Genomic DNA, 72,089 nt, shown 5'->3' with positions numbered 1-72,089 from the left:
TGGTTGATTTATGTGAATCAACATAAATCGAATTTGATCCAATTGTGTCTTGTATAGTTCTATGAACTAGTTTCATTTGAGTCATTTGAACTAGTAAGGGTAGAGATGAAACTGGTTGAAAAGAAAGTGCTCATGTGGTTAACTTTGGTTGACTATGAATGAACCAACAAGGTGTACACGTTTAGGTACAGTTACCCAAACCTAAATGAGGGTACATTTATTTTGTGTGTACAAGCCAAGTTGATCTATTGGTCTAAGTATATTGTCTTGAGTTTTAATCAGGTTTCATCTAACGGTGAATATTGATTGCTTTGTTACCAAGGTAATTTAGATTGCAAATCCTGATTTGAAAACTATATAAGAGATAACTCTAGAAACTGTGAACCCTACTCTGCACACCTCATGTGTACTACTAGTTGCGACTAGAGTCGATTCTCCTTTAACCTTTGGTTTTTCTCAAAACCTCGTAGGTTAACAAATTAAACATTTCATTGGGATTGTGAAGCCAGACCCAACTATTTTCTTTGTAGTCGTGTGTTCTGATTTTGCTATATCTATCGTGTTAAGTATTATCTTCTCTAAGATTTTCTCGAGGTTATATATTTCCGATAGGAAAGATAAAAATAAGTCACAAACAACTTCGTCTCATTGTTTGTGATTCCACAATATCTTGTTTCGTTATCATACGATTAAGACTATTGTAAGATGATTGATATTACTAGGTTGTTCTTCGGGAATATAAGTTCGGTTTATCAATTGGTTCATGTTCGCCTTGATTTATCAAAATACGGAACAAAAATCATAGGTATATCTGTGGGAGACATATTTATCTATTTCGGACTTTTCTGTGTGATACAGATTAGTTCTTGAAGTCTTCTTCTTTGGGTTGAAGCAACTTTTGGTTGTGGGTGAGATCAACTAAGGGAATCAAGTGTGCATAATCGGCGTGGTTCAAGAGGCGTAAGGAAACGCGAATGCACCTAGATCAGTGTGATATTCGTTAGGCCTCAACTACAATCCAGTCCGAAGTTATCTTGTAGTAGGCTAGTGTCTGTAACGGCTTAATACAGTGTGGTGTTCAATCTGGACCAGGTCCTAGGGTTTTTCTGCATTTGAGGTTTCCTCGTTAACAAAATTCTCGTGTATGTGTTATTTGTATTCCGCATTATATTTTGTTATATAATTGAAATATCACAGTTTGTGCGTTAAGACTAATCAATTAATAAATCCAACTTTTGGTTGTTGATTGGTTTGATTAGCACTTGAACATTGGTCTTTGGTACCGGTCAAGTTATTTCTCTTATATTCAATCGGGCTCGCAGATTTCTATTTGCTGATCGCGGATTGAATTGTGAAATTGAGATATGAACTCTTAGATACACTTTCTTTAAGTTTGAAGTCTGACTGTCTAGTCGATTCACTTGCAAAGTGTATTGGAGTTTTTCCATACAGATTGTTAAATGAAAAGTTTGGGCTGGTTGTTAGACCACCGCTTTTTCAATGTCAACTTCCAAGACAGAAGGATTGAAACACTCACATGATATTTCATTGGACCTTCATCAATATGCTATCATTACCTAATTCCATCCAAGGATTTCATTTTGTAGGAACACTTAAATCGTCTCAAATGCAATGGAGAATGGAATTATAAAATGAATCCTCTACATCTAAAGGTATTCAAAAAATATAATATAAATTTCAGTAAATTTTGGACACAAAGAAGAATGATTTTTTTTCAGAAAAATAATTGGAATTCTAGCTTTTGACTGACTTGGTAGCAACGAATATTCTAATTCATTCAAGCACACGTTTCAGGATACAATATTTCAAGTATGTGACCCTCTTTATTTTTTGACACATATTTAACTAAAATATTTGCCCCCTCCAAATCTCCTTAACTGTTCTATTTTTTGAGAAAAAGTAGGAAATTATAAAAAGAAAAAAGATAAACAATTAGGTAATAAAACTGTTTTTCAAGTTTTTTCCTACTTTATAAATGTGTCAGCATTTGAAGAGGGTGTGAAGTTTTTGCGTTTTTTTGCCTTTTGTCTATTCTAATACATTGTTTAAGATGTCTCTTGAAGCGAGGAACTCAAGAAACGCCTCACATTGGTAGTCACAAAACATATTTGATTTCTAAAGAGAGATATATCAATGCACTCCCTTGATTACATCTTCTTTGACGGGAAGCACTTCCTATGCTTTGTACTATTTAGAGTTTGAAATCTATTATATATTAATATCTTGTTTTTTTATAGTGTCTCTATTATCATATATTAATACAACTATAATGAGTGGGAATTTTCATTTTATTACAGGGAGTTAGAGTCTGGAAAGACAGTCAAGTTGGCCGCTTGAATCTTAACGTTAGTACATGATTTCTGAAGAAGGATTTATCAGTGCATTCCCTTAATTACATCATCTTCGACGGAAAACACTTCATATGCTTTGCATTATAAATAATTCAAAAATCTTTTTTTATTATTATCATTTTTTTAAGTATTTCTAATATCATATGTTCATACAATCATATAATGAGTGTGACTTTTCATTTAACTACAAAGATTTGGAGCATGGAGGAGCATTTGAATTGGCTAATTGATTCTTAATACAAGTACATGATATCTATAGAAATATATATATATGTATATATCATTCCATTTCCTTGATTACATCATCTTCGACAGGAAACACTTCATATGCTTTGCACTTCCAGAGCTATTTATTTCAAGTTAATATCATTTGTTTAGTGTCCCTATAATATCAAATTGGTTAATTGAGACCCCTTCTGAACGGGTGCGAGATAAAGCCCCGCCTCACCAAATGGGAACCGATTCTCATGATACCCAATGCATAGCACGGGTTCCTTATTAATGGAAATTAAACGCGATTAAAAGTGGCATCGGATTAAGTAAATCTGACGCAAAATTATACCTAATAAGTTACCCCTTTATAATAATCAAAATATAGAAAATAATAATACACACTTCCACTTAATAAAAATAGTACACCCAAAATAAGAAAAAGATGACACCCAAAATAAAAATAGTGCACGGCTGCCATTGATTCACTTAACATTCACCATCACGTAAACCATTTCATTACAGGCTACAGGAAGCAGCCAGGGGTAAGGGTGGCTGACACACAGTTCCGCCTTTGGGAAATTGATCGCCTTCTTCTTTGTCTCCTACACTTCAGGGATTGTTTTGTTAGTCTACCGTTCATGATCAAGTAATCAATTTAAAATTAAAACACCATTGAACTTACTGAATGAGTTTTCAATACCTCCTTTTTCTTATATCCCCAGTATAAAACTGGTTACTAGCAGAAGAGATAAGCTTAGGCAGGTACCTGCATGATATACAAAGTTAACTGAGTTAGAAGAATCACACCCCATTTACATTCATAATTTTTTGTTAGTCAACTAACTACTTACCAGCAATAATCTTGTTAACTTTACTCGGAGAAAAGCTTTCACTACGAGGACTGCACCCCAAGGCGGAATTGTCATTGCAATTAGAGATTTCTTCCACAGGAAAAAGATCAAAAAGAATAAAATTAGTTGTGACTTCAGGTTAAATTTGACAACTAGTTATAGAAAAGATTATACAGTTCTAGTAAAAATCATGCACCTTGGCAATGACCACCAGTAGTAGTGTCCAGATAAGGATTTCCTGCATAGCCCGATTTACAATCACAGCGATAACCTGGAGCCATATTATTGCCTGATTTACAGACAGCATTAGGTCCACATGCTGCTTCAGTGCATGTCCCGGAACCAATAGTCCAATCAAGAACTAACGGGACACTTCCGGTGCCTTTATTTTTGAAATCTTGGAGATATGATGACGAAAAGTTAAACCAACTATCTTCAGCTATAAAAGCATAACTACATGGATTATTAGTGCTCAAATCTTTCCGAGTGTGTCTTTCAGCTGTTACATTAGTAAGAGTTAGTCCAGCTGGGATGGAAGTCTCACAACAACCCATTCCATTGCAAGATCCATCAGTGACATCTTCGTTTTTAGTACAGTCTGAACACCCCTGCAGACCAATAGATGGATAACCAAATATATGTGCTGACGAGTCACAACCGATAGATATCAATTTGTTTTTTGTACTAGAAATAGTGAATCCTGCAAAATAGTAATTACTGTTATAATCCAGATCTGAATCCGAACAACTGGTGGCTATTGGTGCTTCCACCGTCATCTCCCCGTTTAGTACCGATATATTTGTGACATTTAAAAAACCTTTCATAGGTCCTCCATTTTTGCATGTTATTTCGAACCCAGATTCTATGAAACAGCCAGGACCAATACCAAACGGGTAGGGTATGCTGACTTTCCCACACAGATATCGGCAACCAGGCTTTGCTATCACTCCGGAAGCAGTGCTCTGTATTTGTGCAGAAGCTAATTGCAGCCATAGCAACAAGACAGAACAATGAAACATTAGCAGAGCATTTAATAAAAGCCATGAATCAAAACTTAGGGTTTTTTTTTTTGTTTTTTTTATCGCTATGATATTTCAATCTTAAACATCTCCAGTATTATTTATACCCATACATACGGGTTAGTAAGAATTTCCTTCTTAGATGGCAAAGTTTGTGGCAAGAGGTATCCTTTGAAAAGTCTTAAGGAAATGACAACCTAGCTAAATTAACAAGTGATGCAACTTGCAAGGATTTTTTGGTGATAGAAACATTTTGTTACCTGCATGCATACTCATTATTCATTTGCTACAGCATACAAGTCTAAGTTCAATATCGAATGTGAGACTACTATTCGCAACATTACCCATACTTAGCCTTTATTAGATACTCTCTTATGTAGACTATACCCTTTTCTAGATCTAAAGTCCATGAACCTAACTAACATTGAAAATCCGCCTGTATATTGTATAATTGAAATTGTCCATGGCTGATTAATTGCAGAAACCTACGTATTTATCCAATTGTATATCCAGACTAATCGCAAGAAAATGAGGTTAGTGATACCACTTTTCCTCCCAAGTCATCCCAATTATGCAAAGAAGACAAACCGAGACAATTCCAAGAATTTTGATGGACTGAAATGAAGGGAGACAAGTCCAATACAATTGCCTTTTAGAATTCCTTTTGGTTGTAGCAAATCTGTCTCGGCTTAAGATATTAATTGCCTCCACCGCCTCCACGTCAAAACAATGGATACCTTGAACCATGGTACTTTTCCATGAGGAAGAGAGAGAGTGTGAGAGAGATACTCTCACAGAAGTCAGTCGTCTGTGGGTCAGATCCATGGTCCATGAGATTAAGAGAGGTAGATCATCTCATAGAGCGATAGAGGTCAGACTTCCACGCGTTAGAATCATGGTTAATGAGATCAAGAATTGCAGAGCTTGTCATGTATCAGAAGGTTTTTAGAGACAGAGGATCTGCTTCCTCTATAAAATTATAGTTTTTGGTTGACTATTTCTAATTTCTTGATAAGAATGGAAGTTTCTTATTAGAGGTGTAAATTGTGCCTTGTCACCACTCACCACCGCCCAGCACAAAACGCTAAAATTTAATCTCATCCCAGCACAACACGCAGTTTAGACCAGCACGCCATATCAGAGTAGCTTCATGGACTGTGTTGGGCTAGGCTAATCGGCACCGTGACACCACACATGAAGCAACCCAAATAAACAAAAGCAAGTCATAACACGCATAACATACCATGGGAAAATATATATTTCACAAAATAGTTTTTATTCTCGCCAATTTTAGAACATGATTAACATAACATGGAAAAATATATATTCACAAAAGAAAATTAGTCAGGCCGACTTTAGAACATGATATCTTCCCTTTGTTGATTTATGTTTATAAAAACATATATAATACCTAAATACGCCCAGCACAATAAGATACAGCACATCACTATTAGAGTTGTAAAATGGGCCACCGCAGCCCATCCCACTAAAAGACGAGCTCATCGTGATATGTGTCGTTGCTGTGTCAGAGACTTAGATATGCCGTGTTATGCCGTTTTTGAGGGCGTGTTATGCGGTGAAAACAGTCGTGATGTACGTGTCACTACACCAAATCAAGGTTTTTCTTATGAAAAATAAGTGTTACCAAAAAATAGAAGCTAATTTCCCTAACTAAGAAAAATGGTTACCCAAATGCAGTTATATAATGTGTTAGTATTTTATCTAACTCTTTTAGTCCATAAGGAAATTAAATATGCTAACACTCCAATTTCATTACTAGGTTTATCCTGACTATTGACATTTTACTCTTCTTATTTATTTTGTAATGTCAAAATTGTGTTATAATCTTTGCTAACTATTTGTATAACTGTTGAATTAACGAATAAAGAGATGACATGTATCCTACTTTTCCACCTGGAATTTTCAGGTCCCGGCCACCTGGAATTTTCAGGTTCCGATATTCACAAACCAGATTCTGTAACTGGAAATTTATAACTATTTTTCTGTGAAACTAATATATTCATATTCATATCTAGTTCGTTTAAAACCAAAACCGGTAATTTACAAAGACACCATCCACTGAATTAGGATGCTGATACAATTTGGAAAAAAAACAAAAAAAAACCTACTTCTTAGTTATACTTGTCCACTGTAAATATTACACATACATCAGAAAACAAATATACACCGCTTGGATAGAGTTGGGAGCAACAAGTACTGAGTTTGAGCAACAGGAGCGGTATTTGTGCAGCTTCTTAATAGCACCAGTAGTAGGCACAGACTTACAAGTATCCTTCAACGCATAAACTGCAGTTGCATCACATGGGATTCATGGACACAGCGTAACCAGTACTGTCTACAAAAGACCATGTATTTCATAAACTGAATGAGAAGTCTACATTATGGGTATGTGTTGGAAGTAACGAAATAAACATACGAAGAATTCCATATTACAAACAAAAGGTTGGGGAGACAATTACCTTGCCACATGCCTTGTCGAATACACAGACCATTTCAAGCACATATGTTCTATACCTCTTTCCTAAGTTATATGTAGTACAACTGCATCAGTATTCTTGTTTATAACATATGCTCTACTATGCTTCAAAATAAAAACAACAATCTCATTTACAAGCGGGCAACTCGATACATGGTATTTTACAATACAGAACCATCAACTCACACCATTATCATTCAATAATAAATTCCTATTCTTAACAAATGTATCCACTTACAAGCACATCAAAAAGATGAGCTAATTGTATGTGGATAACCACAAGAGTTTCAAACATAATTATAACTAACAGGAATTAGAAATAAAAATGAGTTATTTGTACATCTTGCATGTCCGAAATAAACATATATCGGTACTGACCCAATACTATCTAATACCTAAAGAAATCTATCAGAGTTTCATCATAACTTCACCTTGTAAAGCATTTTTAGAAGTCACTCTACCGTCCACTTCAATCCATGGGTTCGCCCCTGCATATGCACATCTAAGAAATGTCATAAACCAACAACTGACTTTCAACTTACAAACAAAATGAAGACATAATAAAATGTAGTAAAAGCTTTTCCCTCTTAATACCTTCACAACACCCAATCTGCTCAATTCAGAGTTCTTTTGGACTTCTGATTCACAGGAATCAAACACTTAGCAAAGAACATCACACCATTTTTTACAGAATTAAGATGTTGTTGGATACTTGGATCTCGTTCCTGTTTCAAACCCCAAAATATTATAAACTGAATACTATTCATTGACAAAGAAAAAGAAAAACATGATGAAATGGTTTTGCATTAAGCTTTACCAATTGATAATAAAAAGCTCATCCGGACTGATTCCACGTGGTGGACAATGTCTACAAACCACAAATTAAAGAATAAAATCAGCAACCTGAGCTTTACGGCAGTGTTTTGCAAAGGGGGTGTAAATGTATCAGACCCGAACATAAACAACATGGTAGTATCCTGACTAGAGTTCCATCTGTATGCATTTCATCAATTATCTGGAAAAATCAACAAGAAACAACATCAAAACCATATGAAATTGGTTATTCAAAGACAAACAGAAATTCTATAAATTTGAATAGATAAATCAGACCGGTATTTACTTAAATCTAGGAAGCCAATGATCATCTTCACTAACAGAGTAAGAAAATCCCCAAATTGAAAAACCCTAGTTTAATATAGAGATGAAAAAAAACAAATACAAACAAAAATTGAGCATCTATTGCAACAAAGAATATAGACAGCGTTAGGGTTCATGAAACTATACATTTTTGAAGCTCCAATAGTCTTCTTCTTGTTCATCAATTCTTCTTTTTCCTGAGAAAGAGTAAGGAACAAACCATTTTAGACCAAAATCAAACAAGATCATCAAAAATAACAACAAATTAAGCTCGGGATTATATCTCAATCGTTGTCTAATAGATCGAAGAACAATTATTATCACAGAATTTATTTTTTTTTAATTTCAGGGACAATATCAAATTTTTGGGGTTATGAATGTTTCAATTAGAGGATTTTTTTCGATTTCGAATTGGTTTTTGATTCACGGATTAACAAGGATTCAAAGATTTTTAGGGTTATGAACACGGATTTGTTATGAGGGTTTTGGTTAAGCCGGAGTTAGAGAGGAGAGAACAGACCGAGAAAGAGAAAGGAAAGCAGCGAAAGAGAAAGGTGAGAGGAGAAAAAAAGTTTAGGTTTTTGTATAAAAAACTTTGGACGTTGGATTCCTCCTCATATGGATTGTGGAGATTTATCAACGCTAGACAATTGGTTTTGGGTTCTCCTACGTATTGAGACAGTGTGTTTCTTTAGAACCTTCGTAAGACCAAAATCCAAAGTTTCGTATTTCGAAATACTCTTATTTTTGGTAGCAATGTAGAATTTTATAGGAGACACATGTCACCAAAATATTAGTTTCAAATTAATCGTCGTTTAGATGTTTTTGAGAAAAAGGTGCCACCATGTCAAGATTATGTCATTATAACCATGACACGAATCATACCCCTACATATAAATCAGAATAAATTTAGATATTTTCATCGACCTTCTGACTATATAAATCCGAAAAATATATAAGAATGAATCAAAAGAATCAAAATGAAATCAAAACGGTTACTCTCTATCGATTAAACAAAATTTTAAAACTTAATGACGATAGATTAAGGGTTTCGTTAAAGATTCAGACTTATAAGTGGAAGAGGTCAATAAGAAATCTGACAAACATTGGTAGGTTTAGTGCTCAGGTGTATATTCCGACATAGTAGGAGATGACATTGAAGATTATATGAACAATATTGGTAGGTTTATGATTCTGATGAAGATTCTGAGTTAGTGGAATAAGAGATTATTTAGGATAATATAACATATATTAGTATATTTAAAGCTTCAATGAAGATTCCGACTTAGTCGAAGAGGTCAGTGATGAGTGCCAAATATTGTATATATTTATCCCTTTTTGTTGGCATTTAACTCATCTTTTATGCATTAATTCTACATTTTATCCCATATTCTGTATTTTCATTGTTTTCAAGAATAAATATTTTTCTTACTTAATTTTGCATTTTTAGGGTAATAAATAAAGTCTGGATGACTTGCGGAGCAAAAAAGAGCAGAAAAGTAGTGAAAAGCCGGGAGAAATCACGCAAGGAAGCCGCGAAGAATGGTGCGCACAACCTCATTTTCTACACACAAAAACGCCTCCGTTCTCAGCCATCAGATCAGTTCTCAGAAGCATCCGATGGTCGCTCCTTCATAGAGCATCAAAATCTGAAGTCTCTGCCAAGCACCACAGCGCTGAAATTCCAAGCCTTCAGATTAGATGGTAGTTGAATCCAACGGTTGCTCCCTTGCTGTTCATCAAAGTTTGATATCTCCGCCTTACACTACAGCACCTAACCCCATCTGGAGCCGTCAGCTTCGTTGTATCACCTAATCCAACGGTCACTCAGAGCTTGTTTACATCGTGCCGTTCGATTCAATTAGTAACTGATTATCCAATGGATCTCCTCGCTGCGCATCAACTTCAGATGATCCCGCCTCACACCCTAGCTACCGAACACATACACCCTAAACAAACGCATCCCTTCTCCCAAAATCAACTGAGCTCCTTCTTCCCCGACATTTGCAGAGCCACCTCTCTGCCACCACCTTCCCCGACCATTTCCAGCCACCACCTCACCTCTGCAACACCATCACTTCTTCACCAACATCATCAGTACCTCCCCAGTCCGTTCCTTTATCTCTCTAGCCATCTATTTTAGTGACTTCTCACCATTCTAAACCCTAGGTTGGAAATCACTAAAATAGATGAGGCTCTAGACATCAATTGAACACAGCAGAGGAAGCAGGAAGATCAGAGGAGGAATGGGTCGAAGATAAGAGAGTCAATTCCTCGATTTTGGGTAATGAAAGTTAAACCCTAATTTTTGGGATTTGGGGGAACCCTAATTTTAATGTTTGGGTATAAATTGAGGGTTGGGTATCACTTTTAAAACTTGTTCTTGGACTAGCCAAGTTACCAATTAGGTTTAATTTCAATGTTTGGTTTAATTCCAATTTTAATTGCACTGTTAATTTTTAGGGTTCTTGTTTGGCAATTTTAATTCTCTGTTTAGAAGTTTAAATGTTTGTTATGTTCTTGTTAATGTGCATGTTTGAATTTCCTGTTTTAATTTGTCATGTTAGTGCCATCTTTAGTTCACTGTTATGTTTAATTCAATGTTAGTTTGATGGAATGCTAGGCTAGATACCTTTGAAGCACTGAATTGATTGAGTAGTGGAAGAAATCAGTGCTCAACTGTGCTTAAGATTGATTGTACTGTCAAAAGACAGTCAATGCTAGGAGCACATCAGTTGAGCAAGCTGATTATCTTGCCATTCCATTTTTGTATGCTTAACTCTCTTGCATTGTCACCATTTCAGTTTCACTATCATCCTTGCCCTTGGCCTTAGGTCTTGGTTCACTTGCACTGTTCTTTGTTTTTGCCCTGTGTTGCCCTGTGTTGCTTCCATGTTTATTTTGTTTGCTATTTTCTTTATTGCATTCACTGCCTTGTGCTGCTGCTACTTCTTTTCTTGTTGCCTCCCTTTGCACTGCTGCTGCTTTCCTTTGCATTGCTGCATTTCCTCCCTTCCACTGCTACTGCTGCTGGTGCTCCTAGGCCTGCTACCTGGTGCTGCTATTTCTCCCCTGCTGTTGTTTTCTTCCACTTGCCTTGCACTGCTGCATGGCTTGCTGCCTTTTCCTTGTGCTGCTGCTGCATTGCTTTCCTTTCTCTTGCTGCTGCCACTCCACTTCTCTTGCAGCTGTCTGCTACCACTCCTTGTGCTGCTGCTGCATTGCTTTGCTTCCCTTGCTGTTGCTGCTGTTGCTGCAGCTGCTGTTGCTGCAGCTGCCTTTTCCTGCTTACTGCTGCTGCTGCTCCAAAGCTCACTTCAACACTGAGCCCAAGTTCAATTCAGTGAAGCCCAAAGGCCTAGCTAAACCAAGCCCAGTTTCTAAGACCAAAAGCCCATTGTAAATTGTTGAAAGACCACATGCCCAACTCAAACCAAAGCCCAAACCATTCAACTGTGGGCTTAACCCAAAAGCCTAACTCAAAGACTAAGGCCAGTTCATTCTTAGGAATAAGGCCAAAGCCAACTTCAATCACAAGCCCATTTACACTTCAAAGACCAACTGAGCCCAAGCTCAGTTCATTTCATTGTTAAAAACAAACCCATTAGGCCCAATTTATTCAAAGGGTATTCAAAGCCCAACAATAGCAATTTAGAGCCCAAAATAGCTAGAACACTTCAAACACACCCAGTCTCTGTGGATCGACCCGTACTTGCACGAGCTACAACTGACGACCGTGCACTTGCGGTATTACTGTAGGCCCGCGTTTCATTTCGCTTTAATTTTATACACACCTCCGGGCCCACCAATTTTTTGGCGCCGTTGCCGGGGATTGGTGCTGTGTTTTTCTTGTGTTTTTCTTAGCTATTTTGCATTTCACTGCATAGCATTTGCATCTGCATCTGCTTCACTTCATTTGCTGTTGGACCTGCTGTTCTGAACCTGTTTTTCCTCTGCTGGGACGCCACCAAGGAAAAGAACCAAAGCCCAACTGGGTTTTTGCAACAATATCAGAGCAGCTGGGCTGTGCTTAAAAGGTAACCCATTTAAGAGAACCCGAATTGTGGGCTTCCAATTTTTTAATTGTGGGCATGTAATATTAAAGCCAATTTTTGGGCTTCTTATTTTCTGTTGGGTTTGTAATAATTTATTTGTGGGCTTGTTTGTTTAATTTGTGGGCTTGTGTATTTAATTTTTGTGAGCTTGTTTAATTTGGACTGGTAATTTGTATTCTGGGTTTTTAAACCCAGCTGAGCTTGTAACCGATTGTGGGCCGCAGCCTTCCTTCCATTCCATTAGAGGACAAACAGTGGGCTTGCTCCCATTCAAAAAAAAAAACCAAATTTTATTTTCTTAAAAAAAAAAAAAAAATTAACTTACTTTTCCCATTAAAAAAAAAAAAAAAAAAAAAAAAAAAAAATTACTTTTCTCCCATTCAAAAAACCAAATTTTACTTGCTCCCATTTTAAACCAAATTTTTCTTCTTTCCCATCTTAAACCAAAAGTTTTTTTTACTCCCATTTCAAAACCAAATTTTCAAATGTCTCCCACCAAAACCAAATTTTTCCCAAAAATCCAAACCCTTTAAAAAACCAAATTTTGGGCTTTGTAACATAGTTACTTAGCTTTTGAGCCAATCATGTCTGGATTTTGGTCTGCTCCTGGGGATGGAAATAAAACTCTTAGAGAACTTGCTTATGGGCATGTGCCACGTTATGAACCTTCCACGGACCATGATGTCAATAGTCATAGGAATTATTATGGACATTTTCAAAGTCCCGAGCCGCAATACATGAACCCTAATGACTATTCATACATGCATCATTCATCGCAACGTGAAAATGAACATTTTGCTAGTGCCTCACTCACACAATCATCACTTATGGATCAAATAGAAGCTCGAATCACAGCTTTAGAAATGCAATCACATGAGGAATCTGTCACATCTAATTTTCTTAGGCAACCTGAAATCTATGCATGTCCCGCATGTGGTAGTTTAGACCACCCTGTTGAGCATTGTCATATTTTGCATAATTTTAGGCAATCTAGAGAAAATCCAATGTATGAAATGCCCATAAATTGTGAGAATGGTAGTCATTGGGACCATAATCAATCCTTTGAGGGTTGCGATCAATATTTTGTAAACCCTAATGACCATGCACACATGTACCATTCACCACAATTTGAACATGAAGAATTTTGTACTCCCATGAATTTAGACTCCACCACAGAAGCTTTAAGACTCTGTAAGCAAGACTATGATAGATCTACATCACGAATTCATGCACATTTAGATCAGATTTTGCTTCACCTACAAAAGGAGGAAATTCATGAGGAAATGTATGTTGTCCCTAATGAAGTGTCTAGCCCATTCATGTAATAATGTTGAATACGAACCTAATTTAGAGGAACATGAATCGACTAATGACACCACCACTGTTAATGAGGACCAATATGCATGCTACCATGATGATGATTATGATGATTATGATGATATGTTAGAAGAACATGAAAATATTGTGGAACCTGTTGGTTCAATAACATATGGCTTCTCGCCCTCGACCTTCATGAATGTTGTTCTTTCTAATACTCATTGTAATTCATATGATTTTGATATTGACATGGGATTCGTACAATTATTCTGTGAAGATGAGCATGACATAGGAATAGTTGAATCTTCTGTAGACACTGATATGCATGAAAATATATTTGATGTGTCTGATTCTCTACCTAGGTCACATTGTGATATTTCTCCTGATTTGCCGATGCATAAGAATAAATTTGTTGATGATGTTGATGACTCTGATTGTGATCTTGCCAATTTGATTGATGATTGTGAGCATGATGTGACATGTGTAGATGAGTTAGGAGATTTTGATTTGATTGATAATGATATGCCTATTCTTCTACATGAGTCACAATCTGATGGCCTTCCACCCAACCTAGATTTGGTTTGTACCAATATTGTAAAACCAATTTTTCTGAAAATTCCTAATCTAGGTTTGGAACTGTGTGCTTCCCAAGTCCTCTTGGACTATTTTTCATCCAAATATAATACATTTGAGGGACCACAGTTGGAAATTGCATGTTTGCCCGTCCCTAGCACAGTTCATTTAGAGCTAGACCTTTTGCATGATGAACCCCCGAAACTGCGCGATTTTGTTTTCAAAACTATATCTTCTGTAAAATCCAGGTTTGGGGGTAGCTCATTTTGTTTCACAGTTTCACTTGCGTTTCTTTCCTGTTATTATTGTGTGAAGCTGTTGAAACCTTTACACTTTGTCTTTTGGGTTGATCCTCAACTCTTTAGACTTTTGGTGTATGGTGAATTTTTTGTATATAATCCAGTAGATAAAATTTCTTAAAAACCCTTTTGTTCCTTTTGTATATATTTTGCTAATCCAATATGATCTCGGCTGAAATATGTTGGATTTTTGCCTTGAATAACGGAGTTTTAATTCTGCTTTCGCCGAAATCGGGTATTCTCTCTCCTTTTACTCTACTCAGCATGTCCCTTTCCATATGTTGCATTTTAATTCTTTCCATATTTTGAAACATTGAGGACAATGTTTAGTTTAGGTTTGGGGGTATAGAGTAGATACCATGATAATTTGCCATAATTGAAAACGAACTCCTTCTTCTTTTTGAAAAAATTGAAAAATTCCAAAAAAATTAAAAAATCAAAATTCAAAAAAATTAAAAAATGAAAAATCATAAAAATGGAGCTCATTTACCTTGAAATGTTGACTCTTGTGCAAATATGTATTATTAGGAGTCTTAGTCTAGATATTTAGGCACCCTGATTCTAGCACAATTCACATAGTGATAAGAAATTTGCACGCGCACGATCTACCAATACATGTATGGCCTCGATCTTCAAGGTGTTTGATAGGAAGTTACGATTGCCAATCACTTTAGAATACTGAACGAAACTTGACTAGCTTGTTCTTTGGTTGGTTGGGATAGAAGGTGGAGGTTACATTAAGAAAGACAACCATCGAATTTAACTGGGTGCATCAAAAAGGGCTACCTCTTGCAAAGTGTCATGTAATCTTTTGTTTCTTTTTGTTATGTATCAAAAGTGTTTCCTTGTTCTAAAAAAAAAAAAAAAAAAAAAAAAAAAACGATGTATATATTCAAAAAAAAAAAAAAAAGAAAAAAAATATATCAGAAAAATACAAAAAAAATCAAGTATTTATCAATTCCATCATCTCTTGTTCCAAAAATAAAAAGAGAATAGTCAATGTAAATAAGAGTCATGTAAAGAGTTATTTTTTTTTTTTTTGTAATAAGGAAGGAGGGTGTATGCCATTGATGTACAACGCGAGTAATTGTGAAATACCTCCAACTCATTCACAATTCTCGTAAAGTCCGGACAGCTAGCTAGATTTCGACCTCAGTTCTTAGCCTGAGAAATTATCTCTTGGTGATTAGTAGTCATAACTTCAGATCTTTCTTTACACATGTGTAGATACACTTTACACTCTTATCACATGTCTTTTTTTTGTTATCAGTGCTAGGATTGTGCCTTCGATAGCTAGATTGACATCTCCATTTTGCTGTGAGCTTAACTGACTTGCACATGTCACATTTGATGGAATCTGAGCTCATATTTTGTCCTTAGGTTTTGTAGGTACACCTCTGGTAAACCTTCACGAGACTTCAACTCGTCCACTAGGGACACTTAGTGGTTTAAAAGGCTTAGTGCATACGCTAAATGCATTCGAGAGACCAGCGACAGTGGTATAGTTAGGATTTCCTTAGTTTTGTTTTACTTGAGGACAAGTAAAATTCAGGTTTGGGGGTAGTCAGTAAGGATAATATGAACAATATCGGTAGATTTAGGATTATGATTTAGTAGAGGAGGTCATTAAGGATAATATGAAAAACACTTGTCATTTTATAGGTCAGTGAAGATTCTATACTTGGTGGAAGAGGTCATTAAGGGTAATCTGAGAAACATCTGTAGGTTTAGAGCCAGGTGAAGATTTCAACTCAGTAGAAGAGGTTTTTTTCTCAACTTAGTAAAAAAAAATTCCTCTTCCTCAACTTAGTAAATGAACTGAAGATTGTCCCGGAAAATCCTCTTCCTCAACTTAGTAAATGTTTTTTCCTTCTAAACCAAATTTTTTGCTGCTGATATAATTATCGACATTTGACTTGGTAAAAATTCCGAAGAATGTGATCAGGGAGTCAATTTAAATTCTAATTAGAAGTTCAGATTTTGTACTTGTGAAATTTGACGAACAAAAATCGATCTTCTGAAAATGAATTATATCGAAAAAAGATTGACATTAGATTGAACACTCGTATGAAGATAGTAATTTTGACTTACAACGAACTAAAGATTATATCGATTGAACGCTCGTTTGAAGATTGTAATTTTAACATGCAGCAAACTGAGGATTATCTTGGTAGATTGTTCAACATTCTGAGTTCCGAGAATGGGTTGATCGAAAATTCGAGTTTATGACATTGGAGATTGAACATTCGACAGAGGATATATTATTGACTTGACATCGAACTAATGAACTTACTATGAACGAGACGTCACATTAAATCAAAATTGACGAAGATCATGAAGTAGATTTTAATTCTCATGGGAGGATTTAGAATTACGATGTAGATCTTCAGTCACATATTTACACGAGTTCAGTTCATAGAAATTCCTATGTTCACAAATTTGTTCGTGAATTGGCCTTTTGTGGTACGCATACCCAGTACGCATATTGGTTTCAGATCAGTGGTATGCATACCCAGAAACTGCCTTGAGGTACATGTTCCCTATACGCATACCTTGGTGGTCTGAGTTCACGAATTGGGTTGGTACACATAACCGTTATACACACCGAAATCCGAAATCCAAATTCATTTCCAGTAGCAAGTACCGAGTCGACTAGAGAATATCTCCTAAGAGTTGAACATAGGTTTTACCCGTTATACACACCATCCTGTCGAATATTTTCAGATGCACTCAATCTATTTTCTATGATATGTTTGGAATTTGATTAACTCTCTAAGACACTTGTAAGACATATTTGATCACAATCACTTGTGATTGATGCCCGAGTCCCCATAAATGAATCAGAAATTTAAAAAATTCTAACATTAGAAAATAAACACTCACTCAAAGTTAGAAATTGAACAGTCGTTTAAGTATGTAAATATGAAACAGACGTGATTCGAACACGCATCTTCCGAAGTGAAGTCGTACGTGCTACCATTGCACCACTAGTTCTGCTTATATTCTGGATGTGGGTTTCAACATTTTTCAGGATTTTAAACAAAGTTAATTATACAGATAGAGGTTGCAGAAAGTTGATAAATGGAGCAATACTTGTAGACATACAGTGTTATTCCAAACTGAGACTAAGACCAATAATTGTAGACATACCTGTGACTTGTACATGCATATCCAGATACAAACAGTTTAAACAAACCTTATGAGTTTTCTAGCAAGTGATATCTGAACTGCTCACCTTCCTTTGGGGTTTAACCCTTAGCGGAACCAATGAAGATTCATATCTTCTGCAAGCACGTCCTGGTCACAGAGGTTTCGAACAATTTCAGGGAATAACTTCATCAGCTTGGAAAACATACATTTGTTTCAAAATTTATCATTCATTTTACAAAACCATGTATCATTCATTCCATGTACAAATTTTGTATTTTCTCGTCTAGCATCTCATTTCCAACTACAACCAATTTGATCCAGTTTCACCTAAAACCCATAAGATGTCAAAATAAAACTATGTCCAAATTACGCCAATTGGCATGGACTTACAATCATCATTACCAGCAACTTTATCTTTCCTATAACTTCCTGCAAATAAACAATGACTGCTCTGGAATCGAGAACATTCAAAAATTAGTGCGAAGTTTGGTAACTAGGAACTTGAAGATAATTTCCAGTAACAACACAGAGAGAAATGAAAACAAAGTTGATGGTTTCCTGCACAAAAGGATTCCAGCATTACACAGGTACTGCTGTACATATGTTAATGCTTGCCTATACAAGTGATAAATTTAAATGACGGAAATCAAATCGATCTGCGAGACAAGAAGTGAAACAGAGTTGCAAGTCTGGAATCAGTAAAGAAGGCAAAGTACAATGTGACATGATTCATTCGATTATGTTCAGGACTGAAAACTTCTTAAAGGTGTTCTATAGTATATTTGGAAACCGAAAAGAACCTACAGAAGAATAAAAACAGACCATGACACCTGACATCATAAATGGCTTTGCAAGGGTTTCTAAAGAACAACTCCCTTTCCAATTTAAAATCCCAAGCATTAACATCCACGAACAATATCTATTGGCCACTATGGTCTTTTCTTATAATAAAAACCCTTATGATAAGAAACCTTAAACTCATTGAGATTTTAATATTTTTTTTAATAACCCACCTCAATTGATAAAGAGAACCCATGCTGACACCAAGCAAGCTTGCCACATTTTCAGATGCAACAAGTAAATGTGCAGACCCCATACTAACCTCAACCAAACTTTCACCCAAACTAGCCTCTTAACTAAACTTAAGCAAACTAAGATGCTGTAATTTGTTATCCAGTACTTTAAAGTCTAGAACGACCAGTCAGCACAGAGGTCAGAAAGGATGTTACAGAACAGTAAAAACGGATTATTGAGGAAACTATGGACCTACACAAACAACAGTCATTTAGAACTATTGCACATCGTTCAAAATTCTGGATACAAGAATATCCACTACAAATATGATAGCCTTTTCACCTAGATAAATATCATAAGAAAAACAAAAAATCATAGAAATAATGCTGCACCTTTGATTTATTCAATCTGGATTTGTACTCTGCGCACCAAGCTAAAGCCAGAGCTAGCTCCCTGCTTTGAAGAGCATCAATGACCTTCTTTGCAGCGCAGAAGACATTGATTTCAACAAGATCCTGTAAGAGATTTTAGGTAAGTATCTTTAACAAAAAATGTAAATGAGATGCAATGTAATACTCTATGTGAATCTTTTTCCATGGCCAAAACCGATATCCCCATGCACGCATAATGAGATTTAATATGAATGAAATATATGCTGACAAAAGCATTACAATTAGATCCACTGCTAGACAATGCAGGATATCCTTCATTACCGACCACGACTACAATTGGCTTCATTACACAGAGTTGTACGTCTAAGTATAAATTAATATTTTGATGTTGCACCATATTCACATCATCCACTCTACATGGCTTCAACTACGGCACATTGTACTGGATGAATTATAATTACAAGTAATGGTCTAATGGGACACTAAAAACATTCTTTATGTATACCCTAGTCATCTAATTATTCACCTGAAACGGTTGTGCTTGAATATTTTTTTTTTCTTTCTAGTTAAAATTAGCTTTTACCCCTCAGTAACCACTGCATGATCAACTCAAATCTTCCAAATAGCTTAAGAATCACGACTTCAACAACTTTCTCTAACATTAATCTATCTAAGCAATCACAGTTTTGAGCGGATCTTAAGAAAAACTACCACAGAAAAATAGATGGAATCAAACCCACATTATAAAAGGACCTAATTTAATCATGTTTCAACATGCACCAAACCAATTTCAAAGTAATCAAAAACCCCATATCTCAAACGAAAACAAAAAAGAAATTGAGATACATACCGCAATTTAGGTCAGAGAGTTTTAGTATGTCACGAGAGTTACGATCGAAAGAAGAAGGAAGAAATTGAACTTTTCGATTGCCCCTGGTCATAGAGATAACACAAAATTAATGGTAAAACGGATTAGATCAAAAGGGAAGCTTAGAGTGGTTTTTTTCTGGAGCGCAGGCTTTGATTCAACTGATTTCAAACCAAAGTTCTCATTAGGTTTTCTTTCGACCATTTGTTCTTTCTTGTACAGGCACCAGTAATATTGCTTTGGTTCTATCGAGTGTGGACCGTGGACGCTGGACCCATTGGCTCTTGGACTGAAATTTTGGTTAAAAAATGGAACTAAACTTTGGTTCCCGCACCCATTGGTTCTTGGAATTAAGTTATTCTAGGGTTCTAGAATTATCAATCGGTTCCAGGCAAGAGATTTAAGAAACTTAGAAATTCATTTTATTTTTCTAGTTATTCAAAAAAAATCAATGTGTGAGATATGTGAAAGTGTGTTATAAATGAAATTGTAAACAGTTATAAAGATGGGGTTGATTTTAGGATACATATAGTTATGTGTAGAAATATTGATATTAGTTATTTAGTAGAGATGTGTTAGTTTTGTATAACTAATGAACTCACATTTTGGAATAGTTATTTAGTTTTTATAAGTTAATTCCTAATTGTAGTAACTATTGGTTAATTTGCTAACTCTTTATAAGGGTTACTAGAATTATAATGGATCATTTGTGTTACCATAAAAAATTAGTTAGAAAGCACATTGTTAGTAAAATCTTGATTTGGTGTAGTGTGTTATGTTGTGCCTGACATATTTATTAGATATTTATCAAAGTCAATAATTTTCAGATATTTAGGTATTATAAGCGTCGTTATAAAATTAACTCAACGTACCGAAGATAAAATATCAATAATTGGCTAGAATAAACCCTCTTTTGTGAAATATATGCAAAATGTGTCGTATTATACCGTAATTATGTAGTGTTGTATGCATATTATGGTGTACTTTTTTATCTTGTTGTGACAAGTGCTTATCCGTGCCACATACCGTGTTGTGCCACTGTGCTTATTAGTCTGGCCCATCACAACATATGAAAATACCGTGTTCTGTCGTGTTGGGGTAAGTCACTTATTGGGCTAGATTGTGCTCAAATTTTAGTGTGTCGTGTTGTGATGGTGTCGTGATGGCACGGAAAAATTTACAACTCTAATAAGGATTATTTTTTTGGTACAGGAAAGCAAGGCACGTGACTCTATGAGTGGAGCTGTGCCCGGACGATACGTTATACACCTCTACAGAAGATAACAATACAAGTGGTAACGAACTATGTATGGATTTGAAAAAGACGTCTGCTTTCTGTTTGGATTTGAAAAAGGCCCTGAAACCACTGAAGCTGTACTTGTCATTACAGCAATGAACTATAGGGATTGATTATTACCTTGCAATTAAGTTATTATCACCCATAAGTTATCATTAGAGTCCTTCTTTCCAAGGCATGAGACAAAGACATAGCGAGGCAATTACAAGAGGAGTTTTGGTGGTCAGAAATGGAAGGAGACCAGTCCGAGGCTCCATTGTGATGGGGACTTGGGCGAGACACAAACTATATTATCTTGCACTAGCAGAAAAACGTACGATACGTCCAAAAAAAAGTAATGAGTACTCGACTCTTGACTCTTGACTATAATAATCACAAAAGAACTAATAATAGTACCGTGAGAATAAGGGAAGCCAGTCAAACATCCGACATCTCAAGCACCAACGGCATTGCACAGCGAGGGAAACATCACATTATTACTTCCCTTGGATTTTGTTAGCCGAGTCTTAGAGAGAGATAGTATTGTAATTTTTTTTTTTAAAAATTCTTTTTTTTTTTTTGTTTTCTCTTAAATATAGTCTACGTTTTCATTAGTCATTGCTCATTTAATTTTGGTCAATAAAATTTGACTATAATTTTCAGTTTGACTTTTTATTATTATTATTAATAACCAACAAACTAGGTTAGTGGATCACCGGGTTCGTGAGACAATAAGTTGGTAAATCGGTGACTCGACACTAAAGGAATGTTTTAGATTTTCAGAATATAATTTCATTCAGACGAATTTATCTGAGAAAAGGAAATTTCCTAGAAAACCTCTACATCTGCATACGATTTTTGAAGAGAAACTAATAATTACTGGTTTTGGAGCAATTCGAAGAGACTACATCACTGATAAATACAACTGAACACTAACAAAGTTACCAGTTATATTTTCTAAGTGAACATTCAATAAAAAAAACTGAAGCTACAGACCCACGCCAACAACAACTAGCAGACGCATTACCCATACACATGTACAGGGAAAAATGTTGGACGGAGCAAGAGAGAGGAGAGTACAAACGGCGGAAGTGATTAAAAGACTACATTGATAATGAATTTCGGCATATATATTCTTATGGCTCAACGGCCTATTTATAGTTTAACAAACTTGACGACTACTCAAAACACTCTTCTAATATAAACTGAACTCTAAATAAAGAACTCTTCTAGAACCAAACAACTTATTTCTCAAGTTAACTCGACTTCCAAATATAGTCTTGGTTTATTATTTCCAACATCCTCCCTTAAACCAAGACTTCCTCAAGAAAACATTCTTGCATATCTTTGTACCTGACAACCGGTTTACTCTTCAACACGCTCACTAGCATGTTCACTTACTTTTCAGGCCCCTTGATTTCTTCAACGTTTCTTAACAAGCTAGAAACACAATCCTGTGCTCTATTCACTTGCTATCCAAACTCGAAACCAACTCCTTTCCTCTTTATCACTTACTTCACTTGTAGGATTTCTTCTCTTCTTACCTACTTCACTTGTAGGATTTCATCACCGAGCAAGCCAAGAATTCAGTTGAATACATACTGATGCTTCTCTTTCTTCACCGAGCAAGCCAAGAATTCAATTGTATACATACTGATGCTTCTCTTTCTTCACATCAGGAACACACACTCCTGCTTCTTCTCTTCACAGGAGAAACACACACTCCTACTTCTTCTCTTCAAAGGAGGAGCACCCACTCCTATCGTACGCCTTACTTATACAACTCATATTGCAATTAAAGAACAAAAGAACTAGAACAACTTTGTTGTTCTTTCTTCTTCTCTTCTCAAATTCCACACTGGAATCGCTTCACTGCCATCACCACAGGCATATGATCTTCTTGTTATATTACTGATATAAAGTTTTCCACACATTTCAGAATTGCCACTCTTTTGAATTTGTAAGAAAATTGCCAAACTTTTGTCACACTGCAACATCCTTTTCTTTTAACATCAATCACCGTCCTTCACTGTTACCAATAGCAACATGTTTGAACTTAAACTCCAACATGATACCTTCCTTAAGCTCAAACTACGCCAAACTGATCCTTTACCAAATAATCTCCACCGTCCATTGCATAATCCCAGTAACAACAACAACCTCCCTTGTTAGCTGTTTTTCACGGCTATAAGTTCTTCCCAGAATCCACAGACTTGAACCAAGCTACCATAACCCAAAGGTTTATCAATCGTTTACGGCAACACCTTACATTATTTTTTTATCCAGAACTTCTAACTGTCGCACCATAAGCTCAAGTCACTGACTCTGTTCATGACGATCTCCTCTTGAACTCGGCTCACTTTCTCTATTTTTTTTTATTTCTTGTCACTGCAAAACCAATACTCATCTGGAAACAGCAACAAGTTTTCTTCATCTCGAACCGGAAAAACGCATCCATAAATCAAATACAGCAACAACAGATCCTTCCATAGTATCACCATTGATCAATCCCTATTTCCGACAGAACCCATTCAATTGATCATCTAGGACTGTAAATCTGTAATACATATCCGTCATCAATGGCAGCCAGTTCGAGAAGTCTTCATCTCTGCCAATCAACAGTTCCTTCATTATCGATTACTACAACCAATAATCTCCGTCCAGTCTTGTCTTCTTTCTTACTGGTATATCTCAGCTTAAACTCGTCATCTTTGTTCCTACCAATGGCAGCAACAAACCATCTTAACTTCCCTGCTTAATGTCGCAGCACTATCACCAAGCATCATCAGCTCAGCACTTTTCTCACAAGCCCTTAATCCTTCACAATCAGTCACCATCAATTCATTGGAGTTATTTTCTTTATTACAATACAGATTCAAACTTCATTAATCCAATAACCAGGGCAGCATGATCAGTCCTGTTTTAACAACCCATTAACAACGGAAACTACAAGCTCTTTCTCAGCTGATTTTTAGGTCATCTTGAAACCCTAATATTTAGCAAATTAGCACCATAATCATAACCAATCATGACCAGTCCCCTGTGTTGTTCTCCTAGTCCTTGCAGATAAGCATCGACCATGAACATCAACAACAATTCTTTTCTTTTTTTAGCTTTTTTTTTTAGCTCATCACAAATTTGCGCAGCAACTTCTCTTTTAACGGAAAACAATACTCTACCACCCAAAAACTTATGAATTTTCTCGAACTCTATCTCCTCTCCTTCCTCTTCCTCTCATCTTGCTCTGATACCATCTTATAGGACTCACAGACCGTCGCTCCTTTCCGGACACGGCCACATAGCACTACCCACTTGACCATCTTGGTGCACGAGGTGTGGAGTTTTATCCAAAAAGCTAGGAAGAATTTCTAGCTTATATATCACCATATGGAACTTGTCTTCCTCCATGTGGGACTATATTTAGATATCCCATGTGTGACGATATCCCATGTGTGACTCACATGTGTGTATTGAGCCACAAATACACACCACCTCGCCCACCTCCTTCTGCTACCAATCGAACCGGACGCTCCACCTGGACTTAACCGGATGATCTTCCATATCCACTCCTCAGCCGACTCCAAGCAACCCCACCTTGCTCTGATATCATTTTGTAGGACCGAGCAAGAGAGAGGAGAGCACAAACGCATAAGCGATTAAAAGACTACATTGATAATGAATTTCTGTATATATATTCTTATGGCTCAACGGCCTATTTATAGTTTAACAAACTTAACGACTACTCAAAACACTCTTCTAATATAAACTGAACTCTAAATAAAGAACTTTTTTAGAACTCTTCTAGAACCAAACAACTTGTTACTCAAGTTAACTCGACTTTCAAATATAGTCGCGGTTTATTATTTCCAACAAAAGAAGAAGATCAATGTGATGGCTGCCACATAAAAACCAAAATTCGACACATGTGAAACTCGTAAATGCATGATGATCAGATTTTATCAGTTAATCCTTTCAATGAGTTACGATGAACCTTATACGTCTTAAACTAACAATATGCAAGAGTGGTGGAAAGGCGAAGCACTAACTTGATAATTAATTACTTGATTGGAAACAAAGAATTTCTACTTCGAATGAGTTGACAAAGAACAGTTGTTCTTTACATAGTTAGAATTTATACGCGATCATCTGCAAACCAATTTCTCATTTAATCTATTTTTTTTTCTCCCCTAAACACCGTCATACGTATAGGGATCTCATCACCAGATTTTTTTTTTTGATAAATTTCATCACCAGATGCGAATACCGTATGCAGATGTTTCCTCAACCGATAAAGTCGTATTTTGTTTTTAATAAGGTAAACAAGTTCGTTGTCGAATTTTGTTTTCTAGCTGGTGTTTTTGGGTTAAGAGGAAGAAGAAAAGAGAAAAATACTTCGGTTTTTGACCAAAAACATGTGATATTTTAGTCACTTGGAATAAGAATCGATGATATTTTGATCCAACTCGCCTAACTAGATGTACAGGCTCAGTTGATGCTTTATGGGTTATGATTTGGGCTATGGTTAATAAATTGAGTTTTTTCTGGGGGTTATATATAAGCATGGGCTACATTTATGAGGAGCCCTTTTTTTTTTTTTTTTCTTTAGGCAAAGAAAGTAGATTAAACTTCAAGTGTTTTCCCTCCCAAAGGTATCAGTTACAGGTGGATTATTAAATATAATATTAGAGTCTATGCATTATAAACAGATTTGAAGTGATGTATGATTCATTATATATTGTGGTCTTTCATGTCCTTCCTTCCTTTGCCAAAGCATCCGCAACATCATTTCCGGTTCTTTTTGTGAGTGGGACTTTGAAGATGTAGAACGACATCGTTATTTCCTTGACTTGCTCCAAAATATTTCCGCACTGCCAGTCCATGTTCATATTGTTGCCTTTCATGTAGTCTCTGATGTCTTGATTGCCTCCTTCCAGTATTATCTATGTGAATCCCTTGTTTAGAGCCCATTAAACTGCTTCCTTCGCTGCCAAACTCTCCGCCATCAGGACTGATGTAGCCATAGTTGAAATGGAATGAGCAGTCCCAAATGTCCTTTTATGATCTCGATCCAAGAAGCCTATTCCTACTGCTGTTTACCCATTCTATATGAAGCATCATAGTTGAATTTGGTTATTCCTTCCGGTGGTGGAATCCATGGTTGTTTTCTCTTCTTTGCTATTGCGTTCTGTGGGTTCTCATTAGATCGTCTGAACGTCTCTTTGTGCACTATCATGTCATTCTCTATTTTCCTGATGAGGTCCGTCGGGGCTTCTTTCTAATCTGCAAATAGCAGTTCACACCGCGCTTTACATATATTCCATATATTCCAAATATCGTGTTCTCTTCCCAGTCCCTAGGATTAGTTTACCAGGTTTAGATCCAATTTAGAATGTTTTGATCATTTCCTATTATGTGCGCTCTACCTACGCTAAACCATATGGCCCTAGCCTATGAACGTTCCATCAACAGATGATGCGATGTTTCCCTAAAAGAATCACACATTGGACACACAGCTGTTTCCATCCCTATTCTAACTGCAAGAATATCACGGACTGGTAAACAATTCGTAATACATCTCCAAAGAAAAAGCTTGATTTTAAGGGTAGCTGGGATGCTCCAAACCTTGTTGGGAGGGTTAGGCACTGCTGAATTGTCTCCCAGTTTATCCATGTGCTCATAGGCTGCCTTCGCAGTACAGGTACCATTTTTATTATTAGAAACTACCTTATAGTCTTAGAAAAATATAATTGAGTTATTTGGTCCTGTAGACCTAGTCAACTGTCCGTTTGCTCCTTTTCTTGTTCAGTTTTGTTTAATCAAGATTCTGTGTATTGCAATTTAATTGCAGTTATGGGAAGGAAAATGAATGAAAATAACAAACATTTTCCCAATGCAGGGATTCAAGAATATGTCTAATTTGTTTCTGGCAAATGAAAACTAGATTTAGAGGCGAAAAATCCTAATGATTCAACAAAAATTGTTAGTAATTGCAAACAACTATTATCACTTATCTCATTCCCATTATCTGTATTTGATTTTAACAATGATATCCAAACAACTCGACAAATGATTATTGGCTTTCGAATTGATTACAGAAATTCATAAATGTGTTAAGTTGTCTTCAGAATTGGTGGAGTATTTAGGGAAAGTGAATATACTCGTTTATTGTTATTTTTCTTTGATTTATTATTATTATTTAGCAAATAATATTTAATTAATTAAGATATTTTCTCTTTTATTATTTAGGTAACTTTTAGAAGTATCTAATAGTATTTATTTTAGTATTTTATTAGTTTAGAAAATATCCATTAGATAAGATAGTAAGTATTTTTAATAATTAAATAAAATATTTGGTTATTAATTGATAAGAAGTTAACTATATAAAGAGCTCCATGTTTTGATATTAGAGGAGAAGATTTTGATTAATGAAAATTAGTGTTTTATTTGAGAGTGGTATCTCGGAAACATGTTGTTTTGGATTTAATACTATTCAACGCTTCTGCCCTGCATCAGTTGGTTCAGAGACAGGAAACACTCCTGCATCATGTTTCGAGGAAGAAATTATGGTGTTGTTCGAAGAGCCGCTCTCAGCGATGAGAAAGAACAAGTTGTAGTAGATGATCTAGAACGGAAGGTTAAGGCTCTCACCCTCCTATTGGCTGAAATGCATCATCAGCAAGAGTCCCATCATGGTCCTAGCCTACAACGAGTGGAGGAAGTGACCGGTGATGAAAACAAAAATCTCTTTGGCGACAAGGAGAAAGGATTTCAAGGAGTTGCACATGATCCGCAAGATTCGTTGGAGTCCGGATTAAAGCTTGAAATCCAAAGGTTTGATGATATTTTTTCTTTCTCTGGAACTAAAGAATATGAAGTTATCGTGGATTGGAATTCACCACCGGACTATGATGATTACCCTGATGATGAGATCATGTTATATTCTTGTTATGTTGGTCCATATTCTCTTGAAGCAGTATGTAATCAGGTGGATCAACGACATCAACTTAACTATTTCGATGCGCAGGTATTTTCCGGTTCAATAGTAATTATGTCAATATTATTTAAGTTGAAGGATTATAAGAATTTTCATCGAAGAATTATTTACCCAACTACAAATACTGGCAAAATTCGAGGGCGAATTTTTTTTGAGAAGGGGGAGAATGGTGGAGTATTTAGGGAAAGTGAATATACTCGTTTATTGTTATTTTTCTTTGATTTATTATTATTATTTAGCAAATAATATTTAATTAATTAAGATATTTTCTCTTTTATTATTTAGGTAACTTTTAGAAGTATCTAATAGTATTTATTTTAGTATTTTATTAGTTTAGAAAATATCCATTAGATAAGGTAGTAAGTATTTTTAATAATTAAATAAAATATTTGGTTATTAATTGATAAGGAGTTATCTATATAAAGAGCTCCATGTTTTGATATTAGAGGAGAAGATTTTGATTAATGAAAATTAGTGTTTTATTTGAAAGTGGTATCTCGGAAACATGTTGTTTTGGATTTAATACTATTCAACGCTTCCGCCCTGCATCAAGAATTCATTAAGGATGAAAATAATAACTTAGTAGTACATTGCACTACAACTACTACTTACACGTAACAATGAGATGATCCCAACTTTACAAATTTTAGACTTATAAACGGAAAAATGACTAATCAGCCAGACAAGATTAGACAAGTTATGCCCTTTTATCCCTGACTGCGACGCAACAGTAGAAACCGATTGTTCTTAGCTTATAACCGTATAGTGGCAACTAACTTTAACAGATGACACGATAACACACACATGTTTTGCCTCCACAGCCATAACAAAAGTTAGACCCACACCTGCAGACAAAGTAGCATAAGAATTATCTCTTTTCAAACAACTTAAAAAAGATAGTTTCAGAACTAGGAAAACTTAATAGTACTAGTTTATGATCATTGTTACCTGAAAGTCATATGTAGACATCCATCCCTTTTTTCCACATAAAACCTGCAATCGGGACATCTTTTCCATTTTTTGTTTGCAGCCATCTGCTTGAACAGGACCTCATTGTCTCGCTTAACCCTTCTTGTACTTATACAACCACATATAATATTACTGCGTTGATGATTTTCTTTGCACAGAACCATGCACCTTAGACAAAACATCATCTTACAGTGTGGGCAGTTTGATACATTCTGTTTGTTTTTCCAGAAGAGAAGCAGTCGGCATCCTAAACTTTGTTTACATTCACTCAAAACCAACTCTGAATAAGTAGGGTTGGGACAGTAAGTTGTATCATACTTTTCACAAACTGTTGATTGGCATAAATAGTCACACCATCTGACAAATACCATCGGAGGAAGGAATGAACGGCATGATAAAGGGTCCAACACATTTCCACAGTTAGTGTCAGGGCACTTTATATCTGGATTCTGATTTTCTCCAATCTTTCCTTGTATGTATCTTGCAATGCAGTTAGTACAAAAAAGATGTGCACATAGTGCAGGTGACGAAGTGGCAACTGAGCTTCTTAATTTCTTGTCTTTCTTCTTCGAATTTGTCAGTTTTTGTTGCTTGTTCTTGAATCTTTGTTGCAACGGGACTTGCTCTGTGCAAATCTCACAAATTAAGTGTGCATTATTCATCTCTTGATCACGTAGAGAGAAGAAGTTGGATAAAAAAAAAGATCGAAAGCAATAGCAAAACTACAAAACAATAACTAAGAAAATAACTTTGATAAATCAAGAGAATAATAACGTTAGATGTTGAATTCTGATAAGAAACGGCTCGTTCTTATTCAACTGCCAGCAGGAACAAGCTCAAAATTCTATGATTCATGGATCCAATAAACTAGCAATTTGCTTAATACTTTTCTGATTATTATTATTGAATAGAAAAAGGCCTATGTATAGGCTAAATTACTTGGAAAATAAGAAAACAAATCCTATGATAAATCCAAATTCTAATAGAATACTTATTCTAATTAATAATAAATTCATAATAAATTAATTAAAGCATAAATCATGTTATTGTCGCGCTCCAGAATGGCTAGCCAAGGTGGCTTCCATAATTTTGATAGGCTTGACCCGAATAATGGACCAAGAAGATCACATATGCTCAAGTCAAATTCATTACCGTTTATAGCCTACCAGCATAGGAAGGAAGTCTCCAGAAAATATTTACACAAGGAAACTAGATAATGGCAAACCAATTTGTGTTTATCTAATTATGGGATAATCATTTTTCTCAAATTGACCCATTTTTTCTTGTTTACTGACGTAGAAAGATAGGGAGTTGTTAGTTGAATGTCTCTGTTAGTACCGTGTGTGGCGTGTGTTAGCTGATAATTATGGCTTACCTGCAAGTAATGTGTAAGGGTCAGTAAGTCTGATTTTTGTTTAAGATTATGTGGCTGCAGTTTAACTGCATTTACGCATTTTACCAAGACGGATTCAAGAATGTGTATAATGTGCTTCTATTAGGATTAAGGATAAAATGTCCATTAACAAAATACTTATGCTAGCTAACACCAGAAGCCATGGCCATTTAATGAATAAATTTTTACATTGTGTCAATTATGAATTAATTATGAGTTTAATAATGCATAAATTCATAAATCTGTAAGCTGTCTTCAGAAACTCATTAGGATGAATAGTAGTACGTTGCATTAGAACTACTGCTTTCACTGCAAGAATGAGATGATCCCAACTTCTTGTTGATTCATTAGGAGAGCTATTATGTCTAGGTCGCCTTTGATGCTCGATTGTGGAAACTTTGCTTACTAGTTGAAAACGCCATTGCACAAATTGACACTGCAACTGACAAATCTGCTTGACTACTCACCATTCTTATGAAATGAATTTTATGTCTCCAAAAAAGTGTAGTTGCCTACAGAATCCCAGCTGTGATGGGATGCACAATGAAGTAAGAAACAGAAACCTTATTCCTCATTCAAAATGAGATTCTAAGCTTGCGTTCCATTCTATTTGGAGACGACTAGGTCAAAAATGACATAGCAACAGTGCATCTTAATTGTTTCCAGAACCAAAGATAACATCTCAATTACCAACGAAAAACTAATGAAATCACTAAATTTTAAAGTGAAATCACTAAATTTGAAACTAATGAAATCTCAACTATCACTAAATATACGCTTCTATTTGGGAAGCGTATATGAATCTTAAAATCATGTAATATTGGTTAAACTGAATTTGAAAGTGAAATCACTAAATTCACTTAACCAGACTGATTTCACTTTCAAATTCAGTTTAACCAATATTACATGATTTTAAGATTCATATACGCTTCCCAGCCATCACCCAGGTTGATGCAATATTACATGATTTTAGACGGAAATCATCCATTCAATCTGCATCAGACTCCAAAAACAAATTAAGGTAAAACAAGACTACATGGTGATGCTACAACATGACTACAAGGTGACCCTCTCTTTGAGTTGTTGTTATCAATAGGCTCTTCAACCAGAATTGCATCCGTGACTGGCGACAAGTTGGTGCTGCAATTAAAAAGCAGCAAAGGATCACCGCATTTGCTTAGAAAACTTTCCTTCTCCTTGAGTAGGCTAGAAATCTTAGCTTCCAAGGCGGAAAGTCGCTCTTTCGCCAAGACCAACTCCTGCTCAGCCTCAATCGCTCTTTCCTTCTTCTCAACCTGTTCCATTAATGTGTCCTGAATCTTCTTCTCCTCGGCGAAACTTTTCTTAATATCTTCCAACCGCTCACGAAGCCAGCCGATGTTGAATTCAAGTTTCTCTGCTACTTTTATTTTCTTCTCCCGATGGTCAATCACTTCTGAAGAAACCTCCTCGAGAAGGCAGCGATTCATATCCGCAATAAAATCATTAATTCAGAGACGACCACTACTTGGGTATAATAATATGAATCTGTAAGTACTTGGCTCGAAGCAATGTGCCCATAATTCAACCAGATCTCTTTATACAACGACGCATTTATTTTCTGTACACTGAAACCTCCAATGTCTTCAAATGCATCACCCTGAACTTTTCCGCAGTGCTTACATTCTTGGTATTCTTGGCCAGCACCTGGAAACTTATCTTGTTTTGTCGCGCAAGAAGAAACTGCAACCTCAGCTACAACTTCCATTGAGTTGCCTGTGTGCGCATCAAATGCTGGTGAAGATACCGTGAAATTGATAAATCGGTATTGGAAATGGGTTATATATCATTATAATTTCTACATTCCCTTGGATTTTCTTCAAAATCTTGACACTTCTATCAAGAACAGTGAGAATTATGAGATGATTTAAGAAAAAGACAGATTGTTCATGGAATACATTCAAACTACAAAAACTATTTCATTGAATCATGAAATCACATCAGAAAAACGATTAGAAGCTGCAAATGGATCGATGACCAACCTGATTTCGCTGATTTTTCAATGATGCGAATCCGAACACCAAGAATTTTGAGATCCAACAGGGGAAGGAAAAAATGAAGTGAGAAAGGTTAGTGCAATGGCGGCTGAAGATTTTAGGTGCCTTTGTTCTTTTAGGGTATCATTTATAAGAGAGGGATAGATACAAAATCCAACGGTGGAGATGTTATTAGGATTAGGGTATTCACATTTGTGTTAAAGATTCCATTAGGGTATAGTGTAAGGTTGGACCGGAAACATATCTCTCTCAAGTTTTATTTGTTTTTTCATTTTTCCATGTTAATGACTGGATACACGAGATAATGAAGTCGCGCGAATTCTGATGGTGTTGGAGCCGTGACATTAATGTTTTGTCACTCAATGGCTAGATTTAGCTGCTCCTTTTTGAATTTTCTATGAACTTTGTCGTTTCACCTGTTCCAAATTACACACTCTCCATTCGTCCTTAAATTTCTTATGAATATGCCATCAAAATCACAGTAAAGATCAACTAGCTTCTGCTAGAGTTGGTGGTCCAAAATATTCAGTGGTTAAAAATGAATCTTATTCTGAAATTACGAATTTTTTACAACCGATGCTATCAATGGTGCACAACAACAGTTTGCAACCTTTTGATATTTTCTTTTAAATACTAGTAATTCTGTCGGTGGTAAGTCTATATTCTCTTGCAAGAAGATTATGGAATACTTCAAAATAAGAGTACAAATCTTCGTCTGGGCAGGATGAAGTAGGGTTCTCTTGCAAGAAGATTATGGAATACTTCAAAATAAGAGTACAAATCTTCGTCTGGGCAGGATGAAGTAGGGTTCCTTGATTACTATGTTATGCAAATCGGCACAATTTTGTACATTTTTTATGATCATAAAAGTTATTAGTTACATGTGTTAAAATACTTCTTATCCTTTGGATTGATACACTCGCTGGTCTAATTGTTGGCTTGAACTGAAATTGGTCATTGTGGATAGATATAGTCTGCGTGAACTTACCATTGAGTGTAGTTATTACATTGATGATGAAATCAAAATTAGCAGTGAGTCCATGCTTCAAATCCTCAAATAATATTGACGATTTACGCGTAACATTGGTATCATTATGTAAATAAGACTTCAAATCCAACAAAATATATAAATGCTAAATGCTATAGGTACGAAATATCGTTATTAGCCAAATATATTTCCCATATATTTGGCATTGTATTTTGTATATTATCTTACCTATCTTAGGATATATTGTGCATATCTTGTTACCTAGCTTAAGATATCTTGTTTTGATTATTGTTTATCTTTTGCATTATATTTCTTTATATAGGACATCTCTTGTAATTGTTCGGGTAAGAAACAAACAATAAAAGTTTAGCCTTGTGTGCTTCGTCTTCTTGTATTTGCACGATTACTTCATGGTATCGTGAGTCAAATTTTATTTCGATCCATCGGTGAGCCATTACCAATAGTTCAACAATCTTTAGTTGAACAACCTCCTAAATCATTGTATGCTTTAGCTCTTAATGATGGACCTGGTACGATTATTACTCATGATGTTCTCAAGGGATCAAACTATGAAGAATGGGCTAAACGTTTTCGAGTCTCCTTGGGTGCAAAACGAAAGATCGATTTCATTAATGGTACGTATGGTAAACCTGAAAATAGTTCAACTGATCTTGAGGATTGGTGGACTGCAAACTATATGATTGTTGCTTGGATTTTTAATACCATTGAGCCAAGCGTTCGCTCCACAATCTCATATCGTGACACTGCTTATGATCTTTGGGAAGATATTAAGCTTCGTTTCTCACTGGGTAATGGTGTAGAGATTTATCAATTGAAGTCAGATGTTGCTAGTTGTAAACAACAGACTTCTGAGTCTATTTTAGAGTATTATGGACGTTTAAAGAAGTTATGGGATGACATCAATGATTTTGATACTCTTCCTTCCTGTACTTGCATCGGTTGTAGCTGTGGACTCAATGTTATTCTCCGTAACAGACGTATGGCTGATCAGGTGCGTCAGTTCCTAATGGGTCCGTCAGTTCCTAATGGGTCTTCAACCATGCTATGGTACTGTCAGATATAATCTCTTAGGTACAGAACCGCTGCCTTCTCTACATGTTGTGCATTCGCGTCTTGTAAAAGAAGAGGAAGTTCAGATGTATATTCAATGCAGATCTGAAACTACTGTCACCCCTATGGCTTTTGCTATACCCATCCAAAAGACGTTGGTTTCAAAATCAGGGGGGGTTCGAAACTCTTATTGAAGTGCACTTACTGTGGTTTTCACGGTCATCTGGAGGATAGATGCTGGGAGAAACATGGTTATCCGGAAGGCCGAGAACCTCGACGTTTGACAGCAGGCCATGGTAAACCTGAAAAATCTGTCAAAACTAATGTTACTATTGGTGACGTTTCAGCATCTATGAATCATGTTCGTCTCAATGGTAAGGGTGCTCATATTTGGATTATCGACACTGGTGCTTCCAATCATGTTTGTTGTGATGAATCTCTTTTTCATTCTCTTCGTGCAATTCAACCTATTCAAATAGGTTTACCTAATGGTGCAAGCATTAAGGCGACTAAAATGGGAATTGTGAAGTTGAATCAAACTCTTGTTTTATTTGATGTACTTTTTATGACAACATTCACTACAAAACAGAAGGCCTCTTGGGACGGCCAAAACACGTCCCAAGAGGTATTAGCGACGGTTTATGTACCGTCCCCTGTTCCACCGTCACTAATACTATTTGGCCATGTTTTTTTTTGGGACGGACATATTTTAGTCTTGATTAAAATATTTTATGACTATTAGGGACGGTCAGGCCATCACCGTCCCAAATATCCTTCTTTAGGGACAGTTTTTTCAAAACAGTCGTCCCTAGAAGCTACTTGTTTTGTAGTGATTCACCTGCAATCTTATATTCGTTTCTCAATTATTAACTTCTCGACATGTTAAGCACATGATTCGTTTTCAATTCACTAACTCTGAATGTGTTATACATGACCATACCCTGAGGATGACAATCGGTACGGGTAAGCTTATGGAGGGGCTTTATTGCCTAATTTCGTGGGAACCAAATCGTGTTAATGTTATGTCCGGGAAATCATATACATCTTTATGGCACAAACGGCTTGGACATCCATCCATGCAAGCAATGAAGTTTTTACCTCCAGTTTGTGGCAATACTAGTCAGTTATATTTCCATGCTTGTGATATCTATTATAGAGCCAAGCAGACTCGTAATGTTTTTCCATTAAGTGATAATAAAGCAACCGATTTGTTTGCGTTAATACACTGTGATGTTTTGGGTCCTAATCGCGCTAATCGGGCTTGCAACTCAAGATATTTTTTGATTATTGTGGATGATTATTCTCGTTGTGTTTTGGTCTTTTTGATGAAAACTGAAGATGAGGTGCCTAATTTAATGAGAAATTTTTTTGCTTTGATTGAACGACAATTTTCCAAAAGGGTGAAAATCATGCGAAGTGATAATGGGACCGAGTTTAGGGTTCTTGAATAACATTTTCGCACGAATAGTATTATTCATCAAACTTCTATTGTCAAAACACCTCAGCAAAATGCTAGGGTGGAACGAAAACATCGTCATATTCTTAATGTTGCTCGTGCTCTCCGTTTTCAAGCATCTTTGCCTATTTATTTTTGGGGAGAATGTGTATTAACCGCTGCGTATTTGATTAATAGAACCCCTTCTCGTGTACTCGACTTCAAAACACCATATGAGTTTCTATATGGAACTGTTCTCACTCTTGATTCCATTAGAGTTTTCGGATTTTTATGTTATGCGAAGAATCTTCATCCTTGTGACAAATTTGATAGTCGGAGTCGACGGTGCATTTTTCTTGGATATCCTTTTGGGAAGAAAGGTTGGCATCTCTTTGATCTTTCTACATGAAGTTATTTTGAGTCATGGGATGTTCATTTTTTAGAAGAAAAATTTCCTTCGGTCGATCCCCAAGAACTGTCGAAGCTTCATTCTTTGTATTCAGATGGTTCGAGTGATGTGTGTCATCCCATGCACACTGATGACTTCTCTGAGACTGCATATGATCCTCCTAATGTCACTGAAATCAGTCAGCCTATTAACCAGACACTATAGCACTCAGCACAGTCTACTTCTGAGGATGAAATTGGTAGTTCTTCAGCGATTCCTTCCCAGTTCGGACAATACTTCATCACCGGACCTCTATAAAGTGGACACAATAGCAGGGATTCCACCAGTTTTTGCGTCAGAAAAATCCGTAACTTCTCAAAGCATTGAACCTGTACCGTATTCAGTGCAAGAGGGTGTGCATGCACGGTTATTGTCTGACGACGAATGGACAATGTAATACACCGAGATTATGTTCAGTGGAAGAATGTTAACACAAATTTGGTTTCCCACGACTCTTCGCATGTACCTGTCAAATCCCCGGGTACTCCCTATCGTATAACTCATTTTGTGAACTGTAATGCTTTTTCCATTGCCCATCGTCACTTTCTTGCAGCTATTTCGAGTGATAAGGAACCAAGTTCGTTTAAGGAACCAATGACTAATAAACGATGGCGTCAGGCAATGAAAGAAGAGATTGAGGCCTTGATTATTAATCAAACATGGACAGTTGAAATTCTACCCCCGGGAAAGACTGTTATTGGTTGTATGTGGGTTTTTCGTATTAAACATAGATCTGATGGCTCAGTTGAGAGTTATAAAGCCAGATTAGTAGTATTTGGTAATCATCAAAAGGAAGGGATTGATTTCACAGAGACCTCTGCTCCTACTGTCAAAATAGTCACCGTACTTACCTTTTTGGCTGTTGCTGTTATTAATAAATAGGAATTGGTACAAATGGGTGTTCATAATGCTTTCCTTCACGGTGAGTTGTATGAGGAAGTATATATGCGACTACCTCCCGGGTTTAGTAATGGTTTATCTGGCAAAGTGTGTAAACTGCATAAATCCCTCTATGGTTTACATCAAGCTCCACGATGTTGGTATGCGAAGTTAACAACCGCTTTACGTGCATATGATTTTTCTACGAGTGCTTCTGATCATTCCTTATTTGTCTATCGGAAGAACGATGTTATTCTGCACATTCTTGTGTATGTGGATGATCTTGTTATTGCCGGAAACAATAGCATTGCTATTCGTAAGTTTCAGACTTATCTTAGTAAGTGTTTTCATATGAAGAACTTGGGAAAATTGAAATATTTTCTTGGTATTGAGGTAGCTCGGAGTTCAAAATGGTTTTTTTTTATGTCAAAGTAAGTATGCTCTTGACATTTTGACTGAGACAGGTCTTCTTGGTTCTAAACTTACTAGCATTCCGATGAAAGAAAATCACAAACTGGCTCTTGCTTCAGACATGCTCATGAGTGAACCCGCTCGTTATAGGCGCTTAGTGGGAAGATTAATTTATCTTACTATCACACGATCTGATCTTTGTTACTCCGTTCATGTTTAATCTCAGTTTATGCAGCATCCAATTCACTCGCAATGGGATGATGCTTTGCGTGTTGTTCGCTACTTAAAAAGTAGCCATGGACATGGTATTCTACTTCGATATGATTCCACTCCTGTTCTTAATGCTTATTGTGATGCTGAGTGGGCTAGTTGTCCCCTTAGTCGTCGGTCCCTTACCACACATTTTGTTTTTCTTGGGGGATCTCCTATTTCTTGGAAAACAAAGAAGCAAACGACGTATCTCGCTCATCTGCTGAAGCCGAATATCGTGCCATGGCTTCAACTACTTGTGAAATTATATGGTTAAAAAGTTTGCTTCGGAGCCTTGGTATAAAGCATCCTGAATCGGTTCCTCTTCACTGTGATAGTCAAGCTACTTTACACATTGCTAATAACCCTGTTTTTCACGAACCAACCAAACCTATAGAGATTGATTACCACTTCGTGCGTGATGAACTTCTTCGTGGTACTATAGCTCCATATTATGTTCATACTACTTCTTAGTTAGCTGATATTCTCACTAAAGCATTGGGTCGAAAATAATTCCAGTCTCTTCTTCTCAAGTTAGGCATTTCGAATCTTCATGCTCCAACTTGAGGGGGTATTAGCCAAATATATTTCCCATATATTTGGCATTGTATTTTGTATATTATCTTACCTATCTTAGGATATATTTTGCATATCTTGTTACCTAGATTAAGATATCTTGTTTTGATTATTGTTTATCTTTTGCATTACACTCCTTTATATAGGAGATCTCTTGTAATTGTTCGGGTAAGAAACAAACAATAAAAGTTTATCTTTGTGTTCTTCATATTCTTGTATTTGCACGATTACTTCAATCGCCTCGCCATGTTTAAGAAAGTAGTGAACACGATAAATAGAAAGTTCCCCGATAACAAGACAGGGACAGACCTATACGACAAGGGGTATCCGATGAATAAGGGATCCGATAAAGATATTAAACATCATAGCGATAATCCCTCAGATGGAACAACATCGATAAGCACAAAGTTCACGACGAACAAGGAAACCTCAAGACGAGAAGATCGTCGACCAATACGATGAACAAACATCGAAGAGAAGATTTAGTGGAGTTTGTAGGGGAAGAAATCACTTTATTAGTTGTAATCCATTATGTAAAAAGCCTATATAAGAAGAAAGAAGACATTGTAGAGGATAATGAGATTTTATCTAGTCGAAGTAATATCCAGAGAGACTAGAGAGAGAGGGAGTTAGGGTTTGTATACTTCGAGTATTATTATCTTTGTGTGTGAGTCTTCGAGAGAAATAGTATGGATTGATTTCCATCTTCTAGTTTGTATGTTAACAAGTTTCATAAAGCTAATATCTTAGGTATTTATGACTTAGAAATAGAAAATGCGGTATTTGTACTTGAAACACTTGATGACCAGGAGAAACAATTATGGAAACAAAAAGCCAAGGATAATAATCTTAGGTTCGGGGATCGAAATACCAAGTATTTTCATACTCAAACCCTGCGCAGAAGACGAAGGAATAGAATTCTATCAATTATAGACAATAATGGGAACAATCTGGATACCCACAAGGAAATTAATGACTCCTTAACTGCGCACTTTAAAGAAATAGCTACAGCCCCAGGAGACTGCGTCACTGCGATGCTGAACCCATCTTAAATCTTTTTGAACCTGTTGTCAGCCTTAGTGAAAACAAAAGACTCGTTGCAATTCCTTCGGCTCAGGAAATTACAAATGTGGTTAAAGGGATGGCAGAGGATAAATCGCCAGGCCCCGATGGATTCAATTTGAAATTCTATCAACACCAGTGGCCAGTTATAGGAAATGATATTATAAAAATGGTCCAACACTTCTTTAGAACTAGGTTTCTCCTCAAGGAATTGAACTCGACCTTCCTGGCTCTCATCCCCAAAGTCGAAAACCCCCTCTGTCCTAGTGAGTTTAGGCCCATCAGCCTCTGTAAATCTTCCTACAAGATTATTTCCAAAATTCTAGCAAATCGGCTTAGGACGGTTTTAGCTAAGATTATCTCTCTAGTGCAGTCTGCCTTTATGCCAAAGAGGAAGATTACTGATAACATCGTTCTATCCCAGGAAGTAATTCACACAATGAAGAAAGATAAAAAAAAATTGGTGGCTCTATGGGGTTGAAATTAGATATGAGCAAAGCTTTTGATAGGGTTAATTGGTCAGGACTTCTAAGGTAATGAACAAACTAAGTTTTTCTGCCGAGTGGTGTGCAATGATAGAACAATGTTTTAGTACCCCGTCTATAGCAGTGTTTTGCAATGGGGTACCAGGAAATAAATTTACTTCAACTAAGGGCCTTAGACAGGGAGATCCCCTGTCCCCCTATTTGCTTCTTATATGTATGGAAGGTCTCTCCAGATTACTTAAGCAAGTTGAGGTTTCGAATAAAATTAGAGGTGTAACGGTAGCAAAAGACAGTGTAGCCATAACCTACATCTTTTTTACTGACGATTGTCTAATATTTGCTAGAGCCTCTTTTAGTGAGGTTAGGAATCTGCTAGAAACTATTAACATTTTTAGTAAAGCAACCGGACAAATGATTAACTTTCAAAAGTCTGGGACTTTCTTCAAAGATCATATGCCTAACAAATTCAGCAAAATGATTATGAGAATCCTAAAAGTTCATAAAATTTCAATGACTGATAACTATTTAGGAACTCCTCTCTTCATTGGCCATGCCAAAGTGAAGTTCTTTGAATCTATGGTAACTAGATTCAAAAGTCGACTTCAAAACTGGTCTGGGAGAACTCTCTCACAGGCAGCTAGGACGGTGGTTGTTAAATCAACCTTAGAATCACATCTCATTTACCAGATGGGATGTTATGTGATTTCCAAGGCCGTAACCAGCCAACTTACTTCCCTCCAAAGAGACTTTAGGTGGGGGAAGAAGGAAGACATCAAAAGTCAGTACCTAAAGGCTTGGATAAGCCTAATAAACCTATCCCGGAAGGATAGGATTCAAAGACATTTATGTTGAGACTATTAGTCCCACATTGTTGGGCAATCTAAGATCGTGCGTCTTATAATCTTTTAGGGCCTCTCCACTCATTGCCAATTGGTTTTGAATTGGATGCCCGTATTATAACATGGTATCAAAGAATGCTATTTGCGACGAGTCATTGACCGCGCCTTTACTCCGCGTCACCCGATTTATTGTCCACGTGTTAGACCCAATGAGGCTACATGTGAGGGGGCGTGTTGAGACTATTAATCCCACATTGTATGGGTTTCTAAGATCCTGCGGTTTATAATCTCTTAGGGCCTCTCCACTCATTTCCATTTGGTTTTGAGTTGGATGCCCGTATTCGAACAATCTAACAATCTTGCTCAACTAGGAAGACTTGCGTGGGATCTTCTCTCCAATTCTAATGCTATGTGGGAAAGTGCGCTGCGAGACAAATACTTCAGTAAATGTCGCCATACCCTAGACCCAAGAATATCCAAGAACGGTTCGTGGATCTGGAAATGTATCCAAAAAGGTCTATATCAAATTAGACCCCATTGCATATGGGAAATAGGATCAGGTGAAACTATTCATATTTGGGAGGATAGATGGATTCCATCCCTAGCAGAAACTCCACCTTCCTTAGCCTCTAATTTTAATGGAACCCTTGTGAGCAACCTAATCTCTCAAGGAACGTGGAATGTTTCCCTTCTTCTCATTATTTTCAATAACCAAACAGTCGCGACAATAACTCTCATTCGTATCAACCCTAGTGGTAGGGACATTCCTAGGTGGATTCTAAATAATAATGGGATATTCTCGTCAAAATCTCTTTATAACTTCACTCAGGGAAACAATAATTCAACAACCCCTTCTAATTCAACAACCACTAGGATTCCTTGGACTGAAGTATGGACATTGAAACGTCTCCTAGGATCAAGCTTTTCATATTGAAATGTATCCAAGATATGATACCCACCACGGTGAAACTGTCTCAACACTCTGAAATCCGAAAAATATGCAATTTGTGCTCTCATTATAATGAAACTCTTGAACATTTGTTTTTTTCTTGTCCTTTTGAAAGAAGTGTATGGTTTTCTTCACACCAAAACCCTTTTCCCCCTGATTCTTTTCCCCCATCTGTTCAACATTGGATGCTTGAATGGACCACTAACCCTCCAGGTTGGGATACTAGTCAAGACCAATGGAAATCCATATGTGCCAACATAGTTTGGAAAATATGGAAAGCACGTTGTGATAAACTGTTCAGGGGAGTTACCTCTAACCCAAAACACACTCTTACGAATTCCCAAATGGAATGGACCCTCTATAAACGAATTTCTCAAGAAACACAATCTAGACTTGCTTCTAAGGTTCCTACGATTCAGAAAATCTGGACTTCGCCACCTACAGGGACATGGAAAATAAACTTTGCAGGTAGGTATATTTCTGACTCTTATGGGGGTTTCTACACTGTGATACCACGCGTGGCTCAGAATCTGCGGCGTGATCCAATGTGTCATTAAACCAATATTTTTTACTTCAAGACTCAAAATTTGGTTTGTGAATCTTTCAGTTGTAAAAGGCGCCCTGGGCGCGTCACTCGCCCAAGAGGCATCTAGAGAAAAAAAGCCCCCAAGGCGCCAAATTACATGTATTTTTGTTTTTTCCAAATTTTTCCTCGCACGCCCAGGCGCTAGGCAAGGGGCCTGGCATCTCGCCCATACGAATTTGCAGAGCCATTCAAAATCTATACTGTGACTAAAATATGAGCAAGAATTCGTTCAGTGACCCAAAATCCTCCTCGGGATCTTTGATTGAGAACAAAGGATGGTACATTTGAGGAATTAGGTCCCCGGCCATGCACTGGACAGTTTAAGAGTTTGATTGATCGGTTAACCGTACTTCATTGCAACAAAGAATGAATCCCAGCTTTACACCTTAATGGGTCTACACAGCAAATGACCAGATACAGCTAGACTACACTCGACTATTTTCTCCCTTTTATACCTTACTAGAACAAGACAGACGAGAGGGATGCCGTTGAAGCAAAGACTTTAATGTAAAAATCAAGGGTCTAACAAAACAAGAAACTCTAACTGCTCGTTGATGATCTTCTCCTCGGCCATGTACCACCGTTCTTATTGGTTGATAGCAATCGCATTGATATTCAGTCTTTCCACAGTCGTAGCAAAATTCCGTCCCACATCTGCATATACAGAGTGCATGATTAAATCTATGTAGAAAGGCTTCAGAATGATATTTTTTAAATAAGTTTTGAGATTTTAATATGCGATGTACCTGCATTCAATGTGGGCACAACCCTCGTAGCGATCTATATAAATCTTGCAGGTTGGACATCTTTTCCATTTTTTGGTTGCAACCATCTGCATGAACTTAACCTCATTTGCTCGCTTAACCTTTCTACTAATACCGTTACCGCACAGATGATTGTCCTGGCACAGAACCATGCATCTTAGACAAAACAGCAGCTTACAATGTGGGCATTTTGATATCATCTTCTTTTCTTTCCTTGTTAGCCATCGTCTCCAGAAGAGATGTCTTGGATGTCTTAAACGACGTTTACATTCATTCAAAACCAACTCTGAACAATAAGGATTGGGACAGTAAGCTGTATCATACCTTTCACAAACTTTTGATTTGCATAAATAATCACACCATCTGACAAATACGTTTGGAGGAAGAAATAAACGGCATGATAAAGGGTCCAAGACGTTAACGCAGTTCATGTCAGGACATATTATATCTGGTTTCTCGTTTTCTTCGACCATTACTTGTATGTATTTCGCTATGCAGTCAGTGCAGAATGGATGTGCGCACTGTGGTGATGAAGATGCAAATGTGCTTCTCTTCTTGTTTTTGTGCTTCGGCTTTGTCAGTTTTGTTTGCTTGTTCTTGAATCTTTGTTGCAATGGAACTTGTTCTGTACAAATCTCACAAATGAAGAATGCTGCATTATTCATCTCTTGATCTTTTTGTTGATCTTCGTTAGGAGAAGGTTTTTTGTTTATCTTTGGTTGTGTGTTACCCATGATGACAGTGAATGATACTAGGTATGAGATGCTATGTATATGTGAAGTTGATCCTATATTAGTGTTTGGTTAACAAGTCATAGCCCAGCAGTTGTAACTGTATATCCAAGTGTAAGTAAATGAGATAAATTTTACCTCATTTTTCTCTATAAAAGTTGAATTATTAAGATTTTGATTTAGAGATTAGATTTTGCAAAATTGGAAGATTTAATTACAATCTATGAGCCATGAGAAGGACTTAATGCCAGAATCTAAAAATGCATGTAGGCCAGGATTTTGTAGACTAATTTGACGCGTGATCTAAAATCTGCACTGTGACACAACGCGTGGCGTAAAATTCTGCAGTGTGATGTGATCCAAATTCCATACAATACAATGGCTCAAACTCTACAGGATGATCTACTATGTGACAATTTTGCTACATGACCCAAAATTCGTACCCTGGCTCAAAATCCACCTCGGAGATGCACTAAAATGGAAGGGACTGGCAAGATAAATAGAGGACATATAAAGGATGGTGCATTTGAGGAACTAGCTAGGTCCCGGCACATGACCAGGCAGTGAGACTAGTTTGATTGATGGGTTAACTGGGTCCTGCTTCTGCCTGACGCATAGTTGTTGACTAGTTGTTGCAGTTGCACTCACTGTTTATTTCAACCACGTACGTATGTCATTCAAATACTCGAAGCATCAAGAATACATTACTTGATTATACTTACAAAAAAACTGCTAATATATATAACTAGACCACATTTACAAGCTATAAAAATAATATAATTGTATTAAGTGGTCTTGGCCCAGTGATTGCGCCATGCGGGGACACAGGTGCAGATATTAACGTGCATGATAAGCTTATGGCGATGACAAATTAATTGCAACTAAGGGGAGGTGGAGGATGACATGGGGATTGGTAGATAAACAGGGAATGGCCGGGGGACACTATCATCATAATCATAGTATCCAATCACTCGTCCTGAGAAATTAAGAATTGAATTATTGTAATTGAGCAAAACGGCTTACGTTAACTGCAAATGGCCATTAGGATAATTGAAGTGGATTATAAAAATGATCAGCAATATGATTTCCATCACATTTAATGGTGTCGTGGCGGTGATGATGATGATGATAAATGTATCAGTCGATGCCAACACAGCAGAAAATAGGTCAATCATCCCTGGTATCGGCAGCTGCATGGCTGATATACACTCATTGCTTGCATCATACAATATGTTGTTGGTCATGAGACTCATGACTCATGAGTTGGTGTGCCGTATGAGGATGTGGAATATGTATTTAATTCTAATAATTAAGATAAAATTAAACCAGCAAACAATACTAATAAAAGATCATAAATTTGCTCCAAATTAATAAATTGCATTATCATACAAGCGTAACGTGTCAAAGTGCATAACTACACCTCATTTAGTTGACGACACTACACTATATCTCTAGGAAGTTTCTTTGTTTCTTTATAAAGCTTATTTGGCAAACAGTGAATGGGTTTCAGAAGTCGGGACCAAAGAAAAACTTACTCATGAAAATAACATCTTTTTTTCTTACAAGTCAATCTGAGATTTTATTAGCATTGGAATTCCTTAATTACTTCCTAATAGTCCTACGCTTGAGAAAAAAAAAAGGGACTTCATGTGGTGCATTCAAACGTGCTTTTAATTAACGAAAATGTGTGAATAGAAAAATCAAAATCACAAAATTGGTCAATTAACCCAATAACGATGAAAACTGGGTGACAAAGACATGTAAAATTTGACACTGTTTAAATGGTCGAGAGTGTAAAAATAGTCAGGATGTAAACAATTTCATCTTACCTATTTTCAATTATTTTATTTTTTTTAATTTACATCAGGATGCATCCATTTTCACCCTTACTATTTTTTAAGTTTAAGCCAGGATGAATCCCGATTCATTCTTGCAATTTTTTTGTGTCAATTTCATCCATACTAATTTTTACTCGTCCATTAGAACCATGTTTTAAAAATACTTGGACAATTAACCCAAATTTTTAAATTAAAATTCAGAAGAAAAAAAAGAGAAAATAATATTTTGGGCAGTATAAAATTACTCGAAACAAATAAAATACGCATAAATGGATACGTAAAAAAGAATATCACTGCCCTGAATAAATAAATTTGTTCAACCAGCCAAACGTGCCAAAGTGCAAAACTATGTGTACACAGTACATATAAATTGCTAGAAGCAAAAACGAGAAACAACACACTCCAAGAACTTAAGTGTTGCCTATTTTTTAATAAAAAAAAAATCCAAGTACGAAACTCGTTAGTAATCAACAATTGATACTCTCCTAGGGGGTCCAAGCAATGTCTTTAAAGATAAATTAGAAAAATGAAAAACAAATACGTGCAATATAATACATTATCCATGTTATATTACTCCAAACAAATAAAATACGCGTAGATAAATACGTAGAAAAATATACGATATACGGACAAGTTTTTGAGTGTGTGCCACACTGAAAAGCACAGAAAACCCAGAAACAAACAAATATACAGAATCTTCTCCCGGAGAACACACAGAAGGAAAGAAATTCCGAAGACGGAAACATAAAGAAGAAGAAATGGAATCACGACGACGACGGAAAGGTAAACATGGAAACACATTCATTATCTCATAGATTTCTCGATTAAATCATTCATACATTTTCTTATTCGATTTCACTTTTGATTCATGAATTCAATGTCAATCAAATCAAATCTATTGGTTCATAGATAGATTGATTCAGGTTTCTTCTTAAGATTTCCTTTCCATATCTGGTGATTTCTCCACTTTATTTTTAACGATTATAGTGTGAAATTCCATTTCTGATGCTTCTTGTTACGAAATAATTATGCAATTTTACATAAACAAACCCTAAATTCAGTTCTGTGTCACATTAATTCATCGTCGTTTGTTTCAAACTATTCGCATTCTGCAGGTTGTTGTGCAGCTGCTTCTGATAGTGTTGGTTATGTTTATCATTGATTCTGCAACAACCAGTTTCCACCCGTAAAAGACTGTGTTAGGGTTTCAAGATTTGTTACTTAGGGTTCAGATACATAATACATTAGCTCTTTAGGTATTAGAGTGTGGTTTTTACAAATGAACGTTTTCGAAGATGAGTGGGTTTTTTCTGGTAAAATTTCTTGTTGATGGAGAATTCTACTGATAAGACGCTAGCTGAGCTATTTGAATTTGTTAAATCTTGGATATCGAGGAGAAACACCGAGCCAGCAAACTACTCGAGGGATTTTTGGATGCCCGACCATAGCTGCAGGGTATGCTACGAATGTGATACGCAGTTCACCATAATTAACCGTAGACACCATTGCAGGCTATGTGGAAGGGTCTTTTGTGGTAAGTGTACTGCCAATTCAATCCCTGTACCATCTGCTGCTCCCAACAACAAGGCAAACCGAGACGACTGTGACAGGATACGGGTTTGTATTTACTGCTTCAAGCAATGGGAACAGGAAGTAGCGAGCGTTGTGGTCCATAATGGGACTCATGGACAGTCTAGGAAGCAACGGGGTCATCTCAGCCCTACAATTTCTACTACGAGTTTTACGAGCACCAAGTCTAGTGCCACTGGAAATAGCAACTCCAGTTTTATTAGTTCAGTGCCGTACTCTGCTGGAAATTACCAGTTTGCGGCATACGGTTCTGGACTTGGCATTGATCAGTCTTCCCAGATGGATCTTGGTGCTGTGGCAGATAACAAGCCAGATAGAGCAGCAGCTTCTACAAGTACCACCACAGGTCCTACAGGGGAAGACACACGCGATGCATCTCCTGACCCATTCGAGTACTGTATGAATAGGTGGGCGGCCTTATATCCCGATTACTAATAAAAAATTTAGTCACTTGCTGTCTAGCGTGTCTAGTTTATTTATTATCCATTCATTTATTTACTATCGGCACGGTGTTTCCTATTTTGGATGCGAATTAAGTCTCCTAATTTCTCCTTGTTCGATATTTGGCAGGAGTGAGGATGATGACATTTATGGATACGGTGTTTATAGATCCAATTCCGAACCAACACACTTTCCTCGGGGTGACGACTATTATGGCCCACTTGGAGATGGTGCGATTGATTGTGTTTATGGACCACATAAGTTGCATTCTGATGAAGAAAATAACATCACGAAAGACTCCAGAGACTCTTTGGTTAACGGGGATTTGGATTGTCAAGTGCTGGAAGATGAAAGAAGGGTTGGTGGTGAAGAGAACGGGGGACAGAATAACGGTGACGAGTGTGACACAGCTTTAGTGGAGGGTGTGGATGCTGAGCCTTTGGATTTTGAGAACAATGGGCTGCTCTGGCTTCCTCCTGAACCTGAAGATATAGAGGACGATAGGGAAGCTGTTGAGTTTGGTGACGATGATGTTGATGAGGATGCTGCAGGAGAGTGGAAAACCCTGCGCTCTTGTAGCAGCTTTGGTAGTGGTGAATACCAAAACCGGGACCGGTCAACCGAGGAGCACAAGAAAGCAATGAAGAATGAGGTTGATAAGCATTTCAAGGCTTTGGTGTCTCAGCTCTTGCAGGTTGAGAATCTAATCGTGGGTGAGGAAGGTGACAAGGAAAGTTTTTCTTTTACGCGTGCATCAGTTTTCCCATTCATGCCTCTAGGATGATGCTTTTTGAATTTCTTAAATATGTTTACCTTTTATTCACTAGATATTTTGTGTAAGTTTCGAGTGGAAATTATATTTTCTTAAATATGTTAAGGTGACAAGAAGTCATGACTTCTCTATAATTCTGAGGATCAGACTCTGCTAGTGTTATGAAGTCAGGTCCAAAGGAGGTTTTGGTTCTAGCCCTTTTACTTCTCCTAGGATCAAATTCTACTTCATCTTCCTCTAAAGGTAAAGTCTAACTGGTTGAAGGGACATCTAGGGGATCAACACCTCTCTTACGAGAGTCATATTTTACAGGAAAAACATTTTCAAAAATCACAGCATCCCTAGACTCCATAATAGTATTCACACCAATTTCAGAAATATCAGAATTCACAACCATAAATCTATATGCAGGGGTATGCTCAGGATACCCTATGAAGACACAGTCAACAGTTTTGGGTCCTATCTTGGTTGCTTTAGGTTTAAGGATCTGAACCTTAGCCAAATACCCCCACACTTTGAAGTATGCTAAAGAAGGTTGTCTACCTTTCCACAATTCGTATGGAGTTTTATCTGATCCTTTAAAAGGTACTCTATTCAGGATATAGCAGGCTGAGAGGACAGCTTCCCCCCACAAGTTAGAAGGTAATCCTGAACTAATTAACATGGCATTCATCATCTCCTTAATGGTGCGGTTCTTACGTTCAACTACACCATTCGACTGAGGTGAATAAGGAGGGGTAACCTCGTGTATTATGCCATGTTCTACACAGAAATCTTCTATAGGAGTTATGTACGTACTCACCACCACGGTCAGATCTAATGGTTTTAATAGTAGTATTCAATTGGTTTTCAACTTCTAGTTTATACCTTTTAAATGCTTCTAAGGCATCATCCTTACCTCTAAGCAAATATATATGACAGTACCTAGTACATTCGTCTATAAAAGTAACAAAGCATTTCTTACCACCTCTAGTTTGAACTGATTTCATGTCAACTAGGTCTGACTGAATTAATTCTAAGGGTTTAGAATTTCTATGAACATTTTTGCTAAAAGGTTTTCTAGCATACTTTGATTCTACGCATATTTCACATTTGTGTTCCTTTTGCAAACTAAATTTGGGTATGCATCCCACATTAGCTAGTTTAAGCATTGACTTATAATTTACATGTCCAAGTCTACCATGCCAAACGTTCAAAGACTCACAAACATAAGCAAAAGAATCATTATTATTCATTACAGCAAAGTTTACATTAAGCTTATACAGACCCTCAGTCTTATAACCCTGCCCCACATAATCCTTACCCTTAATTACAACACATTTCCCAGATTCTATTACAATTTTAAAACCCTTATCATCTAAAACAACACAAGAAACAAGATTTTTGCAGATGTCCGGAACATAAAGAACTTCATTCAAAGTGAGAGTCCTGCCAGAAGTGAGCTTGAGCCCAACTTTGCATTTTCCTACAACCGCAGCTGCAGATGAGTTATCCATATGGAGTTTCTCTCCTTCCCCTACCTTATTGTAGGAGGTGAACATTTCTTTGTTCCCACATACATGTTTGGTAGCCCCAAAGTCTACCCACCAGTCTCTCACATTTGTTACCAAATTTACTTCAGACACCGTGCCAGAAAATTCATCTTTGTTGTTTTCAACCAAATTAGCATTATTTTTCTTTTTAAGGTCCTTACGGTTTCTACAGTGAATCGCCATATGGCCAGGATTTCCGCAAGCATAGCAATCACCCTTAATTTTATTAATGCTAGATTTAGGTTTCTGAAATGTACCTTTCTTGCCTGGAGGTTTCTTGGAGTTGTTTCGGTTCTTATCAGCATCGGAACCTTTGTGTTCAGTCACATGAGCTTTGTAAGACATGTCCCTTGAAGAAGATACATTTATGTCCTTGGAGCATAACAATTCTTCAACTTGAATCTTCTTACCCAGTTCAACCATAGTAACTTCAGCAGTTTCATGTCTCAGTTTCTTCTTGTACTCGGACCAGGAAGTAGGCAATTTCTCGATATCAGTAGACACTTGAAAAGTTTCATCAATCACCATACCTTCCGCAAGAATTTCATTCATAATTTGCTGAAGTTCAAGGAATTGATCAACCACAGATTTGTCATTCACCATTTTATACTCATAAAACCTAGCTACCAAGAATTTCTTACTTCCGGCAGTTTCAGCTTGCTATTTCGCCTCCAAAGCAGCCCATAAATCAAAAGCATAAAAGTTTTCCTTAGGATTGTAAAAATCATACAGAGCATCCTCTAAACAATTCAGAATATGATTTTTGGCCATGTAATTACTCCTCTTCCATTCTTCTAAAAAAGACTCACGACCAGCATCATTCAACGATTCATCAAAAGGTTTCAGAACATAGGAATCCAACTCATGGTAACTTAGAAAAAATAACATTTTTGACTGCCACCTCTTAAAGTCTTTTCCAGAAAACTTTGCAGGCCTTTCAACATCATTCTTACCCATTGTTACAGACAGAAAACGGAACTATCGTGTTAAGATTGTTGCTACTGTAACAGTAAAACACTCAAAGAAAAATGTTAGAAGAAAAATGAGAAATTTCTGGAAGGTAAATAAACACTCAAATGGACAGCACACAGAGGACAGAGTCACGTGTTCAACACGCTGTCCTTAACACGATAGTTGACCGATACGCCTCAAGAATTAGTGATGTTTATACCCTGTGGTCAAGTCGTATCCAGGATAAAACTGCCCGTTGCAAGCACTGTTAGCACTACATTACTTGCCCACTCTTATGACCTCAATAACAATTGTGCACCGAATGAAAACAAATGACCACATAGGGGGAGAAGACGAAAAGAAGAGGATAGTAGCTCTTCTGGACACAAATTGAAATGAAAAATGTGATCGGTTTATATAGGGTAGAAGTGAGAGAGGTCTCATTAACGTGCATTAAATCAATTATAATTAATTTCCAAACGGTTTAAAATGTTCATGCATCACATAATATCGGTTTAAAACGTTCATCCGTCATAATGTCGATCTAAAACGTCCATGCATCATAATGTTGATATAAAACGTCCATGCATCATAATGTTAATATAAAACGTTCATCAATAAACATAATGTCGCCCAAAGATTTATTTTGTTTGAAATCTTTTAAGTATTAATTCAAAAATTCAAAAGATGTTTTGCCAAAAAAGATAAGTCTTGACCCACACCCGAACCCGGCCCAGCCCGCACGCACGGACGTAGGCGGCGTGCGTGCTTCAATGCGAAGCACCGTGCGTGTGTGGAATTGTGTGATTGCACCAACTAGCCCATTGCCTAAGTCGTCTCCCTCGCACAAAAGTGCTAATGACCCAAGGACCACTCTAATATCAAAAAATTCAATACTTATAGAGAGGTATCATCTTTAGTTTTCCCTGTGTGGGGCTAAAGGTTCATTCACATATAGTGAAAATGAGCTAGTGTCCTTAGTGACCAATAGATCCTTTCCAATCCCACCAAAACCAAAAACCAAACTTTGCATAAATTAATTTTCTCTAACAGTACTTTCCAAGTACTGCCCTCGTGCTGTGTATGCTATTGCTAGTACGTACTACTAATGATATAGTGGTAATATTAGTGCTTGACAAGCAAAAACCGGATTTGCTTTTTATCTCACACATTTTTTTAGTGGATCCCGTTGGACCCGTAAAGGACAGCATGGGTCTCATTTTTGGTTTGGTACTGCGTACCGCGGTTTTTTCTAATAGTTTTTTTTTCATAGTTAGACTTAATGGTATGGGAAAGATATCTAGCCGCTAGATTGGTCATTCACATCAATTTGGCCAACTTCCTAAATCCTATGGGATGACCAATCTAACAACGAAACGCTAGACAGTTCAGCGTCAAACGCCCAATGGAACAGCATCGGCGTTTTTCTAATGGCTTTTTTTGTAGTAATATAATTGGATCTATGTCACATTCTTACTCAAACAAACATTTAGAAATCAAAAATTCTATCCGCACTAAATGTTTTGGACAATTTGAAAACCATATACTCACAGCCAAACACGAAAATGGGACCCCTGTTTTCTTCCGCGGTGGGGCCCATAAATTTGCGTCTACGCACTGTTTTTAACTGGTTTAAAAGGGCGGTTCATATAGAACAACCCAGCCAAATGATATATATGCACATTGTTAAGCTAAAATTCTATTATTACTGGAATTGCACATAAAACTGGAATGAATTCACTAGTTGGTTTTAACAGAAGAAATTCTAGGTTGCTTTTGTTTGTGCTCATAAACAGCTAACCACATGTACTTCTTGGGTTTAGACTAGTTTGACACCCCCCATGAGTATGTAGATATAATAGATGTGGTGGCTTTAGCTGTTGCACGTGCATCAGTGAGGGGGAGAGGATGATGAGGTTGGCCAACAAGAATTATGTTTATTGTAAAGAAGAACAAAGCGTGCATGGTGGTGGGTTTGCTTGGGTATATTGTGTTTTACCTTTGTCTCATTTATCTATTATCTGGGATTTTATTTTGTCTCATTTATTTTGTTCCCTTCTATGCTAAAGTTCTCTAAATTCTTCTCTTTCGCCCAAATAGTAGCTTGCAGCATTCCTAGGGTTTCTCTTTTTGTGGGTCTGGTGTTGTTGCCTGTCCTACTTTTCCTTCTCTTGTATTGCATGTATCATCTCTTAAAATTATAGCATAACTAGAAGGTAAAGTGTTAGAAATCTAAGCTGCATCCACATTAATTTTCAGTGTATCTTTTAAGGGTGCCTGCCAGGTTTGTGAAGAGGTTTTCCCATTTTGCTTCTTGGGATTGTCCTGTGTATTCTTCTTGTTTGACCAGAAAGCAATATATCATTGAATTTCTAGAGCTAAGACATTATAAGGAGTTTTTTTTTCTCAAAGACTCTATTACACCTTCCTTCCAAATGAACCACATTTTAATGAGCATTAATTCTAAAGAATTTTGTTTCTTGGGATTAGTAATCCATTCTTTGCAAATATCTAGTAAGGACCAGGAAGGATCTATATTCAGAGAGATAAGATTTGGAGCTGGGTTCCAAATCTCTTTAGCATAGAGACAATGCAATAGAAGATGTTATGCGGTTTCTATTTCAAGTCTACACATAGTACATTAAGGTTCTACTTCTTTGACCTTTCCATAGAGCTTAGAGTTAGTAGATATGGCATTTGAAGACATTTCCATATAAAAGCTTGATTCTTTGGGAGGTATCTAACTTTCATAGGGCAGTCTAAAAGATCTCAGGTAAGTCTAAGCTAACTATATCAGCATGTTTCATTCAATTTATCATAAAAGGATTTGACTGTGTAGTCTCCAGACTTGGTAAGTGTCCATCTAAGTTGATATTTCTTCAGTAAATGATTCTTATCTTTGAAAAGGTAAATCTTCTGGATTTTAGATGTTATACTAATAGGGAAGTTTGAGTGAATGATGTCTAAGTTCCAAGAATTAGTTTCATTGTCAATAAGGTCACAAAATAGTACAAGGTGTTTATTCTATGAATTCCTAAGATGTTATAGGGTTTCAGATAACCCATGTATCCATTTTCATTACATATACTAATATCATTTCCATTTCCTATTTCTGAAATGCTATATTTTATAAATTAGTTCCAGTCCTTGACTGATACATTTCCAGGTCCAAGAACCATTTGATTTTGGTTTAGCTCTTAAAGGATGCTTGTTTTTGAAATATGTAGATCCCAAAGACAAAAATGGCATCATGTTCTTTAACTAGTCTCCATGCTAATTTAGTATGCATTGCAAGGTTGAATTTACGAGCCTCTTTGAAACAAAACCGTCCTTTTTGGATTGGTTTACAAATATTTGTCTAAGCATTAGGATAGAAACCTTTTTTTCTTTGTTTCTTTTCCTCACCAAAAATCCTTCTGAATGGCATTAATTTGGTTGGTTATCTTTTTGGGTAATATAAAACATCCCATCTGATAAAAGGGGATACTAGATAAAACTTCTTTATTTAGGACTGATCTACTAGGTTGGGAGAGCACTAGACCTTTCCAACCTTTAGATTTGTATTCCATTCTTTCTAGAATAGGGGAAAAAGTCTTTATTTTCGATATATACATGAATAAAGGGGGCTCCTAAATATGGATCCTTAAGACTTATATGCTTAATTTTCAGCAATTTAGACATCAATATTTGATGTTTAGGGGCTAATTTACTTCCAAAGAAAACCCCTGACTTATTAAAATTAATTAACTGACCAGAGGCTTTACTAAAAATTTCGATAGTATCAAGGTTCCTACATTCTACAAGATCAGCTGTAACAAAAAGGAGTCAATCATCTGCAAAAAAAAAAAGATGAGAGATTGGTTCAATTTTATGTGTTATTTTAACTCCATGAAGAATCTTTTTATTCTCTTGATGAAAAAGGAGTCTAGAGAATATTTTCCTACATATTATGAATAGGTAAGGGGATAAAGAGTCATCTTGTTTCAGCCCTTTAGAAGGATTGAAAGCCTCTCCAGGGGATCCATTCAAAAGGACAGAAATGGTTGTGGTTGAAATACATTGTTCTATTAACAAACAAACATCCTTACGAAAACCAAAAGAGTTCAAAGCAGACATGAGGAACTTCCAGTTGACTCTATCAAAGGCCTTAGACATGTCTATTTTAATTCCTAATCCACCAGTTCTGGCTTTCTTATTTTTGAAGGAATGGATAATTTATGGGAAACTATGATATTATCATAGATTTGTATAGAAGAAAGAAAGGCTGACTGAAATGGAGATATTATCTTCTCCATGAAGGGTTTAATCCTATTGGCCAGAATTTTTGCAATAACTTTATAAACCGTATTAAATAGTCATATTGGCCAAAATTGACAAGGGTTCTTGGGTTGTTTAACTTTAAGAATTAAGAATAGGCGTGTCTTGTTCAGTTCAGGATTCAAGACTTTATCTAAGAAAATTTTTTGAACTGTTAAAATGACTTGAGAACCTACTCTGTCCCAATTGTGCTAGAAAAAACTAACAGGGTAGCCATTAGGTCCTGGAGATTTATTAGGTTTCATATTCTTCAGCAGAAAATAGATTTCTTTCTTAGATGGTGGTATTAATATACTATTATTGTCATGTGGGGATAAAAATGGTATTATGTCCTTAAATAAGAGAGCATCATAGGGATGATCAGACTGAGGTTCCTTGAAAAGAGTTTGTGATGCGCGTCGTTTACACAACAAATGAATTAGCTTCTTCCCACACAATTAACCGGTAATATGATGGTAAGGAGTTCGTTCCCACAAAGAGCAGTGAGTTTTTAGTTGTTATAAAGTAACCAAATGGGGGGTTTTAGATTCTTAATCAAAGTAACTAATAAAAGAGAACAATAAGAATTTGTTGTAAACAATTCGAAGAAAGATGACTATGTAATCCTTCGCCGTCACTGAACTGAAACTTAATTAAATACAAGTTTATCTATTGTTGAATTTATGTTGTTACCAACCGTAGAATAGTAATTAGCTATGCTATCCCCGGGATTCCTGTTATCACTGGATACATAAGCGCTCGACTACCAGTTTCTATTCAACTAACCCATCAAGAATAAGCTCTCAAGGTGTGAATTAATCGAATGTTTTACACTCTGTGAATCGAGTTGATCCTAGCATCAGACGCATAGGCTCGGCCCGCTTACTAGTGTTATCTTTATACACAGTTGCTTAACAGAATCCCTCTGTCAGCTCTTGCAATTTACTACTTGTGTAAAGAGTTGATGTAACAATTCACGTACCACACAACCCTAAACTAGTAAAATAAATATTGATTGGTTAATTTAATTAATCACTTTAAATAACCCCTCGATATTCTTAAACATTAAAAATAATAAAGATAATCAACAAATAAATAGAACTTAAAATAAACTTGGTTTAAGAAATTAAACTTCATTGTTCAGGACTTTGAAATCATCCCTAATTGAAATAAAGTTTAGTTACTCATAACTAAAAGGTACTAAAATAAATAAATAAAGAAGAAAGAAAATGAACCTAAAAATAAAAGCTCACAAGAAAAACAGGAGCAAACTCTTTATTTTTCTCTATATTTTTGTCTTCTATCTACAAAAAAAAAATAATGAAAGAAGTAGTGATTTTTCATTTGGGTTTTGACTCTTATTTATAGGCTTCACAACCCCTAGAAAACCCAAAATACCCGTACAAGATAAAGATGCAAAGTCGGTGGAGTTTATCCCACTGATAATCGGGGGCAGCACGGTGCTCCCTAGTAGCGTGTATAAGGTTTCTTATTCGTTCGATTCTTTGAGAACCGTTTGTATCTATCTTCATCTGCACCGTCGATCAATCCAGCTTCGATTTTCCATAAATACCAGATCATCACTTCCTTCCAACACGCGTCAGAGCTACTGCAGAACGGTCCCACCACACTTCATCTTTTCTTCTGCTGATACGGCAGATACCCCGCCACGTCATCGCAAAAGTCGAAACTCATGACTTCAGAATCATATTCTTCTTTATCCCGTTGCTCATCTCCCTGCCGACCATCACCGTTAATGGCAGCAGCAGCTACCACTAGTTCATCATCACGGCCATGTTGTTCTAGCGAGCAACCATTGCTCGTATGACTTCGCAAACTCGAAAACGGTCAATCGGACAATCACAGCCAACTCCATCTCGTCTCTGGCAGTATCAATCTTCACCAAGCTCCTTACTCCTCTCTGCATCTTCACCACGATCCATCTCGTCACTGCCATCTATTTGCTCTTCTCAGCTGCGCCATTAATCACCGGGATTTTGATCATCAGCAACGAAACCGTTTCTCGTTGAAAAATCGAAATCAGGCAACAACCCATGTTTTTTTTCTCCTTCAATTACCCAATTATATGGATTCTGGATCGAACTCTTATCAATCAGGAATCATCATCAAATCATGATCATCAGCATCAAGAACAGCGGCCATTGATTGTGTGCTGTTTTGCAACAGTGAAGACGAAGTGCCCTGAGTAAATACGTCGGGTGCCTTCTACGGATTTTGAATTCCTGCCTCCCCCTTTGTAGAAAACCGAACTTCCTTTAGCAGTTCCCTTGAACTTGACTGCCCCTTAAGAGGAAGGTGTCCCTTATCATCCGGTTGGGATGCCAATAGCACTTCCCGTGGAAAATGATCATTATACCCTTTTAGTCTTCTAAATTCTTGTTTTACTCATAACTTCTTCATACGAACTCAGAATAACTCCGTTCTTTCGCCATTGCCTTTGTCTTCTCGTCCTCTGCAAACTGTAGCTTGAACGAGATCCAATCGGTCTTTGGCTCTTCTCCACTTGTAGCTAGATTCTTTTATCGCACAGTTAAGTGTCATTTCACTTCTTTTCGATGATTCATTTATCAAAAAGAAATAAAGGAAAACAAACGTAATATACAATAATTTGCAACAAAATCAACAAATACTAGCATGGAATTGACACCAAATATATGTGAAATATGTACTTATCAGTTTGGAAATAATCAGTATGGATAGAACTAATTTCTTGTCTATTTCTAGTGCCTACATTTTGAGTATTTAATATATTTTCTATATTGTTCCATTTTCTTCTTCTCAAAGTAATTGTATGAAAGTACTTAGTATTTCTTTCTCCTAACTCAATAATGCTATCTCTAGATTGTTGCTTTGTTATGGCTTCTTGAGTGTCATAAAGAATTTCTAGTTCTAGCCATTTTTCCTTTCATTTTTTCTGTTGGTACTTAGTGGTTCTGCTTGCCTTTAGGCTAAGTCCTAAGGGAGAGATATTTAGCTGCTAGATTGTCCATCCAAGTCATCTTAGTCAACCTCCTAAGTCCTATGGGAGAGATATCTATTCGCTAGATTGGCCATCCACGTCATATGTGAGCGCCGAACCATTCGGCGTTTCTCTTACTGCCGAACCATTCAGCGTTTTGGTTACTTTCTGAGCGCCGAACCATTCGGCGCTTAAATCTTAGATGTTAGGCTTTTCTGATTTTTCTGAGCGCCGAACCATTCGGCGTTTTGGTTACTTTTTGAGCGCCGCACCATTCGGCGTTTCAATTTCGCCGATAGTGCGACTGCGAGCAAATGCTAGGAGAGAGAAGTAGCCAGAAAGAGTGTTAAATTTTTTCCCACACTTTTTTCATGATTTGCAACACCTTTTGGCCAATCTAGCAGTCCAATCTCTCCCATATGACTTAGCCTTAGTCTCTTTATTTCTCTAAGAAGGTTTTTGATTTTCTTAGAGGGCATACCAAAAATGTTTCTCTTCCAGCGCAACAAATTGTTACCTAATATGGACAAATTCTTAACTAAGGTTTGGGATACGTCCTCAGTAGTATTATCTTTCCAGGTTTCTTTAATCACCTGAATACTAGAGTTTTCTTTTAGCCAGGTATCATAGAATTTGAAGATCCATTCTGATTTATTCTCTATGTTGCTAGTATGAAGTAAAATTAGACAGTGATATGATCCTATGGAGAAGCATTGGGGAACTGAGAATGCCAATCAGCATTTATTACTGCTCTATCTAGCCTTTCCTGAATATTTTGTGTACGTTCTCTATGGTTGTCCCAAGTGAAGTCATTATCAGAGTATCCCAAATCATAAAGACCAGCTTTTTCTAAGATGTTGTTGTAATAATCACTGTTGTTTTTATTGAAGGGTAGTCCTCCCAATTTTTCAGCTTGGTTAAAGATCATGTTGAAGTCACCTAAAACTATCCAGGAATATGTCTTCTATTTATTTGTACACTTACTTCCTCCCAAAAATCCCAAGCTATGTTCCAATTAGAGGGATAAGGGCTACCATAAAAGCATGTTAAGGCCCAAGGATTAATGTCAAAAGCAGAGTTTACTATAATGTTAATCATGTTTATATTCCACTGGACTATTTCAAATTGAAATACATCTAACCAAGCTATGGCCAGACCTCCAGCTGTACCTACAAGATCCACTATATCAAAGTTAGGAAATTTTCATACTAGAGATTTGGAATATTTTCTTTGATTCTTAGTTTCAGAAAGGAAAATGATTTCTGGATTTTCTGTATTAATTAGATTGTTCAGGTGGTTTTGGATTAAAGGGTTCCTACAACCTTGAACATTCCAAGTTGACATTTTCATTGTAAGGATAATATTAATAGGGGGGATGTATTATAGTCTAAGATAATCTTAAACTATGATAAATATAGGGTCTCATGCATACAGGGTCTTAAATATGAGTCAAAGCTTGCAATTGTAAATATAAAGCTACACAGAACTAAGTTATTGAGCTGAATTTAAAGAATTTAAATATAGAGTTAAAGTTAATGAAGAATACCCATATTTCCTCGTGTTTCTTTGAAGGGGTTAAGTCAGGGAAAGGAATTGGTTGATGGGCACTTGACTGGGCTTTGTTCTTCTAAATGTTGGACCCATATTGATCAAAAGGCAAAGCTTACTCATTAATTGAAGGATCCGAGCCGAGATTTTCAGTAGATGAGGAAGACAAAAAATCCGAAATTGAGATTTTGAAAGCAGATTTAGGCTGAGTTAAGGGAGTTTGAAGATTTGATGCAATGCAGAATACCTCCTCATGTTTGGTTGATAAGCCAATATCAGAGTTTTTGGGTGATGAAGGCAATTGGGAAATTGGGGATTCAAAGGAATCCCTAACATTTTCAAAACTAGAGAAAGAAAGTCTTCTTCTCACAGGATAAGGGGAGTTAACTCCATACTGCTGAGACGGATTAGTGATATTCCCTGAGAAACCAGATCCGTTTTGAAAAACCGATTCTGATGATCTCGACTCAGCGATAACACAAAAAGTTTCCGAGTTAGCAGATCGGAATTACTCATCCTCCGATTCAGGTAAAGGTATAAAGTTTTCCGGCAAGTTAACAGGGAAAGTCTGCTTTCCTAGCACGGTAGAAGATACTTGTGGCATATCCTCCTCAATAACAAAGGGTTCTAGAAATTCATATGATTGCTGAGGATTATGAAAAGATGGTTCTTCATCTACATAATTTCTAAAAATATCTTTGAAGGCTTCACGTACACCTGGTTGTGAGAGATAAGTCTCAACTGGTACTATCTCTCAATGGCAGTCAAAAGTATCTTTTGGGTTCCAAATTTGATCATTTCATCATTCAGCCAGTTCATATCATCACTTGGATAAGGAGAGTTGACTGAAATATCATATATATCCTCTAAAGTTCTATCCTTAAGGACATCATAATTTTCTACTTTATTTCCAAGATGCAGACAATGAGTGCAAAACTTGGATGGTAGGCTAGGATAGTTGAAGAATATAGAGGTAACAGGGAATTTTCCTACTTTGGCTAAGAGGTGATTGATGAGAGCTTTTTATATACTCAAAGTTGGCAATCTGCTATTTCACTATCTTTTAGAACTCTTGAGACTTTACCAATCCTACTCACTATTAACCCTATTATTTCATGGTTTCTCCTTTGTTCATACTTAGTATTTGACAGAGTTGCCAATATCGAAATTTCATTGACTTCATCTGTTGAAATGCGCATTCTTTAGTATGTTGTTGTAGCCGCAAGTACATTTCCAAATGGATACCACGGTCCATTTGAGGATATCCAGTTGAAATCATATGCAGTTTTAAAAGTAATATTAAAGAGATCAGGATCCACTCCCCTTATATGAAAGCCTAAATGGATTCCCCGGAAACTATTTAAGGCACCTCTTACTTCTCATTGTTTTAGTATCGAGGTTGAAAAGACTCGAGTAGGAGAGTAGGCAAACTTTTGCGCAGAAATAGTTAGTAACTGTTAGGCCAGTTAATTTGCAAATAGAGTTGAGCTTATTTAAGTACTGTGAGTTTTCCTGGCCTAAGTGGCACCCCACTAACGAGTGGAAATATGGAAGACCGTATGGGAAGGTGGGTATACAATGGGACTGATCATCCCCGCACGTTGGAAACTGGCCAATGATGTGCGTTTTCAGGCCCGGCTAGCATCGCACTTACGAGTGGCAACCTGGATGACCTTTTGGGATGGTGGGCAACTGGATCATGTTCCACACAGTACTATATGTTGTTGAAATCAAACTTGTGAACTTTAAGGACTCCTGAGTGTGTAGTATGGGATGCACATTTAGGATACCTTGTTGAGATATCCTTTTGGAAACTGGCCAATTGAGATTCTTGATGATGTTTTGGACTCTTTTTGGATTCCTGGGAAGGTGGTATGGGACGTTTACTCAGAAGGTCTAAAATGTTGTTCATGAAAACTTGAAGAAACCCGTGATTTCTGAGCATCTGATATGTGACTTTTGCTCACGAATTCCAAACGAAAGAGTTTTTCCACAATAGTTTTGTTTTGAATTTCGGGGACGAAATTCTTTGAAGGGGTGAATGATGTAACACCCAAATTTTTTGCATGGAGCATGCGCAAAGATGTGCCATGCCATTATGAAGCTTCATCAAAAGCTTTCGTTGCATAGGAAAAGGAACATTGGACCTTGGACAATGCATTGACAATGTTCAACCATAATGGATGGACATCGGGTCATGACTGGACATCAGAGTTGAAATTGGCAGTGAACAACCATCATGACTGGGTATTTAAAAAATATATGACAACGACCATGAATAGTAAAAATGAGACTTGGTGAATGATTTTTCCTCCCCTAATCAAAGTTTTAAAAATGTCAAGTTAACATATATAGGGAGGGGTACTTGGTTGAAGGTGTATATACAAACCATGCACCAAGTAACATAGCCTTGGAGATGTTCAACCATCACGTCCCTTCACTGGATCTGGATCAGGAAATATTCAACCATTATGGCCTGACATTAAAACCGGCTTGTGAGCCAGAACTGAATATATAACCATTACGGCTATACATTGCATTTGTCCAGGGAGCCATGTGCATCCATCACGGCCTTGGGACTTGGTGGAGTCATTTTACTCCCCTTTCCAAACTTGTAGAAATTTCAAGTTAACATATATAGGGAGGGCTAATTGGTTGAAGGTGCATATGCGGACCATGCACCAAATAAGATTCATACCTTAGCCGGAACGGTGTAAATGATGTTTAGGCCTAATTTATAGCTGCGTAGACTTGCCAATGGAATACATTAAGCATGGGCATTACTATAACATGTGGCGGGATCGATGATGCATATCCTCAATGTATTTTGACGGAACGACCTATACAGACTAGGCCAATATCATTATTGCTTGGTCACTGCCTCACAAACAAGTTGGCTTAAGTTTCTGTCCCTTAGGTGATGAACTACGATATTTACTTGATCCCTTTTGAGTAGGTAAGGGTACGTAGGCAGCCGCAATGAGTTGCAGCATTGACGGTCCAGCACATAGGCCCCTCATATTATCTAAGCTCGGTAGATCGATGCAAGAGATGATTGTGGCTAATATTGATGAGGCTTAGTTGCATGCCATCAAGTGGATGCTCATACTCCTATCAATCTACAAAGAGTTGGAATATTTTTCAAGTACGGGATTGGGCATGTCCAAGAGAGTAAGCTAAGTGGGTAAGCGAAGTAAGGAAATGGTAATAGGCTTTGAGCATCCTATGCTTAAGTCCAAGGCTTATGCCTTATACCTGGACGATACTCGGCAGTATGACGGTATATCAGATAGATAGGAAATTTAGTGATGAACTTCCTATGTTGAGGCAAAGCCAGTGACGCATGCAATATGCATTGGCCTTGGCCTAATGACCTTACACCCTTTAGCGAACAAGGGTACGTTTGGAACGGTGTGGAAACCAAGATAGCTGCACCATGCTTACGGAGCATGCTTGCAAGGAAAAATGGACGTGCATTTTCCTAGATTTAAGGCCCGAATCGTAGCATTATCATGGCGCATCAGGGAAGTTATGGTCTGCGCGCCCAGACATGTCGGGCATAATTTTCCGATCCGTCACAACATTTTTAATCAACGAGTTCTCTTTGTGTACAATTGACTGATCCAACACGGAAGACTTCCATGCTTGACCAGTCAAGTACGCAGGTGCACTCCTATCAGACATTCGAATACAGTGTTCACTAGTGGAAAATGGGGTTTCTAGGACTCACATCTGAGACCCTCATTGACCGCAGTTGGACCTTTGACCGAACATAGCGGTCTCTGATATAATAAAAACACGGAAAAATTCGGAGATGATTAATAGCCGTCTCTGAAATGTTACTATTTTTCCCTAAATCTTCTACCGATCCCACGACCCATAAAAACCGATTGAGATGTGATAATATTTTTATTATTTGACCGAGGATATAAATACCTCTTTCTCTCTCCCCATTTTTAATTTCTCACTTTCTCTTTTTCTTCTTCTGTTTTCTCGGCCTCTTATGTCTTCTCCATATCTTCTTCATCCATTTCATCCACCAAACTGATAAAAAACCCCAGAAGAAATCAATTAAATCTCTCTCAATCTCTTAGCCATCTTCTTCATCCACCAAATCGAAACTGAAAAGAAAACCCAGGAGAAATCAATTGAATCATCTGCTCTCCCGGTCTCTTATTCATCTTCTTCATCGACCAAATCGAAACTTAAAAAAACCCAGAAGAAATAAATTAAATCATTGCTCTTAAACCCTGGGTTTGTTTCTATAAATTAAAAGAAACACCCATTTCCCAGTTTGATTAAATCATGGGGTCTGCGTCTATAAATTTCTTCTTGTAATTAGGGTTTACTGTTTGATTTTTCTTCAATTTTTTTCTTGTTCCTTTTGTTTGTTCATAAGGTTATTTTTTTGTTCCTTTCATGCAGAGTATTCTCGTGATTTAATCCAAGGTCTCTTCTTTTTATTGGTAGCCATTTAGGCATTTTTCTTAATTAGTCTCAACAATTATCGATTTATTTTGGTTTGATGAATCAAGGTTCGATTATCAACTCTACTTGTTTTTCTAATCTAGGATTTGTGATTTTTTTATAATCTCAGAAGATCTAGTTGTTAGGATCTTTGTTGGATTCAATATCTAGTTGAAGTATTCCTTTTCCCTCGACTTTATACACAAAAAATTGGTAAAAGATTTTATTTATTTTTGATTTTTTTTTACCTTTAATGTCCATTGAGTGTTTGGAGTTATGGGTCTGATATTGGATTCCTAACAAGGAGGTTTTATTCCAAATTGTTTTTATCTCACTGATTGGATGTCCCCTGTTTAGTTATTTTTCATTGATCTCTGAATTGTTTGAATTTTGAATCGCTAATTAAACTTTTGGGGGTTATGGCAGAAACATGTAAGTTTTTTTTATCTCAATTTTAATTTCAGTTTGAATCTCATTGGAAAATTTTGATTCAAGAATGTTAAATGGAAAAGTGCTTGGTTTGATTGATTTTAATAGTTAATTTGTTTTTCTACTTGATGCAAGATCTTGGTTTTGAAGCTAGAAGACCCTACACAGCCAGGGTAAATACTATGATCTGCTGGTACGCTATGTTTAATGGAAAAGTGCTCGGTTTTCTTCAAGAATGTTAAATGAAAAAGTGCTTGGTTTTCTTGATTTTAATAGTTAATTTGCTTTTCTACTTGATGCAGGTGCTTGGTTTTGAAGATGGAAAACCCTACGCATCCAGGGTAAATACTATGATCTGCCCGTATGCCTATGTTTATTGTACTTTAATTTCTATGAGTTATGCATTGCTCGATTTTTTGCTTTGATCAATGAGGGTATATATTTGTTGTTGATGAAGTTATTAGAAACCTGTTACTGAAATACTTAAGGGCCCAGTTTTGATTAGCAAAAACTGGTTGAAGGTGCTATTACTTATGGATTCTAGTTGATAATGATTCCGAACATTTCCCAGTCCAATTAATTGCATTTCTCTTGTAAAATCATTTCAAAGCATTGATTCTTCCATATTCAAGGGACTAATAGTTTTGAGTCTTTCGAAAATTTTTATATTTGGTCCTGTGTTAGTTGCAAACGTCTAGTTTGTCTCATGTACTGAGAAACATTTCCTTCTTTTTTTTTGGTAGTTTTGATTTTTCTGTTCTTATGAGCTTTTGTTTGGCAACAGAGTCATGCCGACAACATGTTTGAAAAAATTCCTAAGTAAAACTGGGGTGTTGATGAATAGAAATTTACTATATCATATTTCTAATGACTTGAGACATTAAGCGCCATCTTTGTTTGGTTGTACTGGCAAGAGTGAGCAATATATTGAAGAAATATGTATATTTCTTTTTCATGTCTCCTTTTTTTTATCTTCTCTCAATAAACTTTTGGATGTTGACTTGCATGTTGAGACTGACAATAATTTAGACAGTTTATAATTGATAGAATGGGTCGAACCTTTTAAATTTTAGATTGTTGACACATGCACTCATTTTCATTTCACTTTAAGTGGGAATGTTGGTTCCTATGGTAGTTTTTGTTGGAGGGAAATTAGAAAGTTTATTCATGAAATCCAACCTAAATGACTCCATATGGTCATGTGTCCGTTAATATGTTGGGTGTATGCAAACTGATCCACTGTACACATCTATCATATGATTAGGACTGAGCACCCACTACATTTCCTATTTATTTCTCTCTTTATCTCGTATACTGCACTAATCACTTGAGGTTTATTATCCACGCAGTCAATTGCTAAGTTACTAAATTGATTATGAACTTTCCCCTAACCCTTTGAAATCTCAACATATATGTACCATTAACCATGTGATGCTAGATAGAATGTCATAGATTATATTTTTGTGAGAGAGTTTTCTAAGGAATGTCATAGCTTATATTTTCTTGAGAGAGTTTTCTAAGTTTAGTGTAAAATCCATGACATGTTGGTATTTTTAGCGTAACTTCATGTCACATTAGTGGTTTCTAAATAATTACGGATAGCTCGTCTCTCTGAATTTTAAATTTTAGATTATCAATTTATTTGGTTTTTATCAGTCCTGTCGACTTTCTCACGGTTCATTCATATACCTCTGTATTTATGTTCTCGTGAATCCCTTGATTGTGTGACATACTTGAAAGCATAATAAACTTGGGTTAGCGCATTAGTTGTGGAGACTAGAGTGGTATGTTAGCTACGATTTGGCACTAGTGGAAAATAGAAGTTCCGCGACCGTCAGGACAAGTCATAGATACGAGTTATACGACCATTTCCAACCGTCTCTGTTGGGGTCCCTGATAAAGCGTCGCTGTTTTGTACGACCCTTAGCCGTGGGTCTCAAATGACGACTGATTTTAAGGGTTACGAGATACAGACCCTTAGCCGTGAGTCTCAGATTTAAATTATAATATAAAAAAAAATGTAGATTCAGACTTGCTGAAATGCCTGAATGGCTAAACCTAAAATAATCTGACTGCATCAGAGTCAAGTCAAGTCAAATGGAACTCAAGTCAAAGTCAAGTCAAATGGAACTCAAGTCAAAGTCATAACAAAGTCAAGTCAAAGTCAAACTGAAATTCAAATTTCACTCAAATTTAAACTCCAATTGAGAATTCAACTTCCGTTCTTTCATTCATTGGGTTTAAATTACACATAAGAATGAAATTCTTAGTTCAGAACAACACATGTCCAAGCTAGCTAGTAAGTTCTAACGACATGCTCAACTAATAGACGACGTTCCGATAACATGTGACAGGCAAGAATCGAAATGTTTAAGCCGCAGAGCTGATGCCAAACCAAAAGAAACATATAAAAAATGTCTTGAGACTACCATGCCTCTCACTATGGTGTAAGCTCCAAAGTAACTAGGATATCAAGAGAACCTACATATCAAAACACAACAATTCAAAATCTTTTAAGGATAGGTAACAGTCATGAATAATACAAGCTGCAAAGATGAATAACTTACTCTCACAGAAGCACATGACAGCTTACTCAGCAGTTAAGGAAACAACCTCGCAACCCTTGATACCACTTTCCATGACGAATCTCAGTACATCACTGCAGGCCCTAAGCACGAAAACTTCATTAGTGATGCATAAAGATCTTTACGGATCCACAAATAAGACCTCTTCAATAAAAATATAAAAAAGTATTATCATACTCTTCAGATTCTTTCTCATATCATAAATTATCACTCACATAACTGTTTTAATAATCTAATCTGCCTATAACATAGTCAAAGAACAATTGAAATTAGTTAGCTAATAAGAAACACTTACCCTGGTGTCACTCTCTGGAGCATATTTAGATGAAATCATGCCCCCCACCATACTTGCATCGAGAATCAATCGAGGGTAAGAATGGTTACACAAAAATCCCTCTCTGTAGCAGTAAAGCACTTTCATGGGCTCTAGCTTTAAGATATTTTAACCAACTACAAGGCTCTCAAATCTTTCGTAACTGGACATTATGCAAACCCATGAAATCTTTTATCAAAATCACTGTAAAAATCTTCTTGAACAATACCTCCACCAAACATTATTCAAAATTTTCATATTCAACAAACTACATGCACAATATGCTTGAGTTACAATGCACATATTAAAGAATCAGAGATATGGATGGCTATTATACCGAAGGCCTTCCCTTCTATTAAATACATACATAACAAGAGATCTGTGAACCTATATTAACAACAATAGACAATGCGAGAGGCAGAAATGACATGCAATTGTCCAGGCATCAGGAGGCACATGAGGCTCAACACACTTACACCAGGCAATGGATATACCGAGTGTACGAAGTTTGCTGCTTTGGTATACCAAACCCCAAGCTTATTCTATAACAATCATGCAATAATTAGAAAATGCCACTACAGGACAAGGACACGATAGAAATTCTAGACCAAATTTTCTAGAGGACCCACATGATAAATAAAAAGGAAGCACAAACTTTGATTGACTAACAGAAACATGCAATGTACTATTTTATTATTAGTTATTAAGAAAAGTGGTACCTTAAAAAGAGTCAAATATCCATCACGAACAGATGCCCTCTGATGAGAACAATTACGAATAATATTTGATAATAAGTGCTCAAGGTACTCTTTTCCAAGGGCATCTAAAACCTGCAAATAAATGGAAGATTAGAAAAATGAACAATCTAGGAAAAAAGAAGGCCCCTCATATAAGCAAAATCCCATAGAATATCACTACTCGTCTAGAAAGAAAGGATCAACCCTCCATCCATTCTGAATAGGAAGACAACAAAAAAGGTGATTGATAGACCTCTATAAGCTTGGGTACAATCCAATGGAGGCACTGAGACAACTGTTACGGAATGCAGTAAGCCATTGCCTCTAGTAGTTGCAAACTACTTTGCTTTGTTCTCCAGGCTTTATCCTCTAGACCCTGAGAACATAACATAATCAAAATGTTTATAGAGAAATTAATCCCATGCAGCACGGTAAGCAGACAACCTATGAGACTTCATTTAGAATAAGCTGCATTCAGCGATGCTGATTACAGGCCTATTTTAAAGCCTAGATAGATAAGGTAAGATATAATCACAACCATGCAGTAGAGCAATCCCGACAACGGTAGAATATAATAGACACTAGAATTTTCATAAATTTACCTTAAGGAGCGAAGGAAGAACATGTTTCACTCCCTTACCACTAGATAAGTTGACATATTTGCATGAGAAGCACATACAGAAGCTTCACGCACAGTTAAAACTCGATCCGAGAAAGATACTAACAGCAGCGGCAACATTTGAATGATGTACCTAAACCTATACAAACAAACAGATAAAAAATTAAGATATAAGGACAAACTTGCAGTACAACAAGAATATTTGCATTTGCCATGTGAAACTTTTACATACAGTTCAAACAATCTTCCAAGCTTCTCCTAAAGACACTCAAATCCAAGCAGAGCTCCTTCACGAGCTACTACATAGTTCCTGAAAATCAACACGAATTAAATCTTTTTGCCAGTTTCACAATCTCACTACGTTGTACAATACAAAAAAAATATGAATAATCCTTTGATCATAATTGTGTAGAGGCCACCTCAATGTACATCGTGCACTACAAGTACAATATTAATATCAGCACCGCAAAACCTTAAGAGCAACATCAACAATAATATCAGAATCCACCACCAATTTGACTCCTCTATTGCATTCTGTTAATCGCAAAAACCCAAACTAGTATTACCCTGTCCCTGCATGACCAAAGAGATAAATCTCCACATCAATTAGATAAAGAATGCCTTAAGAAAGCAATTATTTCTTCACCAGTTCATCTTCTGACCCTCTTTTTAAAAAAAAACCATTAAGAATCCAGCCTCCATCTGAAACATAGATGTGTACAAAATCAAATTCAAAAAACCCCAAATAGAAAACCTAGGGTTATATTTTCATAAAACAAACCCAAAAATGAAAACAAAATCAAGAGATTTAAATCAAAAACAGAAGTAGAGAACTAGAAGTAATCCTAAAACAAACCATTAAATTACCGTATTGTTGGTACATCAGTTCATACTTCTTTTTCCTGTTGGTGAATCCATGAAATTAGAAAAATAACCAAAACCCAATCACCCCACTATCTCAATTCTTCAATTAAAGTATAAAACCCTAACTCATAAAAAAAAATATAACTATCAATTATAGGAAAATTCAGTATAAAATCATATTGAAAAACAGAGATCTATACAAAATAACGATTTAACACTGAAACTATACCTTAAAAGTTACACTGCTCCAGTATTTGTGAGAGAAACAACCTTTACTTGATAGAAAAAGAGGAGAAGATGAATAAGAAAACCAATCTTTTGCTTCTTCGGTAATGAAAAGATACTTAAAGGAGAAGAGGTTGTTGTTGGTGGTGATTGATGGAGGCGGTGAATCGCGGATATGGTGGTGTGTAGTGAAGTGGAGAAGAAGACCGAAAGAAGATGTACATGGAGAGATCTGAAATTTTGTCCCTCGATAATAACGAAGTTGTTTCTTCCCGATCCAGCCATCCATCTTAATCTCGATCAATGACTCAAATCGCAACCTTTACCTGATACAGTTACAAAAAAAAAAAAAATTAAACCCTAATTAAACGGTTTCGTATGTAGAAACTCAAACCCAATCCAAGAATTTCGATACCAATTCGGAAAAAAAATTAATAAAAATTCTACAACCACAATTTAATGAAACCCTAACAAACCCCCCAAATCAAATCCCTAATTTTATTCCAAATATATACATAATTTGAAATCTACAGGTTACCTTTATGAAATTAGGGTTTGATTTATGAAAGAAGAACAAGATTGACATTACCCTGATGATTTCAAGAGCAATTGATATTAGCCTGGATTTCAAGAACAAAACAACTATAAATTTAGGGTTAGAAAGCTTCCTCTTGATTTCTTTTGATACATGGGTTTTAGTTCAGATAAAGCTTTGATTTCTAACAGTGAGTTTCAATTTGTGAAGTGAGAATCTATACAGATTTGTTTTTAAGGGTTTTTGTGTGTTTCGTTGATTTTGAGCATACAAAAATCAATCGAGAAGATGAAGCAGTAGGTATGTTTGTGGTGGTGATGGAAGTGGAGGATGCTGATCTATTGCCTGTGGTGGTGATGGAAGCGGTGAGTTGAAGGCGGAGAAACCAGAGAAAAATAGTGAAGGGATGCGAGGAGAGAATAGAAAGTAATGGATAACCTTTTTATGGTTTCAATAAAGAGATAGGTATCTTAATCCCAGCCGTTAGATCAATTAGTTTCAATCCCCAGACTATGATCAGAGGTCGCGGAATCGGTAGTTCCCTGAGGGATAAGATGGTAAATAATTTTTTTTATTCAGAGACTGTTTATTGAGCTCCCAGATTTTTTGCGTTTTTTTATTATATCAGAGACAGCTATGTTTGGTCAACGGGATGACTACGGTCAATGAGGGTCTCTGAAGTGGGTTGCTAAACACCCATTTTCCACTAGTGTGAGATTGGTATAAAATTATACTATAGACTAGAGTGGTCTGTTACCTATAAGGATCCAGACTTGAATGTTTACCATTGATGTCATGAATTGAGTTTGCTGCTCGAGGGCCGAAGAAACCTCTGCTTGCTGCAGATTTGTCACCCATTGCACCATTCTGTTATATTGTTTGTTTGGCGGTTAGCTTTATAGGTTGTTTATTTATTTGGTATGCAGGGCACACTTCCTTGCTAAATTAACAAGAATTTGATGAAGCTATAGCACAAATTGATGCTGGATACTGGTCCCTGCTGATCTTGTTTTCTGTATAATCTATTTATTGCAACATTGGCACTAGGGAAAGTGTTTTCTTATTAGCTAACTAGGACTTGTGTATTTTTCAGAACTCAGGGATTCATATTGCAGTTTGAAAAAAAAAAAAGAAACTTGTCAGTTATTAGCTAGATAAATGTTTTTGTTTACTTATTCGTAGGTGCTTGGAACTAATGATAGGGGCTTTACTGCAAATGAGAATGAAGCTCCGTCAATTTTGACAACTTTTGGAGATGATGAGTATTGGAGTGGAGAAGCTCAGGTAAGGTTTCATTATATTTCTTCTTACATGTCTCTTCTAGTAGATTCCATATTTGTTATGTTAGATGTTTTACTTTAGTTTTAATTTCATTTTCTACAATTGGTTATCTTTCCAAGGGAACGAGAAATGGGGATACACGTACATGGACGAACTTTCCCAACACCTTATAATATAACTGGTGGGAA

At 36.6% G+C, this 72,089-nt stretch overlaps 2 protein-coding genes across 5 annotated transcripts; one reads left to right on the top strand and one right to left on the bottom strand.

The window, feature by feature from the left end:
* Positions 1–2,931: 2,931 nt before the first annotated feature.
* LOC113337297 (wall-associated receptor kinase 2-like) lies at positions 2,932–4,508 on the bottom strand. 4 transcript variants are annotated; one of them, XM_026583016.1, is made up of 4 exons: positions 3,633–4,508; positions 3,437–3,526; positions 3,268–3,351; positions 2,932–3,192 (listed from the first exon to the last, which is right to left on the bottom strand). In XM_026583016.1, exons 1-3 carry the CDS (start codon positions 4,453–4,455, stop codon positions 3,296–3,298), a joined length of 969 nt encoding a protein of 322 aa, XP_026438801.1. In that variant the 5' UTR covers positions 4,456–4,508; the 3' UTR covers positions 2,932–3,192; positions 3,268–3,295. The 4 variants fall into 4 exon arrangements, with proteins under 4 accessions (XP_026438801.1, XP_026438800.1, XP_026438799.1 ...); XM_026583015.1 differs by having other exon boundaries at positions 2,932–3,187; XM_026583014.1 differs by having other exon boundaries at positions 3,286–3,351.
* Positions 4,509–46,401: 41,893 nt separating this feature from the next.
* On the top strand, positions 46,402–48,640 carry LOC113337249 (1-phosphatidylinositol-3-phosphate 5-kinase FAB1B-like). The gene is made up of 3 exons (XM_026582961.1): positions 46,402–46,519; positions 46,852–47,733; positions 47,897–48,640. Exons 2-3 carry the CDS (start codon positions 47,066–47,068, stop codon positions 48,549–48,551), a joined length of 1,323 nt encoding a protein of 440 aa, XP_026438746.1. The 5' UTR covers positions 46,402–46,519; positions 46,852–47,065; the 3' UTR covers positions 48,552–48,640.
* Positions 48,641–72,089: the final 23,449 nt, after the last annotated feature.

Source organism: Papaver somniferum, unplaced genomic scaffold (assembly GCF_003573695.1).
Source record: "Papaver somniferum cultivar HN1 unplaced genomic scaffold, ASM357369v1 unplaced-scaffold_158, whole genome shotgun sequence".
Lineage (NCBI taxonomy): Eukaryota > Viridiplantae > Streptophyta > Magnoliopsida > Ranunculales > Papaveraceae > Papaver > Papaver somniferum.
This window is presented reverse-complemented; position numbering and strand designations above follow the sequence as displayed.

Excerpts from the sequence above, each read along its gene's own strand:
- LOC113337249 (XM_026582961.1), top strand. The coding sequence starts at position 47,066 with ATGGAGAATTCTACTGATAAGACGCTAGCTGAGCTATTTGAATTTGTT. Across the intron at positions 47,734-47,896 it reads TTCGAGTACTGTATGAATAG|GAGTGAGGATGATGACATTT; the intron begins GTGGGCGGCCTT and ends GATATTTGGCAG.
- LOC113337297 (XM_026583016.1), bottom strand. The coding sequence starts at position 4,455 with ATGTTTCATTGTTCTGTCTTGTTGCTATGGCTGCAATTAGCTTCTGCA. Across the intron at positions 3,527-3,632 it reads TACTGGTGGTCATTGCCAAG|AAATCTCTAATTGCAATGAC; the intron begins GTGCATGATTTT and ends TTCCTGTGGAAG. Across the intron at positions 3,352-3,436 it reads AGTTAACAAGATTATTGCTG|GTACCTGCCTAAGCTTATCT; the intron begins GTAAGTAGTTAG and ends TATATCATGCAG.